Source organism: Euprymna scolopes, chromosome 6 (genome assembly GCF_053919585.1).
Source record: "Euprymna scolopes isolate OS-2025 chromosome 6, ASM5391958v1, whole genome shotgun sequence".
NCBI lineage: Eukaryota > Metazoa > Mollusca > Cephalopoda > Sepiida > Sepiolidae > Euprymna > Euprymna scolopes.
The window spans coordinates 173,417,448-173,489,536 of NC_136487.1; the positions used below are offsets into that span (position 1 = coordinate 173,417,448).

The window sequence follows — 72,089 nt, forward strand, 5'->3', positions numbered from 1 at the left end:
TGTTATCATGCAAAAACAAAGTAAACCAATGCATAGTTAATAAAAATGAAGAATAGTTTTAAACAGAATATTAATAAAAAAGCATGAAAAATAAAACATACTTGCTAGGTAAAGTAAAATTTAAAAAAACACTTAGCCGTGACGATTGTGTTTTAGCTATCTTACCACAATATATTAAAGGAAGCATTAAATTTTATATATAACAATATATATATATATATATATAAACGTAAACGCTTTACTATGCATGTTAATAACCGTTAATGATTATCTATTTGTGTCAGTAAACGATAACATTAATCTATATATATATATATATAAATATATATATATATATTAATAAACGATAACGTTAACCCATTTATGTTAATAAACGTAAACGTTTATCAAATTGTGTCAACAAATAATAACAGTTATCTATTTATGTCGATAAATGGTAGCATTTATTTATTCATGTCAATAAACTGTAACGTTTATTTGTTTATGCCAATAAATGATGCCGTTCTTTATTATTAAATGACAACGTTTATACAATTATGTGAATAAACCAATAGATTTATCGGATAGTCGTTGCCGTATCATACATAAGGCTTGCTCAAAACACTAACTTAATATTTTAGAGATCTTTTCTGTGACAATACGCAGATGTGAGGTCCCCTGTCGTTTGGCCTAGTAATATTGACGACAGTGTTCGATTTCTTCCACGTCGTTTTTTTTTATATATTTTTCTTCACTTCTATTTGACTTTATTCTAACGATAACTGCCGTAGTTTTATTGAAACGTTAGTCGCCGACGATTTATTTCTTGAAAATGAGTGTGTCGAAATGCACCCCACATGTATGATTTTAATCGCATGATTCATCTACAATCAAATATCATAAAATTTGATTAGCACTACTTCTTTTTCCACATTCTTTTCTCTGTATTAATTGTATATATATATATATATATATATATATATGTGTGTGTGTGTGTGTGTGTGTGTGTGCAATTGTATAATGTTATGTAGAAGCCTTCTGAAAAGGTTGCAAATAATTTGCAATTTAAAAATTAACTTCAGAGAGGAATGGATTATAGATATCTGTTTCAACATACAATAATATTAAATTCACATTCATACTTTCAGAATGCCATACAACATTTAAGAAAATCTAACGAGTGCATAAAACAACGATATGAACCTTGCCACCTTGATATTTTGAAAAGTCATGTATAAGTCTTAACTCGGTATTTGGAAGAAATAAACTTTAATGGAACATTCGAATAACTATGTCTCTTATAGAGAGTTCAAGTATTAGTCGTTACCCCCTCGATTTTTGCGAACTACGACTGAAGTAAAACAAAACACAAAGGAATGCAGAAGAGACTAGGACTCATACTAACGTACATAAACATAAGAAGTGAGTGCTAAAACTGTGTGTATATCTGAACAAATTAACACTTGTTTGTCTCTCAACACCCGGGGCAGAAATTAACTAGGAGAATTATGTGATGTGTGGGAAAAAAACGAAATCGATAATTTAATAGAATAAAATATCTGCGTAAAATGTTCAGAAATTATACTTTCTGAAAATGAATAAGTGATAATACAGTTTCATGCTTGCCCTATTTTACGGCCTACATTATTGTCCTTTACCATGCGGGAATTAAGAGAAGAGAGATTGCCGAGGAAAGTAGTTATCACTTTTTCAACTTAGTTTTTATTGGCATGTACTTGATTTCAAAGATTTCACGTCTATGTAAATAATATGTCAGCTCTTGCTTTTTATTATAGGTTTATGAACTTGTAGCTAAAAAGAATGTTCAAAAGATATATCGATGAAATCAATCAACGTAATAAGAGAATTTGAGTTGTTTTGGCAGTTACAGTTTTATTCTGCTAGAGTCAACTTCTTTCACACTAAAAACTGAAAAACCAAAAATAAATCTGGCTTAAACATAATCGTAAGAGCATTTTCTTACTTTAACTTATTTTAAAGAATATAAGAAACAAATGAAAGACTAAATACTATATCTGGACGTTCTTCTTAACTGTTTATTTGAATTTTTAATGAAAAACTTTCGTCACATATACATGTGTTTACGTGTATCTTCAATTACTGTTTGTAAGCCCAATTGGTAACTTTTCCTTTGGTCTACACCTTTTTCACTCATACTGTATTTTGTCATCTAAAGATTGGAATTACATATACATACCTTAATTATAGGCTTGTTACACTAGTGACGGCACACATTTGTCAAACACTTTGTTATCTGTAATAGCGGTAATATTTCTTTAACAACGGTAATTAGGGATTACGCACTTGTTTTCATTTGTGATGTTATTTTATCTTGATTGATAATGATTAAATGCTGAGTCTAATATAAACAAAAACACTTGCTCACGAATTCAGCAAAATAAGTTTAAATGATAACAATATATATAATAATAATACCAAATGCTGTTGAAAATGATTTGAATTTGTCTCTTCCATCAACTCGGAGTTAAACGTACGGCATAATTTTGTTTCTGATTTAGAACATGGTAGTTGCGTACTAGATGAGCAACAGTCGACCCAGTCAACAGTCGAGCATTCTGGTTCAATATATATTCTACCTTATCGTATCTATGAGTATCCGGCTGATCAGAGAGAACCTTTTTTATTGCACATTCACCCCAAACAAAGCACAGTGCCACTTTGATGTGAAGGGATACTATTTAGAACACAATTTGCAGGGAGACTATGTGGGAAGTTGACCAGCAATATGTCTGTTAACATTACACTTGAACTTCTGCGTGTCAGTACAGTTAAGGGAGCAGAACCCCGAAAAGGAATTCAAATGTCTAGCAGTTCTATGGAAGAAACAATTTGAGGAGAAGGTTTTCTTTGATCTGGGATTTTTACTTTTTTTACTGAGATTTTGCTGTTTGTCGGGTTTGTCGGGGATATTTACGTCGAGAGCTACAAAGGCTTGTAGTTCCTTGGAGCACCTACCATTAAAATACTTGTGATTATTTGGTTTCGATTATGATTTCCCACTGAACCAGAACACCACATAATTGTAATTTTTTGAACAAAACACAATAATTTGACATTGGAAAATAGCGATATTATTTGTCGTTCTTGGCTTGTCTACTTGAATTCTGCTGACCGAGTTTTCTGTTTTGTCGGCCGTTTGTTCATTAGTTGAAGAAAAACTTATGGGAGTCTTCGTTCCAGTGGAGCTATCTGTTGAGAATTCTAAAGAGTTGTATTTCGCTTGATTAATATAATCCAATGTTAGGCTGAGAGAAATGTTGCCTTCCGCGTGAAAAATAAAATGGAATTTTCTTGGAGAAGCGGCGCTAATAAAAAAAAACTTGCTTCTCTCTTGTCTTTATTTATAAGACAGACAGGAACCATGAACTATGTCATCATTATCTCAGAAACTGCATTCAGAACCAATTTTTTTACTTTCTAGCTAAGTCGATGAGGAATAAAATCTTTCCAGAGTTCTTTCATAAAATATTATACCATAAAAATATTATACCATAAAATATAATACCATAATACTTGATTGTACACATGATATCTGTCACAGAGATCAACTAAATGTTGTCTTCGGTTGAATTCATAGCAGGATGTGAAGCAGACGTTTTCAACACATCGTTGGGTTCTCGACGAGTGGCAGAACTGTAAAAAGGATTTACTTTCCGGTCAAATATAGCATTGCCTTAAAAGACTTTTGCAGTCAAGGATACGGTAACGGATCGAACATACAAGAAAAAAGTTGTGCAAGCGAGTTTCATGAAAATTCATTGAAAAACTATATAATGCCATTCCTTTCTTTAGCTATCTGCAATATAGATACAATTTATTTGATCTGTCAACGAATTGATGTGCTATTCTGAAGAAGCACGTAATCCAACTTACATTTAAAAGACTTCCGGACACAATATGGGAAGTTAAAGTTTAAGCTATAAAGTCGTTGCGTTTTCAGACAGCATAAATCTTGGAAGCGATTGAATAGTTAGAACGAGTGTGAATAGTTCAAATGGATTTGTCAGCATGAAATCCCGAGCTTTAATAACTGTAACTGCCGATTTTTTTGTTGGATTGAAAGCCGAAATAAACTTAAATGGCTATAAAAATAAGGAAAAAACTTAGATACAATTTGCGAAAACGTATAGTTGCAAAAACAGCAAAATAACACAAATTCTTCTATTTTATGGTAAATACATGCGTTCTGTTGTTTCAAGTACCATTTATTGTAGGTTCTGTATGTTAGGAAGGCGTAAGTTGCATTTTCGAGAAATGCGATGTTGCAAAGCACAGTACTGTTTACTTCTAACCTAATTGTACATAAAAGCTATGTTTGTAGAGCAAATGGCAAAATTGGAAGTTAGATACGGCACATTAGATCAAAAGAAAAAGACAATGAAGATATACGTAAATATGTACTCATGAGAATCTAATATATAAACTTTATTATGTCTGTCTGTTTGTCTCCATATTTTCAAACTTTATCTCTCTTCCGAGACTAAACATCGCAGTGCTAAGGGCCTTAAATGTTTGCACTTTTTATGGAGTAGTCTTTAATGGGTCTTTAACCGGTTAAAATAGTTTTAAGGGCTCAAAAAAGGGTTAACATTGAAAAACTTTTATGCATTTTATATATTCATCTTAGTTTATATTTGACGAGTTCATATGCGTGTCACGTAGGTACAGTGGTAACGTCAGCAGCTTTGAAGGCTGCGGTTTTTCTTTCGGTTTCGATTCTACGATACTTTTTTTTATTTTTGAAATCACGACTCTATAATAACATATACGAAATCTGTACAAATTAAAATATCATATTTAAGCGTATTTTACGAGTGGGAAAAGCTTGCTGCCCTCCGCAAGTATAATGTAAATGTGAACTTTCAGTTAGAGCCGGGATAAGACTTATCAATCATTTATATACATTGAAAAGATTAAATAAACGTATCAATTGTTACTGTACGATACGACAAAGAAATTTGTGTGTTAAAAAATACAAGAAATCTTTTGGATACGGGTAGAAAGCAAAAATTCAATTTGTGGAATTTATCTATAAAAACGTTTTCTCAAACGAATTAAAAACACGTTTCCTCAGTCAATCTTGAAAAATGCACAAAAATGTCAGCTAGATTTTAACTTAAAGATAATACGCAATCATTGTTCGAGAAAAAAAGTACCGTTCGCCTCGTTGGATAAAATTAACGAGAAGCTTGTAAGAATTGTAAAAAAACAAAATTCTATTGAAAGTTGAATTCAATCAATTGGAAAATTTCTATATTTTAAACTGACACAAAAATGTGAAGCTGGATTTTTATGTTTTTTATTATTATTACTATTATTATTATTATTATTATTATTATCATCATCATTATTATTATTATTATTATTATTATTATTATTATTATTATTATTATTATTATAGTAGTAATTGATAGAGTGTCTTACTTAAGAGAACGGTTTGTCAGGAATTTGTTCATGTTGGATTTGAAGACATCCAAGTTGTAGTCAGGTGGGAAACAGGCGAACGGAAGAGAGTTCCACAGTCGTGCACTTCTGAGAAAGAAGTTCTGCTCATGAAATCTACGTTTGGATTTAGATATTGATAAAGAGTGGGGAAAATTATTGACAGTAGTTTCAGCCATACGGGTGTTTCTCGTGAAGGATTGGCGAGACAAGCACTTGCCATGGAAATAGCGATAAAACAAAGACAGGCTCGCAACGTCTCTTCTGTGGGAGAAAGGCTGCAGGGAAGAGAAAAGGACATCCCCCACCAAACCATGAAGTGTATTTTGTACTCTGTCAAGGCAGGATCGGCTGTTTTTAGCAGCTCCTGCCCAGATGTGGCAGCAGTACTCCATCCTTGGACGTACTTGGCTTTTATACAAATAGGGAATTGCATCAGTAGTGAGATATCTTCTGGAGCGGTAGAAGGATCCCACCATTTTCCCAGCGTCCCTAGCATCAGACCTGATGTACGTGTTCCATTTCAGATCAGGAGTAAAGGTCAAACCCAGAAGCTTTTCAAAACATGGAGCCTCCCCAAGACGAGAGCCATCCATTTTAATTGATGCCAGATGAGGATCAGAGCGTTGATGATGTAAAGAGAGAAGCTTGGTTTTGGATGCATTAAAAGTGACCAGCCACCTCTTCCCCTATTGTACCACGCGCTCAAGATCAGAGGAGAGAGAATCAGAGAGAACTTTGTCATTTACGGCATTTGATGTGTTGCCATAGATGGTCCTGTCATCAGCATAGATGTCAATGAATGATTTAAGTATGTGTTTTGGGAGATCATTGATGTAGATCAGGAAGAGAGTTGAGCCCAGGATGGACCCCTGGGGGACTCCAGCATTAATACTGTGAGCCTCTGATTTCTGCCCATCAACCACTACTATCAGAGAGAAATGATTTAATTATTGAGAAAACATTTTCTGTAATACAGTAATTCCAGTAGCTGGAAATCTTGTGAAGTAGGCCCCTATGCCATACCTTATCGAAGGCCTTCCATATGTCAAGATCAATTACTCTGGAAAGGAAACCTTTGTCAAGAGTTTCACTAATCCTATGTGATATAACATTTAGCACATCTGCTGTAGATCTTGCAGAGCGGAAACCATATTGTGTGTCACTAAGACGGTTGTTTCTGTTGAGGTGGTTGACTACTTCTTTATTTAATATGGATTCCAACAACTTACTCATGACACACAGGGGACGTATTGGTCTGTACTGAAAGGGAGATGACTTTTCACCTGAATTCTTAAATACAGGCCATACTGATTAGGTTTTCCAGGGTGTTGGAAAGCACTTCTTAAGGCAACGCTTAAACAGTTTTGTAAGTATGGGGGCAAGTTCTTGTTGGAGCTTTTTTAGCACTATAGCTGGAATGACGTCAGGGCCAGTTTCTTCACTGGAATCAAGGTTCTTGATTAGATTGGCGACCTCACGCACAAATATTTTTATGTTGCATTGCGTGTTGTCTGTTATAGGAGGAAATACAGGGAGTTGATGGCCAATGTCGCATAGGGTACAATTAGCTGCAAAGTTCTTGGCAAATAGTCTGGCCTTGTCTGATCCTGACGAGATGACCTCAGGTCCATTGATCATAGTTGGGATAGAACGTACGCTTCTGTTCAGGATCCTGTTTTCTATTTGCCAGAACTGGTGGGAACCAAGCTACTTGAGATTTAACAGACTGAGCTTATAGCTCTCTTGCATGTTTTATTACTCTTTTACAGTGGTTTCTGACAGTATTGGAAGCAACTTTAGTCTCAGTACATCTATTACGTTGGTAGCTATGGAAAAAGTGATTTCTGTGCGCGATGGCAGCAGCACGTTCTGGGGAGAACCATGGCTGGCTGTTGGGTTTTTGTTGGAATTTTTTGGATGGTATAAATCGGTCTATGCCTACAATTAACCATTCGGTCAGGTCTGATATTATAGAGGACGCATTCTTTTTAAACATGGAATGTAGAGGTAGGTCAGATATGAATGTACGGAAGCTATCCCAGTCAGCCATAGAGTATCGATATACAGTACGGTGGAGAAGTATGTCTGAAGACTTATTACATTTCATTTTTATCTTAACTGCTACAACAGAGTGGTCAGAGGATCCCAGAGGAGATAGAACGGAAGATGAACACAGCTCAGGGGATGTTGTGAGGAAAAGGTCTAGAAGGCTTGCATATTGACCGGGTGTATCGGCACACGGTTAGGTTCGTGAACAATCTGAGTGAGGTAATAGGCAATGACAAAATCATGACAAAACCTCCCCTCGTTATCGGTTTTATTTGAGTGGATCAGCCATTCCACATCATGGACATTGAAGTCACCGCAAATGTGAATGTAAGCCGAAGGATGAGCAGACAGGATGTAGTCAATTTTCGCAGATATGCTCTTAAAGATAGTAACCCCACTGTTGTGGGAGCGATAGAGGGCAAATATAAATGCAGTGGTGTAAGCTAGTGCAACCCGGAAGCACATATAAGGTAAATCAGGGTCTTCTCTGGAGATATCACTACCACATGGAAAGCCATCTTTGATGTAGGTACATATTCCATGTCCATGGAGATCTTGGGGGTCAGATTTAGATGTTAAGTTAGAGTATCCTTTAATTATGAATTCGTCTAGAGAAGTGGTTGACCCTATGTCAGTTTCACTTAGAAAGAATATGTCCGGTTTCGTCTCCTGTAATTGTGTTTCAACCTCTGGAAGGTTTGAACGTAGACCCCTGATGTTGGAGAAGGAGACCTGGTAGTAGGGGTCTACGTTGGAGGATGGGGTTCTAGGTTTATTCGTGTTTCTTTTTTGGAGATTTGTCATGATTGTTAAGGTTTGGGGGTTTGTGGAGCAGGTCAGTAGACTTGGTTGGAGCAGGACAGAGAGGGAAAATAAGAGAGAAAAAGACAAGAATTTTTTTTGTTTTTGATATCAACAATTATTTAATATTAGTTTTGGTATTTAGGTATTTGAAAAAGTCGTTCAAAGAATTCCACAAATAAGCAGATTCCTATATATTTTAAGTCAAAAAGTTGAACAGCTAAGAAGACATTAGTGATACTATTGAAACAATCGATATTTTCTGCTCCGGAATTTACTTTTCGACATAGTTACTTCGATTAAAAATGCACTTTGCCAAACATTCAATGACACATGCCTACATTGGAAGCATGTTGTTAGAATACTTGGATAAATTAATTGTAAAAGTGATATTCTCCTAAAGGTTAAAGGTTAAATCTCATTGTAGGCTACCGAAAGACATAATTGTGAATTACGTAGGAGATCTATCAAGTCATGGGCTACGGAACGAGAGCATACTATTTCTGTAAAGTAAATAAAGGAACCCCTTCGAAATTTTGTCCAAATTCCCGAGTTCGACAGAAACAGTGCCGCTTTCGAGAAGATACACCTAAAGAATGTTGGGGGTTGCATCGACCGAATCGTTGTAAAAATGACACTCAAGATTAAAACAGTAGCCCGAACAATCCAAAATATATGTATTTATTTATAATCTATATATAATAAATTTTTTATTGTTTTGACATTTTCACTTCTGATGAGAAGAATTTAATTTCGAAATGCCACGATACTGACCAGGCTTATCGTTGCTTAACTTCGGTGATCTAGCGAGAACCGGTGTGTCAACGTGATTGTGCCGTACTGAGTACAAGGTTGTGTACAAGTTTATTTTTTTAGACTGACATTTGTGGAAATTTAGACATTGTCCACGTAATGTTGGCTTTCGGTATGCAAATTTGTTGAAAGCTAGATTGATGCCAGTGTTTATAACTCGGACACTTTATGTTCCTGTCCTGAACAAAGAAAATACTTCTCTGATAAAACTAGAAAAAAAGGTTGGATGCAGAGATGTGACCAGAGAAACCTTTTTGAACGCCTGCGATATTGTAGAACGAATTTCATGTTTATTTAAATTTACGTGTAGTTAATTAGCCTTCGAAGTGTGTGATTTCGTTTCGAGGATTTCTCTAAAAAGTTTAGTTTACTTTCATCGTTGCTGCACGTTGTATGGTCTCAGTTTTCCCCGGTTATTCTTATTACTTAAAGTCATTTTTCAGTGTTTCTCAGAATTGTTCCGAGTCTTCTTAATATTATCGGTATTATATTGAATTTTTTTATGTTATACAGTTTGTTGGAAAGTCTCATATATTCTTATTGTCGTTTTTTTTTATATCGATCGTGTGAAAACAGAAAAGATTGAGAAATCTACGATTTATCAGATAAATTTCCTTCTTACAATTTATTACGACATCCACTTCCTTATAAAATATTTCTATTGTTAACAATAAAGTTCTTGTGGTTTTTAATTTTTTGGAACATATCTCGACTCAAATCAAAAAATATGTATCAGAAATAAGCACCATCAGAAGCAATACACGTTTACCAACGCAAAACAAGTGTATTTATGTCTGTAACGTAAAAATCTTGCGTTCTGGTAGCGATAAAATAACTGAAGGCATATTTGATATCATTTAGGTTTTTGAAACATTTCTTACGCAGAAAATTGTCGAGATGCGTAAAAAAGTGGTAGTCGAAGGGCGAGAGATCCGGAGAGTATGGTGGATGAGGCAGAGTTTCGTAGCCCAATTGGTTCAACTTTTGTAACTTCGCTTAAGCAACGTGTGGTCTAACATTGTCGTGGATGAGAATTGGGTATTTTCTGTTGACTAATGCTGGGCGTTGTTGTCGAAGTTTCAGATGCATTTCATCTATTTGTTGACAGTATTTTTCAGCCGTAATGGTTTCGTCTGCATTCACAACACTTTAACGGATGAGATCGATCGCAGACCACGAAACAGTCAGCAGGACTTTCTTTTGGTGAAGCTTCGGGAAGTGTCGTGAAGCTTCGTCGGCATTTAACCACTGAGTTGAGCGCCGTTGATTTTTGTAAAGAGCTCACTTTTCATCGCAAGTCGCAACACGGTCTAGAAACGTATTCGTTGCGTAAAAGAATGGAATATTACATTTCATAACAACGTTTCTTTTGTTTTTCATTCAATTCGTGATTCACCCATTCATCAAGTTTTTTTGGCTTTCCAATATCTCCCAAGTGTTTGGAAATCGTCGTATACTTTACGTCTAATTCAGAAGCAAGTTCTCGAACCGTTTTGCATGTATTAGCTTCGACTATACCTCTTAATTGATCGTTGGCTGACCATTCCGCTCATCATCATCAAGATTCTCGTTGACGTCACGAAATTTCTTAAACCACCATTGTGTTTTTTCGTGCAGTAATGGTACCTGGCCAAACCCCTTCGTTGATATCGCGAGCTGTGTTTTCGGTTTAGCTTGAATTGAAACAACAAAATTGTGCGGATTTGCTTTTTTCCATATTGTATTCAACGTCTGGAAAGAAGATATAATTGTTTTACAATGATTGTTATTTAATATAATTGTTTTACAATGATTGTTATTTAATATAATTGTTTTACAATGATTGTTATTTAATACAATTGTTTTACAATGATTGTTATTTAATATAATTGTTTTACAATGATTGTTATTTAATACAATTGTTTTACAATGATTGATATTTAATATAATTGTTTTACAATGATTGATATTTAATATAATTGTTTTACAATGATTGTTATTTAATATAATTGTTTTACAATGATTGTTATTTAATACAATTGTTTTACAATGATTGTTATTTAATATAATTGTTTTACAATGATTGTTATTTAAACGATTAGATAGAACCTAAAACGCACTTTAAACTGATATCGAACGTTGAGATATAACAAAAATTTATTTGAAAATACATTATTTGAAATCAAAATTAACAATTCCACAAGAACTTTCTCGTTTAATATTTCGTAATCCACTTTCCTGGCAACAGGACTCAGGGTGATGATATGATTACATAAAAAATATTTTGTTCCACGTGGGAACGTTAAGGTAAGACATGATAATACATTTTTTCCATCTGTGTCAATATTTGTCACGCGTAACATACATTAATAAGGTACATCTGTTTCTATTGATTTCGCTCGTTCAGCCATGCGCTTCGACACAACTCACATTTTTTGACACGCTGTGTGATAATAGTTCAGCCTGTAATCTATTGGCGAAATCAGAGCCGTCAGCTGAACTTCCCGCTATTAAACTGGATCTTTAACTTATCTCTGACCGAAAGATGCGGCTCTTCACAACAGGAGTTGTAAGGTGATCGCAATCGCGGTCGATTAATTCCGAGACCCGAAAAACGAATATGCACCGAACTTGGAACTTTTTATTGAAACGATTTAACTTATTCAAACATGCGCGATAATCATGGTATATTACTTGAGCACCTGACACATATGTGAGAAAAGAAATGCTTCATATGTTTCGCAAGTCAAACAGGCGTATGCTGGTAATCCCAGAGCGCGTAGGATTTTATTTTTATGTCTACTCAAAGAGATACAGAAAACATCGTGGGTTTTGGAAGGTTTCCCGCAAGTAAGTCTTTTCTTTTCATACTTTCAAGTTTATTAGATATTATGCTTTGTTTGTGTACACTGAAATAAAACATTATGACACAATGTTTTTTTCACGCAGTCGAGCAATAAGTTCCCTATGTTGACGTCATTACGAGTTTTCCTAATTATACACGACAGATTACGGCACGACAAATCTACAAAAAAAAGATGATAACTGCTATGTTATTCTCTATTCGTTAGATAGTTTGGCATGTAATTCGAGCCAGATGGGATTCGTATACCACAAAGAAAAACCTATTTTCATTTAGACGGAGTGGCATCCTATATTTTAAGTTAAATATCATTGCAAAAAGAAACACGTTTATTTTTAAGACTGACATTGGAGGTAATTAAATAATTTTTTTATAGATTTAATTTTATTATCTTTTTTGGTAAACATTTATTCTTAATAAACACTATAAAACACTATAAAAAACATTTAAATTTAAAAAGAAATAAACTAATATAAGTAAACATTGTCTCTGTTGATTATTTTTAAACTCTATTTTGATTGTCAATTTGTGATGTTTTTAACATTGCTAACTCTGTAAAATCTTGTTTATTAAGATATTTAGCGAAGAAAACATGAGTAATTTGCCGTGCCTAAATTTCTTGTGACTAAATTTGCTATGAGGAAATGTGTCGCACCTTAATTTGTCATGCATAAGTTTGCCGTGCTTGAATATCATACGAATAGAAAATCAATAGTGTTCCCAAAATATTCCAGCATATCTCAACCCTAATGCTTTTAATTTGTTTTTCGTTAAATGTAACATTAGTGATTGGTTCACCCTAAAATTTATTTTCGATCCAGTCACCTGGCTGTTTTGCAAGACTTTAGCATGGTAGGTTTATTTTATCGTTTCCTTGTATGCAAATTAATAGTTGATGAGTCTGATCTGTTTGCGTATTTATTTAATATTATCATCAGCATAAATTTACGTTTGTTCTAATTTATTACCCAACTATTTATTTTGCTTTGTAAAGTGTCCAATTCTATTACAAATCACTCAAATCTTTTTTTGCTGTACAGGCAGTTTAACCCTAATGCACCAAAGCTACACACCAATAAAATGGATTTGATTGTGATTTACTTATTTACAACAAATTTCGTTTTCGGGGAAATAATGTGCATTCTTTTTTTTCTCTGGGGATTACAATTTTCCTCGACAATTTCCTCGACAAACCCGACAGGCTGCTAAATCCCACCCCACACTGTAGAGATCCCTAGATGTAAAAGATATTTTTACTGCAATAGTTTCTTCTCCAGAACCGCTAGACTCTGGAATTCCATTCCAGGTCCCTGCTTCCCCAACAGTACTGACGTGCAGAAGTTCAAGTGTAACGTGAACCGACATCTTGCTGCCCAGATCCCTACATAGTACCCCAGTAGTTGTTGCCCCTGATAGTAGCCCCCTACACCAAAATGGCAATGTGCCTTATTTGGGGTGAAAATGTAAAAAAAAAAAATGTCCCTTCTTTGCACGTATTTACGTGTGTGTCTTTAATGCTCTTTTAATCTGCTAACTTTTCTAGTGTCAGGTTTGGCTCATTTCTTAATTTTATAAAAACTGTGCGTCAAAGTCCATAGTTTTTTGCTGATACCAAACCTTGCACAAATAGTAGGCATTTGAAATCGTTAGAATACACTTCAACCAGTTTGAAATTGTCGCAGTATGTGTTGACTATTCGTGCAAATGATATAAAATCCTTGTCATCTTCTTTGGTTAAATTGTGTGCATTCCCACTTTCTATGACAAAACAACCTTCTAAAATATGAGGCGAAAAACTTATTTTCGTCTATGAAGTATATGAAATTGCCAATGTCGTTCCAGACTGCATTTTGTGGGTATCAAACTTTACTTCCCTGACTTTCTATTTATTTGTTAAAGTTTTTAGTAATAAGTCTGTTTTCTTGTTGGTAGAGTAGCAGATTTTGAAATCTTTCTTCCATTTTTTGTTGTTGTTGTTGTTGTTGTTGTTGTTGTTGTTCTAATTGGTATTTCCACAGCTTTGCCATGTTTTATTCTTTTTTAAGAACGCAGAAACATTGAATATAGGTTAAAACATGTAATAAAATAATCGACTATTTGCAACAATTTTTTTTCATAACAAGCAACACATTATAACTCTGGGAGTATAAACAAAAAACACACTGTTCTCTCTCAATTAAAATTCGCAGTTTTTCTATGGCAATTAAAATTTGTTAATTTTATTAAAACATTCGATTATCTCTTGAAGAGAAAACGCTAAACAAGTAAAACGAAAACGCACGAATTTCCATTTATAACATGTTTACTTGTTGAACCATCTCATCATCTTAGTTTTGTTTGTTTTATCTTTTTAGAAGTTCCTAGAAAAAACAATTCTTCAGAATTCTGTAGAGTTCAGTGCAACTTTCAGAGTTGGTTCTTGATCTTTAAAACGATTAGTCGTGCGGTTCTATATACCGAATATCTGAATGGTTCGTTGTCAGTGTTGATGTAAGACAATCTTGCATTCGATGTTGTTGAGACTTTCAATGCCAGGTTGTTAGTTCGAAGACTTCATCGCCAGTAGTTATGGCGTTATAGCTCTAGATAATCGGCATGAAGAAAAACTAAGCAATGAGTTTAGACATGAGTTTATACATTCTGCAAGAAAGTAAGTAGAGAGAAAAACGTGTCGTCATTTTCTGACTTTTTGTCACGAAAATTCCCCACGAGAATATTAAAATCAGGGTGTTTATAATGATAAGAAGAGTCCATTACGAGTGAATCGGTAAACATTTATATTTATATACCAGGTGAACCAAGGGAAAGATAACTACAAACAATTGCACTTAAAGGGGCGGTTATAATCTCAAAAATATCCCTCGGTTGGAATGTATCAGATAGTAGTAGCGAATTTCTGGCATCCAGTAGGATGCATCATCCACAGCTAAAACAACATGATAAGATTTTTGAAAAACAAATAGAAAAATAAATAAAATTAAATACATGAAAAATAATTTAAATATGAGATTCAAAATAGTGGTAGGAGTATTTTAATTTATTTTATGCTCGAACCATCCAAGAACAGCGATGTTCTTAAAACTGATAATAGATTTATTAGAAAATTTACGGCATCTAAATGCTAGCTAAGATACACGTACACACTTTACCTGGTGTTGGCGTGTAAAGCTAACTTGAGAGAAACAATAGCAATATTTAAATAACATTACAAGTGTAAGAGAACATTCTTATTTGTAGGCGGTCAATAAAAAACGACGTCAATTGCAACATGTGTCTATTTGTGTCTGATTGTTGATATAACAGTTGGAGTGAGGACAAATTTCAAATATATCCAACTTACTTTGTTAGAAGGGTCATCAAATCAATATGAGAGGCACTAATAGGATTGTTGGTCGATTAGTCACGCTTCCTTTTGAAGTAGGATTGTTTTGCGGCTGTCACACTTTAGTTGTAAGCAGAATTATCGTTGTAGAATTATTTTGCTGGCTGAATAAGGTTTCGACATTGTTGTGTAGTGTTCAAGCGTCCCAGTGTTCATGTTAAACTTTCCTATCCAATTTGTTACACACAAAAGAATTCTGAAAGTTGAATGTCCCATTTAACACGTTGACTGCCATGTCAAGAATATATGTTGACATGGACTTTTGCAATGATGCTGCGTCAACAACATTTGTTGATGGCTTCTTTTCGTTACCAAGGCGACCAACAATCATCATAGACAGCGCATTATAGACGAATATTTTTCAGCTAGGAACGTTGACAAAAAGACAGCGGACGTATCACTAGTGCAAAAACGTTAAGTATTTTTTTAACTAATCCTAAATGTTTTTATGTTACCTTGTTTTTAAACTTATTTTTCGTGTTTTATTTATGTATTTTGTCTGTATTCTCCGGTCTCATCCGTCACTTCCCCCCATGCTACAAAGTAAACGATAAAAACAAAGAAAATGCCGGAAACTAACGATAAAATAAAAAAAAATGCCGGAAATTAATCTCTATTAGAGTAGATAAAGTTAGGACTTTATAAACAAAATTTAAAAAGTTAGAACTTTTTTAACAATAAAAAAATGTAAATTAAATATTTTACACATCCGAACGTAACGACTTTTATTCTATAAATAGATAGGCACTTGACCAAGTTATCCGGAAATAGAAATCTTCTTTCGCTCTAGAAAGACATGATGATATGCCAGCTACCAGTTGACAAAAAGACAGCGGACGGATCACTAGTGCAAAAACGTTAAGTATTTTTTAAACTAATCCTAAATGTTTTTATGTTACCTTGTTTTTAAACTTGTTTTTCGTGTTTTATTTAGGTATTTTGTCTGTATTCTCCTGTCTCATCGGTCACTTCCCCCCCCCATGCTACAATGTAAACGATAAAAACAAAGAAAATGCCGGCAACTAACGATAAAAGAAAAAATGCCGGAAATTATTCTCTATTAGAGAAGATAAACTTAGGACTTTATATAGTTTTCAAGTACATTCGAAATATAATACAGTGCAAAGAAACAGTTACTCATGAAAACGAACCTCCGAAAGTAAAACCTTAAATAATTATCTAATGTAAATTAATATTAAGCCGACTTTACAAATTGATAATAGTTAATTATTGAATTTTCATTATTATAAGGTGAAACTCTAATGATTAAAACTCGATAGATAAGGACAAACTTCCACCCACTAATATGGGAGGGGAGATTATCATCAAAAGTGCCATGAATTGTTAACTTAGCACCGAACTTACTACTTAGATATAAATAAGTCACTTGTACCCATTCCCCTCATCCCCCTTTTTTTTAAATGGAGAGTAGATAATACAGTGGATGTATTATCGGCAGCTCCAGTAACTCTCGCTTCTCTTATTTTGTCATTCAGTCCTCATTCAATGAGTGATTTTTCAGACAAAGGGTGAAGAAAAAGCTGCTTAAAGGTCTGTAGTACTTGGAGACCAGTAGTCTGAGATGTCGGAAAGTTTTCTGTCTCTATGTCTATCCTTGTTGCCATGTCACTAGTAAGGGTGCTGGAGGTAAACGTTTTGTCTGGGCTGACGTTATCCGCCTGATAGTCAGGGACCCGAACCTTGGATTAACCACTAAGGAATTTGTCCTATCAGCAGGCGCAAAGTACTAGGACTGCTGTATTGCCATTTGGTGAGTGGATCTTGACATGAACTTTTGCAATGATGCTGCGTCAACAACATTTGTTGATGGCTTCTTTTCGTTACCAAGTCGACCAACAATCATCATAGACAGCGTATTATAGACAAATATTTTTCAGCTAATCTTACCTCTTTTAGCCTAGATTTATTTTTCCTGAACAAAAGGACAAATTGTATGTAAACCATTTGATTGAACAGAGGTTGAAGAGTTTTATACCGTACTAGCAGGGAGACCAGACGTTGCCCGGGAATGAATGAGGATCAACAGATGTTTCAGCCTTGCATATTTTATTATCATCGGAATTGATAAAATCGCCCATTTTTCTAACCTCCACGTACTTATATAGATAACAATGCATTGTAGCCCACATTGCACTGTAGAGAATCTACTGTTGATTTTATAAAGCTATTTTAATAGCTTAGATTAATTTGAAAATAAAAGTATCAATCACCATGGTTCAGTAGTGTGCTAAGCAGAAATATTTATTTCCAACGCGCCCCTGTCATATCAAACAACTTACTGTAGATTTTATGTGCCGGGCCTTCCTGTTTCTGCGGTAATACAACTTCTTAAATGCACTTTTATGTCAGGTTGTATGAGACGTTAAATTTAGTACAAAATCGTCTGTTCCTTCTTTCGCCGGATTTTTCCGATTATGAATTATCGATACTTATCGAACACATTCAAAAACCTATCTAAAGTCTCTTTCGGGCACGTAAAAAAAATTTGTGTTAGATTTAAAAGAAATCGACTCACGCGTTTAGAAGTCTATAGAGAGCGAACTCTCACACACACAAAATTCTTTCTAAATAATCTATCTATCTATACTCCTATAAATTCGATTTTCTTTTGTGCGTATTGATATTCATATTAAAAACCCTATTTTCTATTCATTTAAAAAGAAAATACAATTTTCGTATATATGGGTTGTGCAATTGCATTCGCTAGCAATATATGTAGCTAATTTGCATATTCTTTTAAACATGCATTTTAGTTCATTCCCTATTAGTTTTTACGGTTTTCTTATGGGATGATCATCTTTAGTTAATTATTAGCATTTCAGCCCGGCGTTGCCCGGATGTTTGGAGGTGTATTTTGAGCAAATAAAAAACGTTCAATTTTTTTAACTTTGACCCCCACGATGACCTCTTAATATTTATCGTTTAGAGCTCAAATCAAATTATTAAGTTAGATCCATGTCCAAGGAACCTATATCTTAAATTTCAAGTGTTTAGACCACAAATTGGCAGAGGAGTTTGGTAGAGTTCTCAAAGGTAAAATAGTTATACTTTGACTCTTAACAGCCAAGTTTCTGGTCTAAAACTGATTACAAAATCTTTCCCAAATCTCAGTACACTGTATATCAAATTTCGAGTCTGTAGACTGAAAAGTGACAGTTATTGCGTGAGAAAAATGTAAACAGACACACACAGACACTTTCACTTTTATAAATATACAATAGACTAGCATTTCAGCCCGGCCTTGCTCGGATGTTTAGATATGTCTGTTGAGCAAAAAAAAACAACAAAAAACGCAATAGTAGGAAGGCAGGCTAGAACCCGTACCGCGAAGGAGGAAAAGAACGGGGGAAAAAAACTGACGTCTATGCTGCTATGACCACCGTCAAACCAGAAGTGACATATTTTGAAAGAAGAGGATGACTTTCAAAAATATCGGCGAGAAAAGCGACCCCTCCCTCTGTAGAAAAGTTCCCAGTTGAAGGTGAAGATATTAATGTTTTTAGCAAAGTTTTCGATATTTGTCGTTTGAAAGGTCGGCATTCAAAACAATACTGATTCTGGTAAAATCCGTCGCCTCTGTTGAAAGTTTTAGACAGGCATGCAAACATACATACATACATACATTTATACATTGGTAACTAAAAATGTTCGACCCAAACCGATTAAAAACCTTGCCCTATCGCTGAATACCCTTTATATTTCAAATGTTTAGACCAGAAATTTTCTGAGTCATTTGGTAGAGACCGCAGAGGTCATTTTTTTTTACTTTGACACCTATTATGACCTTTGTTTTGGGCTTTAATCAAGTTATTAAGTTAGATCCAAGGAACCTATATCTAAAATTTCCAGTGTTTCGACTCCAAATTGTCGGAGGAGTTTGGTATAGTTCTCAAAAGACAAATCGTTGAACTTTGGCCCCTTAACAGTCACATTTCTGACTAAAAACTGATCACAAAGATTTTCCCAAATTTCAGTACCTGTATATTAAATTTCGACTCTGTAGACTAAAAATTGACAGAGTTATTGCGTAGGGAAATGTACACACACACACACAGATATGTTCACTTTTATAGATATATAGATAGACTAGAATTTCATCCCGGCGTTGCCCGGCTTATTGGATGTATGTTGAGCAAAAAAAAATAGTAGTAGGAAGGAAGACTCGAACCCGTACTACGAAAAGTGTCCAGTCTATATTCGAAACACCCTCCCCCTAACTAGAGAAATAAAACTAGAATCAGACGACCACGCCTTTATGTGCTTCAGACTAAATATGCAACACAATATTAGCTACTTATATTTTCTCTACCGCTCTCCCTCAAACCAAGACTGTACACTAATAAACAAAGTCTCAGACAGCATAGATATAGCACTCTCCCTCGATACTAGCGCACAAATACTTGTATTTGGTGACTTCAATGTCCACCACAGTAACTGGCTAGGATTCTCAAATCACACAGACGTAGCTGGTAGCGCCACATATAGCTTCTCTATATCTCATTCCCTATCTCAGATGGTTACATTTCCGACACGTTTCCCAGACCAGCACGATCAACATGCCTCACTTCTAGATCTCTTTCTGACAACAGTTCCCAATGACTGTACAACAAATGCCCATAGCCCACTCGGGAATGCTGATCACGCTGTGATAATGGTAGAAATCAGCCTAAATTCTCGCCCTAAAACTGAAGACCCACTACTCAAAACAACGAGGTATTACAAAAAGGCTGATTGGGAAGCCACCAGGGAGCTCATCAGAGATGCCCCATGGCAAAATATCTTTACTCTTCCAGCGGAACAGTGTGCAAATGAGACAACTGAATGGTTCAAAACTGCTATTGAAGCACATGTTCCCGCACGGAAATACTATAGCAAGCCCCACTCCCCCCAATGGTTTACTTCTACTTGTGCAGCTGCCATTTGTCAAAGGCAGCATGCGTTCCGCAGATTCAACCGACATAAGTCCAGCTCAAATAAACAGAAGTTTATAGAAGCTAGAAATAATTGTAAGAGAGTGATAGACACAGCTAAGTCAGATTACTCTGAAACCACCAGAAAGCGCATCGAAGCACAGAAATTAGGAATCCGGGATTTTTGGAAAATCTACAACAGCGTAGTTAATAATGGACAGTCAATTATTCCCCCACTAACAAACAATCATGAGGTTGCTTGCACGGCAACTGACAAGGCTAATCTGCTTGCCAGACGGTTTGCCTCAAACTCCACACTGAACTCGGTACACCACTCACTCCCTGATTTTCCTCTGCGAACAGACGCCACACTTGACGACTTGAAAATCACCCCTTCTCAGGTACATGCTATTATAAAAAACCTAGACACCTCTAAAGCATGTGGACCAGATCTCATCCCGGCTGTGCTATTAAAAAAATGCTCTGCCGAGGTTGCTCCAGTTCTGTCCAAACTTTACAATAAATGCCTTAACGAATCTTGTTTTCCCGACTGCTGGAAAACCGCCTCTGTGGTACCAGTCTTCAAGAATGCTGGTGAAAGAACTGACCCACTAAATTATCGCCCCATTAGCCTCCTCCCGCTTTTCGCCAAAATATTTGAGTCCTTAGTTAATCAAGCCCTAGTCCAGCACCTAACAGCTGCTAAACTCTTGACTGACAAACAATATGGATTCAGGCAAGCCCGTTCAACAGCAGATATCTTAACTGTAGTTTCTGAACGTATATACCGTTCATTGGATAAAACAGGGGAGGGTAGAGCGGTGGCCCTTGATATATCTAAGGCTTTTGACAGGGTATGGCACGATGGTCTTCTAAGGAAAATTAGATCATATGGAATCACTGGAAGAATTCATAACGTAATTAAATCCTTCTTAAGTAATAGAAAAATCAAAGTTGTCCTCGACGGACGTACATCCAAACAATATGACATAAATGCGGGAGTGCCTCAGGGGTCTATCCTTGGACCTCTATTGTTCCTGATATTCATAAACGACCTCCCTGATAATATTGTTTCGGGGATGGGTATATTTGCCGATGACACCACTCTCTATAACAGATATGAGGGGAAAACAAATGAACACATATCCAAGAGAATGGCAGAAACACTAGAGGATGACCTCCAATCCGTAGTGGAATGGGGACAAAAATGGTTGGTCTCATTCAATGCTGCTAAGACTAAGCTTGTTTCCTTCAATAAATACAAGAAACCTTCTCTACCACCAATAGCAATGGCCAAGAACACATTGCCTGAAAGTACTTCTTTTAAACTCCTCGGCCTAACGTTTACAGGGAATATGAACTGGAATAGATACATTGAGAGCATTGCCAAGGCTGCTGCAAGGAAGGTTGGCTCCCTCTACCGTGCTAGAAAACTACTTACGCCTGACAGTATCCTATACCTCTATAAGGCAACCATTCGCCCATGTATGGAGTACTGTTGTCACATCTGGGCTGGTGCATCTGCTGCTTGTCTCTCGCTCCTGGACAGGGTTCAAAAAAGAGTCGCAAACCTGATAGATGACCTGTCATCTGGGCTTCAACCTCTGTCCCATCGACGAGATGTTGCATCCCTCTGCCTGTTCTACAAATACTTTAATGGTGAATGCTCTGACGAACTGCAAACACTTGTACCTCCCCGACGTAACTACCCCCGACAAACCCGACAAGCTACTAAGTCTCATCCCTTTACAGTGGAGATCCCTAGGTGCAAGAAAGCCTTTTACTCCAATAGTTTCTTCCCCAGAACTGCGGGTCTTTGGAACCCCCTTCCGGGATTCTGCTTTCCCAACTGCAATGATATGCAGAGGTTCAAGTGTAATGTTAACAAACATCTTTCTACTCTTCTCCCTTCATAATGACCCCGCTAATTAATTCCCTAATAGTAGCCCCCTGCTTCAAAGTGGCACTGTGCCTTGTTTGGGGTGAAAATTGAATAAAAAAAAAAAAAAAAAAAAGTTAGAGTTGGAGATATTAATGTTTTTAGCCAATTTTTTCGTATTTGTCGTATGAAAGATTAAACTTCAAAACGATAGGGAGCCTGTAAAAATCCGTCGCAGCTCTCGAAAGTTTTAGGCAAACATGCAAACATACATACATACATACATTTATATATTGGAAACTAAAAATTTTCGACCCAAATCGATTAAAAAGTTTGCCCAATCTCTGAATACCCTTTATGTAAAATTTTAAATGTTTAGACCAGAAATTGTCTGAATAATTTACTAGAGACCGCAGAGGTCAAATTTTAAAAAAACTTTGATTCCTATTATGATCCCTTAACATTTATTGTTTGGGGATCAAATCAAGTTATTAAGTTAGATCCATGTCCGAGGAACCTATATCTAAAATTGCTAGTGTTTATACGCAAAATTGTCGGAGGAGTTTTGTAGAGCTCTCAAAGGTCAAATCGTTGAACTTTGACTCCTTAACAGCCAAATTTCTGGCCGAAAACCGATCATATCGATTTTCCCAAATCTCAGTACCCTGTATATAAATTTAGAGTCTTTAGATGTAAAATTGACAAAGTTATTGCGAAGGAAAATGTACACAGACAGACAGACACGTTCACTTTTATAGATATACTAGCATGGGTGCCCGGTGAAACCCGATCACATAGATGTTCCCAAATCTCAGTAACCTGTATATCAAATTTCGAGTCTGTAGACTGAAAATTAACAGATTTATTGCGAAGGAAAATGTACACAGACAGACAGACAGACAGACAGGCAGACAGACATGTTCACTTTTACAGATATACTATCATTTCGGGCCGGCGTTGCCCGGGTATTTGGATATGTTTGCTGAGCAAAATAAACAAAAACAAAAACGGTAATTTTTTTAAAATTTGACCCCTATTATAACCCCTTAACATTTATTGTTTTGGGCTCAAATCAAGTTATTAAGTTAGATCCATGTCCAAGGAACCTATATCTAAAATGTCAAGTGTTTAGACCCCAAATTTTCGGAGGTGTTTGGTAGAGTTCTCAAAGGTCAAATTTGACCCCTTTAACAGAATGTCTGGCCGAAACCCGATCACATATATGGTAGATATAGAATGCATCATTTATTGAATATTGGAATACAAGGAAATTTGGGGCATAGAAGGGATATATATATATATATATATATATATATATATATATATATATATATACTTGTTTATTGTTATATAAGAATACTCACATCCCGCTGCTACAAATAGCCACTTGTTTCAATCAAACAACAGATATCATCAGGCAGCGACTTTACTATTCAAAAGTTCAATGAATAATCCTTATTATTATTATGATTATTCATTGAACTTTTGAATAGTCAAGTCGCTGCCTGATGATATCTGTTGTTTGATTGAAACAAGTGGCTATTTGTAGCAGCGGGATGTGAGCATGTTTATATAACAATAAACAAGTATTATCAGCTCTTTTTATTGAGCACTATCTAACAACCTCGTTGAATTCATTAGTCCATTACTTTTGAATATAAAAAACCCCGAGTATATATATATATATATATATATATATATATATATATATATATATATATATATATATAAAGCTGAATATGTGTGTGTGTCTGGTCATGAATAGGCTCCTATATGGTTGACTATTTAAAAAACCTGATTACATGTAATGATAGAGGATGTATCGAGACACAGGGATAGGTATGTTTGATCTGGGAGAACGCTGGTTCATTAAAATTGTGGGGTCTGCGTTCGCGCCTGGTCCACAAAGTATGGAAATAAAAAATTGAAAAAATAAAAAAACGTTTACAAGTTTTTTTTTATATATAGATGTACATAAGAATACTTTTATAAGTATGTTTTAACTTAAATAGGGAAGGTATAATAAAATTGTGGAGTCTGCATTCGCGTCTGGCGTCCATAGAAATGAAATAGGTACAAACGTTGATAAAGATTTTTCATATCTATCTCCGTAAGTATACTTGGATAATTAAATTTCAGTTTGAAGAAATATGGTATAATAAAATTATGAGGTGTTCGGTCGCGTCTGACCTCCATAGAATGGAAATATGTCACAAAGTTTAACAAGGTTTTTTAATATAGCTCCACAGAATATTGTGATAAGTGTTTCAGTGTGAACAGGTATGGTATAATAAATTATGGGTTTATCTATTTTATTTTTACTTTCATCATATTTTGCTTTGCTTTTGATACCCCTAAAGTTGAAGCTTTCTCTTTACAACCCTTTCTTTTCATAACCTATCATACTTTCTTAAATCAGAGTCCATTTTCTGTAGGCTGTTTTTAAACCCAGTCAAGTACGGATACTTTTGCGAGTATATATATCTATAAAAGTGAACGTGTCTGTGTGTTTATGTGCCTGTGTACATTTCCATACGCAATAATTCTGTCAATTTTCAGTCTACAGATTCAAAATTTAATATACAGGTACTGAGCCTTGGGAAAATCGATGTGACCAGGTTTCGGCCAGACATTTGGCTGTTAAAGCGGTGATATTTCAACGATTTGACATTCGAGTAATCTACCAAACTCCTCCGAAAATTTGGGGTCTAAACACTTGACATTTTGGATGTAGGTTTCTTGGATATGGATCTAACTTAATAATTTGATTTGAGCCTAAAACAATAAATGTTAAGGAATCATAATAGGGGTCAAAGTTTTAAAAAATTACCGTTTTTGTTTTTGTTTTTTGTTTTTTTTTTTTTGCTCAGCATACACATCCAAACACCTGGGCAACACCGGCCCGAAATGCTAGTATATCTATAAAAGTGAAAGTGTCTGTGTGTGTGTGTCTGTGTACATTTCCCTACGCAATAATTCTGTCAATTTTTAGTCTACAGACTTGAAATCTGATATACAGGTTACTGAGATTTTGGAAAATCGATGTGACCGGATTTTGGCCAGAAATTTGATGATTAAGGGGACAAAGTTCAACGATTCGACTTTTGACAACTCTACCGAACTCCTCCGACAAGTTTTGGTCTAAACACTTGAAATTTTAGATATAGGTTGCTTGGACATGGATCTAACCTAATAACTTGATTTGAGTCCAGAACAATAAATTTTAAGAGGTCATAATAGGAGTCGAAGTTAAAAAAGTGACCTTTTTCTTTTTTGCTCAGCATACACCTCCAAATACCCGGGCAACGCCGGACTGAAATGCTAGTATATCTATAAAAGTGAAACGTGTCTGTCTGTTTGTCTTAAGGGGTCATAATAGGGGTCAAGGTTTAAAAATTCTTACCTCTGCGGTATCTACCAAATTACTAAAGAAAATTTCTCGTCTAAACATTTGAAATTTTACATAGAGCGTATTCAGAGATAGGGCAAGCTTTTAAATCGGTTTGGGTCGAAAATTTGAACTACCTATATATAAATGTATGTATGTATGTTTGCATGTCTGCCTAAAACTTTCGACAGAGGCGACGGATTTTCACAATATCAGTATCGTTTTGAAGCTCGACCTTTCAGACGACAAATACCAAAAAATTGGCTAAAAACATTAATGTGTTCATCCTCAACTGGGCACTCTTCTACAGGGAGGGGTCGCTTTTTCACCGATATTTTCGAAAGTCATCCTTTCGTTTCGATTGTCTGGCCTTAATTTAAACCTACGTAACTTCCGGTGTGGCGGTGATCGTAACAGCAAAGACGTCAGGTTTTTTTTCTCCGTTCTTTTCCTCCTTCGCGGTACGGGTTCGAGCCTGCCTTCCTATTACCACTTTTTTTTTTTTTGCTCAACACTCACTTCCAAACACCCGGGCAACGCCGGGCACCATGCTTCATTCTTATTATTTGTATTGGTGTTAATTTTATATTATACTATTACTATGGATATTATTGTAGTAGTAGTAGTAGTAGTAGTAGTAGTAATAATAATAATAATAATAATAATAATAATAATAATAATAATAATAATAATAAAAATTTCGCAAGGACTGAAAATGAACTAGAGATAATAATACTTTTCAGCCAGGATATCTAAATGGAATTTGGCATTGTAAATTATAAAAATAAAAACCGGAAAAAAGAGAAGGCATGGAACTACCCAAGCAAATGGAGATGGGAGAACAAGGGGAAGAAGACGCATATAAATACCTAGGAATTCTCGAAGCAAACACCATCAAAGCAACAAAACCCCTTCTATATAATAATAGATATTTATGTTTGGAATGAATTAGTAAAATGTTAATCCCCCTCTCTAGTGAGTTATAGGCGTCACTTCCTAGAGAATATATGAATTTGAAATTTCTAATGAAAAGATCTAATAAGGGTTGTGTTTTTCCTCCTACGATGTTTTTGTTGTTGGGGAAATGGAAATTTATGAAAGCATTTTTGATGGATTCCACCGACATATTTCTAGAAAAAGGCGTCGCACTCAAAAGCTCTTTTAGTCCGACCAAAAACATATGTTTCACAGACATATTTCACATGTTTTCTATTTGGCAGTTTCCACTAATCAAGGCCTGATAGCCATTCGAAAATAAGGGTTAATTAGAGTAAGGGGTCGCTGAGACAATAGTAAAGTAATGGATAGTGTTTGGCCAGATTTAATTATTTATGGATGGGCTCAACAGGAACTTGTTTATATTAGACTTGAAGATAACTATATTGTAGTTAGCTTGAAAGCAATCACATAGCAGAGTGTTCAACGGCCGAATACTTCTAGGAAAGAAGTTTTGTTCATGGGATGTGTGTTTAGTTTTCACACAGATAGAGAATGGGAGAAATTGTTGATAGCTAGACGGGATAACTGCGAAGGTTTTACATGGGTATCATAGATTAAAGCTCAGTCGAGAACTAACCATGAAAATTAAACTAATTTGAGAAGCTGTGCTTTATTATATTTGAAAAATATGAAAAAAAGGATGCCTTACTATAAGACGTGTATTAGTGGGTATTACACTATTTTTCACTATTTTTTAAATGAAAAGTTTAGTAACATTGCTTTCTATAAAAAAAAGATGCATGTTTGGTATAATTGTATATCAATATTCTCCATTATATTCCGCCATCATCCCACCAAAAATAGTTTCTACTTTTTAGTAGAGTATGTGTAAACGCCATGAAAAACTTGGTGGAACGAAATAAAAAAAACATTATTTAACATTTAAAGTATACCAGTTTCGTTTATAAAATTCCATGTAACATGATCAGCAACATCCGGACCAGTCGAGCGTATTTGTTCTTATAGGAACCAAATCCGTTTGTTTTATTAGGAAAGAGGCGGTTACCTTTTTCGGCGAATACCTGTGATTTTGTCTTCTTGCTTCTCAGATGCATGATTTGTAAAACATTTCCTTTGGTTAACTGCCCTAAATAGCTAGAATGTCCTGGAAGTAGGGAATATTTATGTGGCATATATATGAAACTGAGTTTTTGCTTAAAAATCTGAAAATAAATGTTTATCTTCTTTAAGTATTCCACGGTGTTTTTTTTTGTTTTTTTTGTTTTTTTTAACTGGTGCCTTTTCCATGAAAAATAAATAACTTGTTTAAAATTGGAGGCAGATGAAACTTTTCTCTGGTACACTGCTGGAAGGGTCCCGAACTAGAGCAGGCAATGGGTCGATTTAATTAAAACATGAGCGATTTCACCGATGTTGATAACAGTAAAAGTATGGGGTTGTGAAGTATTTGTTGATGTTTATTAACTCCCGGATAACGTAGTTACTCTTATAGCTTTACATGGAGCCAATTGAAACAATATCAGTGTCTAACTCATGCATACCCTGTTAAGAAATTAACTCGGTGTTTTGAATAATGTGGGAGTAGATAACTAGTCATGAGCAAAAATGTTTGCTACTTTCTTTGTGTGGGACGTATTTGTGAGAAACAGATGAATACAAATAATTGTAAAGATTTTTTAAGTGACAAAATATAATTTTGTCCTGGAATAATTGTTTTGTTGTGTGTGATTTACTGAAATATATATCATATGATGTGATCAGTTATTCTCCTATATTGTTTGAAGATGTATGTGAAAGTGAAATTATCTTATAATAAAAGGTGTCTTCAAAATGTACTCAAAGTTAAAATGACGACAAAGCATTTTATTCATGAACACAAAGTAAATGGATTAGCGTTGAACACAGAAGACAAATGTAATTGTAAAAGAATGTACGCAAATCTTCAAATTGATGCCAATTAATGTACACTAAAGGATTCGCGAACATTACAAAAACGGGTATTTAACGAACATTTTAAAGACATTTTAAATGCACCTTGCGTTAATAAGGTGCTTACGTGTGGAATGACATTTTTATGTTCCTTTATGTTCGAAGTAGTGTTTGTTTTGCTGGTCGTGCAGATTTATTTTGTTTGAATCTGCTATTTCAGCTCCTGGTGTAAAATAATCAATAATTGTTTACAAAAACGCTTCTGTCTAATATTCACGCGCACCATAAATTAGGACAAATTCATTAATGGTTATTGTCGAGCCTGCTGCAAAGAAGATGGGATCTTTCGACCGTGCAAAAAAGCAATCACATCAAAGAGCATCCTACATATTACAAAGCAAGAATATGCCAAGGTATGGAGTATTGTTCCGACATCTGAGTAGGTGCATGTACTCTCTCTCTCTCTCTCTCTCTCTCTCTCACACACACACACACACACACACACACACACACACTCTCTCTCGTTCCCCCTCTTTCTCTCTCTCTCTTTCTCGTTCCCCCTCTTTCTCTCTCTCTTTCTCGTTCTCCCTCTTTCTCTCTCTCTCTTTCTCGTTCCCCCTCTTTCTCTCTCTCTCTCTCTCTCTTTCTCGTTCCCCCTCTTTCTCTCTCTCTTTTAGACTAGATTCGATAAAGTGTTTCAAATTTAATAGGCCCTCTATTACTGACCAAGCTTCAACCTCTGTCCCATCGTCGCAATGTTGCATCCCTGTGTCTGTTTTACAAGTAATGAAATGCGTTCTGATGAATTTATATTATTTGCGTCTCTTCGGTGTACTTGTCTCAACTAATCCGACAAGCAGCAAAATCCCATACCTTCATTTTAGATGACGAAAACCCATCTATTCTAATAGATTCCTTCCTCAGACTCACAGAATTTCGAACTAGTGTCTACCTTCCTTGATTGTACTTAAATGAAGAACTTCAAATGTAATGCAAACAGACATCTCGCTCCTCAACTCCCTCAATGAGACATGATCCCAAATAGTTACTCTTTACTTTTTAGTGGTAACATGCCTTGTTTAGGTTGAAAAAAAATGGTGATAAATTTGCTTTTTTAACATCCATGTAGTTGCAATGTGTCTAATTAAATTATCACTATCTGCTTTACAGTTATTTATGAGCGATTTTAAAAAAATGTTGTTTATCTTGGCTCTTTGAGAACAAAAACTTAAAAAGCGCGAGCGAAACACATGACGCCGTAAACATAGACGTCCCTCGTTTTTTTTTATTGCAATGAGCAAAACAAGAACAATTGATCGTTTGCTTTGTCGCTCTCTGAGAAAGTGTTCGTAAACTAATTTTATCGATTGTTTATTTCGATGCTAAATAAACAAAAGAAAGTACAACTAACTTTGAAGTTTGTTTAAGGATTTTTAAATTTAATTCTTTTTCTAAACGATGAAATAAAAATATGACGAAGAAGAACCTATATTCTTGAAAATATTTGCAATCTAGTCATTAAAAAAGTTTAATGATTTCAAACTTAAGCATGGCCGCTCAACAAAAGTTATATTTCAGATTAAGCGTAACAGACTACAAGAACTCTTATTTAAACTTAAAACTGACGGATAAAAAGAATTTAATTTAAACAAATACAATTTTAAACGTAAGCTTGACAGCCCAACTAAAATGTTAGTTTATTTTAGATTGAAAGACGAGATTAAAATATTATGTCCAACTTAAGCGTGAAAGACTTAATAAAATACTATGTTACAACTTAAGTGTGAAAGACTAAATAAAATATTATTTTTAACTAAGAACTTAAAAGACTAAATAAAATACGATTATCAAGCTAATCTTGACAGACCAAATAAAATATAATTTAGATCTTATGCGTGACAAACGAAATAAAATATTTTTGATATAAGTATGGCGGACTAAAGAAAATATTATTTTCAACTTAAGCATAACAAACCAAACAAAATGATATCCTCCAACCAGAACTTGCCCCCATACTTACAAAACTGTACAATGGGGAAAGAGGTGGCTGGTTACTTTTAATGCAGCCAAAACCAAGCTTCTATCTTTGCATCATCAACGCTCTTATCCCCATCTGGCATCAATTGAAATGGATGGCTCTCGTCTTGGGAAGGCTCCATGTTTTGACAAGCTTTTGGGTTTGACCTTTACTCCTGATCTGAAATGGAACACGTACATTAGGTCTGTTGCACAGGGCGCTGGGAAAACGGTAGGATCCTTCTACCGCTCCAGAAGATATCTCACTACTGATACAATTCTCTATCTATATAAAAGCCAAGTACGTCCAAGGATGGAGTATTGCCTCCACATCTGGGCAGGATCTGCTAAAAACAGACTATCCTGCCTTGACAGAGTGCAAAATAGATTTCGTGGTTTAGTGGGGGTGCCCTTTTCTCTTCCCTGCAAACTATCTCCCACAGAAGAGACGTTGCGAGCCTGTCTTTATTTTATCGATATTTCCATGGCAAGTGCTCGTCTGATCTCCAATCTCTCGCCCCCCCCTTCGCCAATCTTTCACGAGAAACACCCGTCTGACTGAAACTAATGTCAATAATTTTCCCCACTCTTTATCTGTGTCTAAATCCAAATGTAGATTCCATGAGCAGAGCTTCTTTCTCAGAAGTGCACGACTGTGGAACTCTCTTCCGTTTGCCTGTTTCCCACCTGACTACAAATTGGATGTCTTCAAGTCCAACATAAACAAACTCCTGACAAACCGCCCTCTTAAGTAAGACACTCTATCAAATCTCCGATTCTAATGATTACTACAATACTATCATTGATTACTGTACACGCAATAACCCTAATCCCTGAGTGGCCTCCGAGCCATGATAAATGGTGACCTCCATGTAAAAAAAAAAAACAATTTAAGCGTCACTAGTGAAATAAATATTATTTTTAGCCTAAACTGGACTGACGAAATGGAATATTTTTTTTTTTACTTAAGTGTGATGGATCAAGTAAGATATTTTCAACTTAAGCGCGAGGAATTACATATAATATAATTTGCAACTTAGTTTGATAAACTGAATTAAATGTTACGTTTTACTTCAGCATGAGGAATTTAATAATATATTATTGTCAACCTAAGTGAGAGAGACCCAATAAACTATTTTTCAAACTTAAGCATTACACACTAACGGACGGACTGTGGAAATATGTGGACCCATCTGAAATATTATAGGACTACAATCACATTGACGCACTCGTTCCTGCAACCTAACAAAATTAAGCTACTCAATACTTAAATGGTCATCTATGAGGGGATACATCTGTCTTATTTTGTCTTACAAGCTATGGCCGTCTACCCATCTTGAAAATATAACGAATAATCTTGATCCTTCGATTGTGATCTGCGTCTATCAGACACTGAGCGGCGGTAACACTCATTTCTCATTTCAGATGTAAAACTAGTAATAATATATATTTAAAAACTAAAACGTGGCACACCAACGGACTGGCCTACTGACTTTCAGGGATTTATAGCCGGATGATAAATTTTGGAAAGAAAACCTGGCCAGTGAGGGTTGGTGACATGTGTTGCATGAAGAGAAATTATATGAGAATGATAGAATGAATGTGTTAAGTGAGGCTTATAGAAATGCATATTTAATGCTGATAACGTCAGAGTAGGATTAAATCAAGACCTCATAGGTTCATGTGTATAGAACAGGAAACTCCGATAGTATGGTCATGTTGAGAGCATGTATGAAAGTGCTGGGGTTCGTAGAAGTAGCAGCAGAGTTTAGGTAAAAGGTCAGTTCACTGGATAATACTAATTAAAGGATAGGATAAAATAGAATTGGAAGAAAGAGGTATATGATCTGTCCAGAGATAAGTTAATTTAGAATTTAGCACTGACCATCCAACAAAAGAACACACTTAACTTACATCTTTCCTGGATATAAGATATTTCCATTTATTATATTTTCTGAAATCCATCCGTTCTAAACACCACAAACAAATATATTATACGTTTTTATTTACTATTGACTTGAACTCTCAACATTTTAAATCGTGTAATTCAATAATTGACCACATCCTTGTATTTTGATAATGCATTATTGTTGTAATGAAAAAAAAAGTTTAATTCAACACAAAACAAAAACACATATTAATGATAAATGATTTATTATTCTATTCATTGAAATTTACTAATTTTTAAATGAAAAAAGGGAAAAAAAGGTTAATAAAAAATAGTTGCTTATGTGCGCATGTGAAAATGTTTGTAAAAGTCAAAATAATTTATGACTTTTACAAACATTTTCACATGCGTGTTTTGTTTTTTGTTTTTTTGTTCTTTAATCAGTTTTCTAATCATTTCTTCTAAATCAAATTAATTTTTACCAAAAAATTAGTTTTGCTCCCTAAGCTGATGCATAATTACAATATTGTATTTATTGTAAGGGGAATTTTTATTTATTTTTAACTTTAGGTAGTTGAAGAACTTTATTTTAGTATGATACTTAATATATGAATTCTATAGCTTCCTTTGCTTGAATGCAACTTATATTCGCTTGAATTGTTTAGGCCTTTATTGTAAAGTTGTTGAATAATGGACTTATGTTAAACTTTCCTGATTACACACACATATATATATATATGTGTGTGTGTGTATATATGTATATATATACTTTTTTATAAAAGCTTTGAAAAAAAGGAAATTTGAAAATGTGTAAAATTGTGTACAACTAGAACAAGTAGATGCTAAAGACTCAAGCAATAAAATATTACAGCTGAATAATATGCATCAATATTAATAGACAGTGGTATATATATATATATATATATATATATATATATATATATATATATATATATATATATACTCACATAAAATTAATATACGAAAGTATAGATTTATGCGTAAACTTTAAGTATTTACTTTAAAAGTGCTCAATACTTAGATAGATCTAGTTAGTAATTTATAAAATATATATGGCGATAAAGCTACACTGAATATTCGGCGTTTCATCCACTCTAGGACTCCTCAGGCTTATTCGCATAAGCCTGAGGAGTCCTAGAGTGGATGAAACGCCGAATATTCAGTGTAGCTTAATCGCCATATATATTTTATAAATTACTATATATATATATATATATATATATATATATATATATATATATATATATATATATATATATATATCGAGACAGATGGAGAGAAGGAGAAAGATTTCTTGTTGATTTTTTTTAACGAAAAATACGGGTAAGTGGCGTCTTTACCTCAAAAATCGTTTTACTTAAGAAAATCGCCCATATTTTTATTGGACGTAAATAGATAATATTTTTATTTATTTTTATTATTTCTAAAACAGTTTCAAAATTATAAAATAAATAACAAAATATAAATATATTTATTATCTATTGCATGAATTTTCGTAGATTACTGTTTTAAAAATAATAAAAAATAAATAAATCTATTATTTGTGTATTAAAGAAAATCAACAAGTAAGTTTATAAATGATAAAAATGTAAAGTTATTCAGAACTTCGTAGGGTATCGGATAATACACTGGACTGTAATACATATCGTCTGCGGTTCAGTTCTCTAGAGAGAGAGAGAGAGTCAAGCTACGCTGAGTAGAAGTAGGGCCTCGAAATATGCATGTGCGAATATTACTGTTTTTAAAAATAAATAAATTTTTTGGTTTATGTCCGTATAAAATATGGGTGATTTCTCAAGAAAAAAGATCTTTAAAATAAAGACGCTACTAAACGAAATTATCTCTCTTTCTCTCTCTCTCTCTCTCTCTCTCTCTTTATATATATATATATACATATATATATGTATATATATATATGTATAAGTAAAAAAAAAAAGGGGGTACTCATGCAGAGAGTGACCCGTGCTGAAATAATAACGTTATTATTTAAAAAAAAAAAACATTCTTAACATGGGGAAAGGGAGGGTGTTTTGTACCTATTCTGTACTTTAACCTTACAATTGAATAAAAAAACATCATAAAACTTTAATTAAACGTGGAAATATGATTTAAAAAATAGCACCAAAAAATCCCCTATTACCAATTTTTTCCTTTGTTTATCATAAGGCTTTTCATTACGTTTTTATTGTTTAGTTTCTTTAACGGCATTGTTTACATTAAAAAGTTTGTTTTAACTTTTTCTAACTGTTTCATTTTACGACATGCCTCAACGTATTATAAACACCCTAATCTCCCCATGTTAAAAACGGCTTTCGAATTAAACACGCCCTTCCACAAACCTGGAAAGCCGTTCCTAACATGGGGAGGTTGGGGTGTTCATTCCGAAAGCCGTTTTAACACGTGGAGGTTAGGGTGTTTATAATATGCTGGGGCGAGTCGTAAAATTATTATTGCAAAAATTGCTTGAAATTTATTTATTTGACAAAAAAAAATTACATTTTCTACAAACATTTAATAAGAAATACAAATAAACGGTAGTTTTTTTTTTTTGCTTTGTTTTGTTTGTTTTTTTCTGTTGATGTTTCTACATTTAAAACGTTACTTTACTTTTCCTAGCATTGCCGGCTGAACGCTGCGAAAAGAATTACACAACACTTACAATTTTATTCATTGTTGATTTATTCAAACAGTCCTTTGGAAAATAAATATTTAAAATAAAGTGAGGTACTCATTATTTATTTACGTTGGCTTAACTCTTTTCATGAATAAAAAAGTAACTAAACCTGAATTTGTCACTTTTACAAACATTTATTTATTTACGTTGGCTTAACTCTTTTCATGAATATTGGAAGAAAGTTTTACTCTTTATGAATATTAAAAGAAAAAAGTTACTAGACATTTATTAATAATTTCTCACTTTTGCAAACATTGGTAATTCATGTATTTACTTACGTTGGCTTAACTCTGTTCATTAATATAAAAAAAAATAACTAAACCATGTATTGAAATCTCTCACTTTTACAGACATTTTTAATTTACATGAGTGGATAATTTTTTTGGTAAATATTTACATTATGGTCCACCTTTTTTAAATGAAGACTTTTATTGATAATTAAATCTACTTCTCTGCAACGGGCACTGCACCCGTCTTTTTCCTCTAATAGTATTTTCGGGTGGGTATGCTGACAACAAATATCAGTTAAATTTTGCAAATATTTTTTCATTTAAATGATTAAAATAATTTCTGACTTTTACAAACATTTTCACGTGCGCACATAAGCAACTATTTTTTACTTTTTTATTTAAAAATGAGTAAATTTCAATGAATAGAATAGTAAATCATTCATCATTAATATGTGTTTTTGGTTTTGCGTTGAATGAAACTTTTTTTTCATTACAACAATAATGAACCAATTTAAATCTTCCGACATGCGTTTAAGGGTTACGAAATTATCAATAAATTGTTTAGTCACTAAGCCAACGTCAATAAATAAAAAAAATGTTACGTGCGCATGCATTAGCCTTGACTGGGGGGGGCTAAGGGAGCGACCATTAAATAATTATGCTAGTCGCCATGGAACTCAACGCCCAAGGAGTACCTAAAGTGGCACGTATGCATTATGTCATCATGCTATTTTTTAAAATAGTATTTTCACGTTAAATTCAAATTTTACAATATCTTTTAGTTTTATTAATTTGTTAGGTGAAAGTACAGATAACACGGTCGGTTTCTAATGTGTGGAAAATCTAGCTCCCGAAAAAAAAGGGTACCCTGGATAGTAACAAAAATTTAAATTGCCTCAGTCTCGAAAGATTTCTTCTCTACTGAACGAAGAAAAAACGGTGAAGCGTAGTTCACCTTCTGTTTCTTTCTCCCCTCTCTCTTCCTCTCTTAATATCTACCCATCTCTCCCTTTCCCTCTCTCAATCGTTCTCTCTATATCACCCTCTCCATCTCTCTTTGAGCCCTTTTCTCTCTCTAACTCCCTCTATCTCTCTCTCTCCTTTCTTCTGTCTCGCCCCTCTCTGTTTCTAACTCTCCCCCTCTCTCTCTGTCTATCTATCAATCTCTCTATCTCCTTCTCTTTCTCTGTTTTCCTCTCACTTTCTCTTTTCTATCTATATATCTTCCTCCCTATCTGTCCATCTCTAATCCCTCATCATATTTTAGTCTCCTAAATTAATTACAGTGAATATGGCATTGTCAAAACATGGATAAATCCTATTTTAGTCACTTAATTTACTGACTGTGAGAATAGAAGTTATTTGAAAATTACTGCTACCTTGAACAGCACCAGAAGTAACTGGTAAAACCTATCTAATTAAATTGATTTTGGCAGCCATTCGGTAACAAAATAGCCCTTGCTGCATGAGGAATACCTGCGACCTTGCTGCCAAGTAGAAGAATTATTTATTCTACTTTGAAACATTTATTTTTTCAAAAAATCGCATGTTCGACATCTCCAAAACATCTAATATGGGGGAAAATATTGCAGAAATGCAAACTTATTGTTTAGGATGAATGCACAATGGTACGCAAAAAATCAATTGAGGCTCTTTGGCGATTCTTGCAAGATGTGCGTGGCAATGTCAGACCATTTGGGAATGCAGTAATATTGCTTGCAGGAGATTTCAGACAAATGTTACCTGTTATTCTTCAATCAACACCAGCAGATAAAATAAATGCTTCACTCAAATACTCTACTTTTTTGTGCCATGTGAAGACATTAAACTTAACTCAAAATATGCATGTCCAGTTGCAGACTGTTCGATCCGCACAGAAATTATTGCACTTGTGGGAAATTGGGTACGGAAAAGTGCCAGCTGATCAGAGATAAGGACAAAATTCTTTGACTTTTAACTTAACAAAAGAAGAGTTAGTTTAAAAGGTTTTTGCATATATTAAAATTATAAGAATTCAACTTGACTGAGTGAACGAGCTATTCTTGCAGGTCGATACAAAGACGTCAATTATTATTCAATGTAAAATTAAAAGTGAGGTAGTCAAATACGAATCCATCGACACTGTTGTGAAAGCAGATCAAGTGGTTAATTATCCAACAGATATATTTGCTAGGGCTGCCACCGCATGTATTGCAACTGAAATTTGGCGCATTAATTATCATGTTGTGAAATATAAACCAATCGAAGCTTTGCAAAGGCACATGGCTTGCTGTAAAAAAAAATTAACAAACAATATCATAGAAACAACACTCAGAACAGGACTTTTTACAGATGAATATATTTTCATTCCATGCATTCCTATGACTCCACCGGATACATCATTACACTTTAGAAAATTGCACTTTCCAATTTTATTGTCGTTTGCAATAACCATCAACAAAGCACAGGGAACAATCTTTATAATTGTGGATCTTCACTTACACACTGACTGTTTTTTCACATGGACAATTTATGTTATGTATTCAAGAGTCACCAAACCAGAAAACCTCTAGATCAGCTAAGAAAATGGAACAACAAAACTGTGTACCCATACGAAATGGAAAATTAAACCTATAAGAAATATGCATTTTTTTTATTTTGGAACTTTTTCCATTGCGCCAATTTGAGCCACAGCAACGCGTGGCAGGGTACATCTAGTATATATATATATATATATATATATATATATATATATATATATATATATATATATATATGAAATAAAATGGAGGTAGAAGGACCTGGATACTCAACGTTTCGCCCGATTTATGCGGGCTTCTTCAAGAGGGATGGTCATTGACGAGAGAGTCGGAGGATTGGGGCTATATATAATGATGGGGGAGAGCAACGTGTTTTCCTTATGTAAATTAGATATCATATACACATATATTTTTATTTAGTTTACTCTAATTTATATATATTTTTATTAGTTTACTCTAATTTATATATATTTTTATTAGTGTACTGTAATGTATTTTTCTCTCATAAGATGTATATATATATATGTATATATGATATCTAATTTACATAAGGAAAACACGTTGCTCTCCCCCATCATTATATATAGCCTCAATCCTCCGACTCTCTCGTCAATGACCATCCCTCTTGAAGAAGCCCTCATAAATCGGACGAAACGTTGAGTATCCAGGTCCTTCCACCTCCATTTTATTTCATATCGTCGGATTTAATCCAGCTCAACAATCATATATATGTATATATATGTATATATATATATATATATATATATATATATATATATATATATGTGTGTGTGTGCATATATATATATGTATATATATGTATATATATGTATATATATGTATATATATATATATATAGTCAAATAATTATGATATGATTCAGTCTTACAGTGGTTTCGTTAGTGTCAAGTTTGAGTCTCCTTCTGTTCAGTCTTAGGAGGCACTCTCTCGGGTTTTTCATTCTCTCCGAGAAGGTAAATTTATGACTAATTGCCTGTCGCGTTTCTACGGAAGAATTCCGACGGCAATGTCAACTGTAGCTATGATTCAGTTCACTCCTAAGCGGCTTATACTTCCTGGATTTATTATCTTCAAGGAGTTATTTTATTACTTATCGCCTGAGGCACACATACAGACGAATGTCGACAGTGCTTTTTTAGGCATTTTTTGTTGGTCAGGGTGCGCTGGTCTTTCAAAACCATACCTTACTTCATGCCTAACTTTCTGGCCAGAAAATAATATACTTTTGTTTTAAAAGACAACATGTGCGTGAAAATTATTTTTAGTCATTTATTTGAATTGTCATCGATTGTTAATGTCTAGTGATCACAAATCACCGTCAACGCTGCAGATGACCTATGCACAATCCTCTGATGTCTCAAATCATCACAACGTTATAAACAGCCCCTGGTAGAAGAGACAGGATACTCTTCCCAACGCTGCAGATTAAACTCAGTTCACCAAGACTCTGGACAAGGATGATGACTGCTTCGCTTACTTGTGCCAGGCTTTCCAAAGCTTGATCATGGAGATAAGTGCCAAAATGTACTTTTTATTTTCACATATGGATCGGTTCCTGAGAATCTGAGTTAAATGAGTGAGGAGCAAGGGGGTGGATTTCAACATGACATGACAGAGATTGACACATTCCTGATGGCTGACAACTGATGGAATATGAAGAGACCCCCTCCCCTGCCGCTGAGCATTACAGGAATATGAAGTTTGACCAATGATGAAATAACATAAAATTTATATATACTTACCTTTATCAATGCCACCATTCACTTTACGGTAATCGATGGTTGTATCAGCTAATCAATATATGTTATTGGCGAGCATTTTCTCTAAAAAACATATTTGGGATATGTGTATTAGCTGATAAGGCCACAAAAAATGTAATCGGTTTTATTACAAGATCTTTTTTTTAAGTCAACTTAGCACAAAAACCTGATCTGATGGAAAAAAACGGATGCCATTTCGTGATCCAGCAAGGTAATAATACTTCGAATCAGCTATAAAAACCAAGCTAATATTCAAAAAGTAAAAATTTTGTTGCTCAATGTTATGCATTGTGAAAGTGTTTCTGTGGATAAAATTGGATTCGAACATGACTTATCCAGGTTGTCAGTCGGTGACATTTACAACTTTACTATCGTTAAACTCAACCCGCATTGAAAAACATATTCGAAGGACTTAGCATTGATAAATACTTATCTAAACACGGTGAGGCAACTATATTTCAACTAACTCTTTATGTTGTGTTCTGCTGATCCAATAAGTGGTAGGTCTGATCCGGAATAGCTTTCACACTTAACGGACCACAACCATTCTGTGGAATATCTTCAAGATAATGCCTATCATAAAAATCTTCAGATAATTCCTGAATCGAAGCAATAACAGTCAACATGCAATGACAGGGATATGTTAGAGTTAGTGACAATTTGCCATATCAAATTATAAATTGTATTAACAATTATATGGAGACGTTTTGGGGGCGGATCTATCTATATTTCATAAATAATTCACTAATCACAATTCTTTGGAAATAATTTACGAGAGTAGTTCCAAAATTATTTTTTTTTTTACTTAGCTTTTTTGGGGGTTTTTTTCTTGGACATTCGATGCTAAAACCACGGTGGCCGTTTCCCTTGGCCCGGTCGGTCGAATAGCATTTATGATACCGAGATGCTATCTATTCAGGAAGGAGAGGGTGGGCTGATTTAGTGAAAAGTTTTCGATTTGGCGGACCGTCAATTTTTCTTTGCATGCATATCGTTTTCAGAGATATTAATGTTAGCAAAGAACACGCGTTTCAAACAAATATGATGGAAATAAAATAATAGCAAATATAACATACAAATTGAAAAACGGAAAAACTGAAAAAGAAATGCGCAATTGTGAGTACAGCTTTGAAAATAACTGACCCAGTAAATTATCGGCCCATATATTTGAGTCCTTAGTTAATCAAGCCTTAGTCCACCACCTAACACCTGCTGAACTCCAGACTGACAAACAATATGGATTCAGACAAGCCCGTTCAATAGAAGATATCTTAACTGTAGTTTCTGAACGTATATACCGTTCATTGGATAAAACAGGGGAAGGTAGAGCGGTGGCCCTTGATATATCTAAGGCTTTTGACAGGGTATGGCACGATGGTCTTCTAAGGAAAATTAGATCATATGGAATCACTGGAAGAATACATAATGTAATTAAATCCTTCTTTATTAATAGAAAAATCCAAGTTGTCCTCGACGGTCGTACATCTAAACAATATGACATAAATGCGGGGGTACCTCAGGAGCCTATGCTTGGACCTCTATTATTTCTGATATTCATAAATGACCTCCCTGATAAAATTGTTTCGGAGATGGGTATATTTGCCGATGATACCACTCTCTATAACAGATATGAGGGGAAAACAAATGAACACATATCTAGAAACACTAGAGGATGACATCCAATCTGTAGTGGAATTGGGACAAAAATGGATGGTCACATTCAATGCTGCCAAGACTAAGCTTGTTTTTTTCAATAACTACAAGAAACATTATCTACCACCAATGCGAATGGCCAAGAACACATTGCTAGAAAGTACTTCTTTTAAAATCCTCGGCCTAACGTTTGCATAGAATATGAACCGGAATAGATACATTGAGAGCATTGCCAAGGCTGCTGCAAAGAAGGTTGGCTCCCTCTACCGTGCTAGAAAACTACTTACGCCTGAAAGTATCCTGTACCTCTATAAGGCCACCATTCGCCCGTGTATAGAGTACGGTTGTCACATCTGGGCTGGTGCATCTGCTGCTTGTCTCTCGCTCCTGGACAGGGTTCAAAAGAGAGTCGCCAACCTGATAGGTCCTGAACTGTCATCTAGGCTACAGCCTCTGTCCCATCGACTAGATATTGCATCCCTCTGCCTGTTCTACAAATACTTTAATGGTGAATGCTCTGACGAACTGCAAACATTTGTACCTCCTCGACGTAACTACCCTCAACAAACCCGACAAGCAACTAAGTCTCACCCCTTTACAGTAGAGATCCCTAGGTGCAAGAAAGCCTTTTACTCCAATAGTTTCTTCCCCAGAACTACAGGTCTTTCGAACTCCCTTCCGGGTTCTGTTTTCCCAACTGTACTGATATGCAGAAGTTCAAGTGTAATGTGAACAAACATCTTTCTACTCATCTCCCTTCATAATGCCCCCGCAAATTATTTCCCTGATACTAGCCCCCTGTTTTAAAGTGGCACTGTGCTTTGTTTGGGATGAAAATTGCATGAAAAAGCTTATTTTTTAACTAAAAAAGTTAACCTGAAAAGTGGTTTCATTAAAATGAGCCACCTTTTTGTGCTCAAGAATTAATTTTCTACAGATTTTTATTGCTCTTTTTTAAAAGTTCGCTCGTATTAATCGTCTCGATTGTCCTTCAAGTTGTGTTTTAGTTAAAGAATAGGCGGAATTACTTGTGAAACGACTTCCGTAGTATGTATTCCTGATGAGAATTATGTGCATCCTTGTCAAACTTTTTTGTTGTTATTTTTCATCCAAATAAAATGACTTCATTTTTTTATCTTTCAGAATTCTTTTGGGTTTCCTCCTCTGTTTTGGTGTCCTAGTACTGTACAGGATACAACTGTCAACTGTTCAAGTTGATTTATCGACAAAGCAAGCAACGCACTCGGAGTTTTCCTCGCAGCTTTATAAACCATTGGATTGGGACAAAATCAATGTGACATCCAGTGCATTCGAGGAAAGACAATGTACACCTATCCATCACGTTGTGTTCCTCAAAATTCACAAAGCCGGAAGTTCAACCTTACTCAATTTAATTGCACGTTTTGCAATCAAAAACGATCTTGTTGTAGCCCTGCCAAAAGACCGCAATTACGTCAATCGGCTCGCATTCCTAAACACATCTATTTTCATTCCACCTCCTCCCGGCAGAGAGCATAATATTATGTGTAACCATGCTGTCTACAACAGAACAGTGTTCCGCTCGTTCTTTCCGAAAAAGATGAAGTATTTAGCCATTCTTCGTGAACCGTTCTACCAGTTCCTCTCTGCCTTTCGATACTACAGCGTTTACAAGGTGGTCGGCGGTCCGGAACCCATTCGAAACTTTTTAATGCATCCGAACAAATATAATTTTCCTACTGGTGGGAACTTTGTTCATAATCGCATGATCTTCGATCTCGGATTAAGCAGCAAGTATTTTTCTGACGAGAAGATGGTTATTGACCACATCAATATGATCGAACGCGATTTTGATCTTATTTTAATTCTTGAATATTTCGAGGAATCTCTTGTGCTGCTTCGGCGCCGTTTCTGTTGGGAAATGAAAGATGTTCTTTACAGGCCCCTCAACACGCACGGCCGTGCATTTAGTTACTCTTATACATTCGAAGATCACGATCTCCACAGGAATTACTCGAAAGCTGATTATATGCTATATCGACATTTTCTAAAACTCTTCTGGCTTCGCATCTTCGAATATGGACCAGATTTCTTTGAGGAAGTGAATTTCTTCCGAAATGTGATTAAAAGGGTTCAATTATTTTGCTCAGCTAAGCACACCGCAGAGCCACTTAATGTCCCCGGTTCAAGGTGGAACTCGCCGTTCGAACTAAGTGTTTCTGATTGTAAATTAATAAGTTTATCAGAAATGAGAATTGTGCATATTTTACGTAAAATTAATGCCAGACAACATCAAACGAATTCTAGCCACTTATAACCTATATAAGTAGAAAAAATGGTGTATTATCTATATATCTATAAAAGTGAAAATATATGTGTGAAGACACTTCTCAACCTATATACTCAATGAATTTTTTATCTGCAGATTTGAAATTTGGTACATAGGATATTTCATCGTATGGAAAACTTTTTAATCCCTTTTAATCCGGAAAAAGGCTACTAAATGGATAAAAGTAGAAATATTGATACGTGTGGATGATCGGATTTTTATCTGGTTACTGTTTATCGAATGATCATGCGTGAATAGTTCACGTTGCAGATTACTTATGGTAAGGATAAGTAGTTTTAAGACACTCTTAAAAGACGTGTCACACTGGTCTAACGGTTATCGTACTTTAATCACTGTGTTTAAGTTTCGATCTCAGCACGAGTATTCTTTTCTTTTTTTTTACTAACAAGAAGGAAACGGTTTAGAAAAAAAAGCCATAATACTCGCATGTACGTGTATCAGTTTCTGTATTAATTAAAATATAATATTTATGCATATTTTATGACCGGGTAACGCCGGCTGGTCTGCTAATTATGTTATAAAAATGATGATATATTTATAAACTAGTCATGTCAGCACGTGTGAAAGAAAATGGGTTCCAGTTTTCCTTTATAAAATGTCTTTTTTTACTCGATGAAGTCAGGAATGAAACAGGAATTTAGCTTTGTTCAGTTTATATTTTCTTTCTAGTATATTTCTTAATAAGAATCAGGAAACCAAACGTGTTAGATTTTCGTCAATGTAAGAGGTTGCATATGCTACACTCCCATCCACAATTTATCATATATATATATATATATATGCGCGGGGTGTTTACATACTGGTCTTTTATTCTCTGCGTCGTCTTTTCTTTCAACATCGCTACGTTTGAGGAGTGACTGTGGTCGTCTAACGTTGTCGACTAATTTGTCTTTTTATTTAGGCGAAATAAACTTTCCATTCATAAATGACACAAGGAAGCCGTTCCGAGTCTCTTGAATGTTTTAGTTGGGAAAATGAATAAAAGAGAGTGCGAGAGACTATGTAGCTAAGTAATTATTTACTTTTCTTGCTTGTGAAATGTGTTCACGCGCAGATGTACAAAGGAATGTGCAATATCCAACTTCGATTTTCTCTACATGCATTTCCGCGTCTCTTTTCCCGGACTTTCACGAAGAGACTGATTTGAAAAACATTTGTTTATCTCGTTCTTAAACGTAATTTATGTAATTTCTCATACTATCATTTACAGATCTGAGTAATCCCGATATGTGACCCTTGCCAGAATTCAGACTAACGTACTCAATTGTTATTTACATAGGGCCTCAACTGTGCAACATGGTAACTCTTATGCTTTTAATGCAGAAACTCTTAATACATATCCGTGCAATCATTAATACAGGTAACAACGATTTATGAAGAAAAATATAATATACAAGTAAAATTAAAATCATAAGGTTTAAACCATAATTATCCAACAGTTTTGATTGATATTCAATAAATTCATTCGTTTCGAATAAATCTGATAATTGTATTGTCAGCGTGTCTTCCCCTGATATAGTTTAAGTGAATAATTTTTCTAGCAAAACGTAAAATACTTACAATGACTACATAAAAGTCAAAGTGAAAGTGTTTCTGTGAGAAGAACTGGATCAAACGTGTTAGTGCCACCTCTAGTTGCAGAGATTTGAATTGAATCGTCTAAATAAATAAAACAATAGATATATGTGTATATGTCTACCTGTCTGTCCGTAAATATTTTGTCGATAAACTGTTAAACTACTGGTTACAAAACACTGAAATTAACAGTAGATAACAATTATACATCATAAACGCTTTGTAATTAGTAAAATATTTGTTTTGGGTGGATGAATAACGGGTACAAACATCTATCGGCAACTTAAAATGCTTATTAAGCTGTTTATTTCAAATTGCCAACATATTTTTCGTCCTTTCAATTCATTTATTTAAGCTGTTTAATATTAAACATTTCTTAGCTATCTCTCGATAACTACATCGGTTGGCCCTGTCGGTGGGGCATTAGAATACGCCGACTGCCCCCCCCCTGTAGAGGGTAAAAGTCCCTCAATGGGGGTCCTGGATATGACCTTAACCTATATCCAGTGGTGAGGCCCCAGCTTGTGGGCTTTGGGGAGTGTGGATCCACCCTTTAATTACCATTGCTCCCAGGTCCACTCTGACCCGGAGTGGTAGTACCTGTTAGGGTCCCAACTATGGGTTAAATAGAAACTGACTTAAAAACAACAAATATATTCTATTAAAAAAAAAATTCTTCAAAATCTTTGGATTCGGCATTAAATAACCCGAAAAGGGTTGATATGCCGTAAAACAAAAACAACCAACCAACCAACCAACTACATCGTTATGAGACACAATTCATGTTTTCTCTTTTGGAATCACTACTGTATATTAGATATAATATAACGTTCAATAGACAATTGGCTCGGTAATAATAAATACGAAATTTGTATGAATTAAAATATATTTAAGTGTAATTCCAAGCTCCCCTCTCCCCACTAGTACATACTAGTTGTGCACTTCTGCCTTGACTATAATTTAAATAACGAAGACCTGTTCTGATGGATAAACAGTGACGTAAGCAATGACAGCTTACATCTGGCCAATGGCAAAAAAGGTGTGTTGTAGAGTTATTTAATTGTATTAACGATTCTGTGTGTGGCGTTTTAAGAGTGGGTCACCCCTATATATGGTAAATAATTAACTGGTCACATGCTTTCGAAATGATTTACAATTTTAGGGGATGTTAAGAGTTTAAGAGTCTTAAAGGCTTTAATAAAATACTTTGAATTAAACGATAAAACAACTTCTTTCATGCTCATGATTGATTGCTAAAATATTTGAAACTCATAATAATGGCTTAAAAAGATGAAATCACATAAGTAAATTATATTTTTTTTATTATTCTAAGTAAAGAAGTCAATACGATGCACGTTATTTTCTTATAAAGATTTATTCATTTCAAAATGTGAAACCAACTTGGTTTCATCGATGTGAGTCTTAGTTGGACATCCTGGCATGATGCTATTAGAAAATCAAAGTCCGTTACGTCTTAAACATTAATTATTTTCAAATGGGTGGATGAATAACGTGCATATACAATAAAAAAAAAATAAGTGGAAATCGCGTGAAATGAATTAGAGATTTGCTTTCCTCAAGCGTTGTGTAAATTTGAATTCTCTTCATTCTAGTTCATTCAACACAGTTTTGTTAAACAATTATGACTAAAAATGGATTAAACATTGAATGCGTTGTTTTATAAGTGTAAAAATAATAATCATTATTAAAGCAACAAAAAATAAACTTACAAATATATAAATAAACATACCTAACTATATAGATTTCAATATTGTGATTTACAATTTTACCGTGAGCCTTTGAAACCTATATGCTCACATAAATATTCACAACAACCAGAGAATATTCCCTTTGTGTTTACAAATCTTTCTCTCACTCTCTCTCTCTCTCTCTCTCTCTCTCTCTCTATATATATATATATATATATATATATGTATATATATATATATATATATATATATATATATAAAGACAGACAGACAGACAGAGAAAGAAAAAAGATTATGTTAATAATATAAAATAATATAAAGCGTTAAGTTACATAGGAATTGAAATACATTTACAAGGCAATAAGGGTCACACAAAAGGAAGAACAAGGGAGAAACCTCTTTAAGTCATGACATTTCGTCAGAAGAAGAGAGAAGGCCGGCATTATACAAAAAGAAAAGGTAAAAAAACAACACCGACTTTTAAACTATTCAGATTAGAAATGGAAACAAATTCTGAATTAGAATTAGGAAAAAATTATTTTATATCACAGAAAAGAACAATAAATTCTAAAAATGTATACAAAACAATCTATCTATATATCTATAAAAGTTGAAATTGTGCCCGTGTCTGTGTGTGTTCATTTCCCTACGAAACTACTCAGTCAATTTTAAGTCAACAGACGCGAAATTTGACATAAAAGTTATTGAGGTTTTGGATAATCTTTTTAATCGGTTTGAGGCCAGAAATGACAGCCGTCATCGGGTCAGAGGTCAACGATTTGACCTTTGAAAACTTCACAAAACTCCTCCGCCAATTTTGGGTCTAAACACTCGAAATTTTAAATGTAGGTTACTTGGACATGGATCGAACATTTTCATTTAATTTGTAGATGAAAGCAATGAATCTTAAGAGGTCAAAATCGGGGTCAAAGTAAAAAAATATGATCTCTGCGATCTCTACCTAATTACTCAGTCAATTTCTGGTCTAAACATTTGAAATATTACATAAAGTGTAATCAGAAGTAGAGCAAACTTTTTAATCGGTTTGGGTCAAAAATTTGAGCTGTCAAAGGGGTCAAAATTCCAAGGATTTGACCTTTGCGGTCTCTAGCAAATAAGTCAGCCGATTTCTTGTCTAAACATTTAAAATTTTACATGACGGGTATTTAGACATGCAGCAAGCTTTTTATCAGTTTTTTGGGCAATAATTTGGCTGCCAAAAGGTTGAAGTTAAAAGAGTTGATCTTTGCAGACTCTACCAAACTCCTCCGCCAATATTGGGTCTAAACACTTGTAATTTTAGATGCAGGTTACCTGGAGATGAGTCAAAATTTTAATATATTTATATACATATGCACATAAAGTTGTGAACAGAACATAATGCCCGAGAAAAGCCTGGCTGAACTGCTAGTATATCTATAAAAGTGAAATTGTTTTTGTATCCCTGTCTGTGTGTGTACATTTCCCTACGAAACTTCTCAGTCAATTTTCAGTCAACAGACTCGAGATTTGACATAAAAGGTATTAAGGTTTGGGAAAATCTTTTTAATCGGTTTGCGGCCAGAAATTTGGCTGTACAGGAGTTCAAAGTTCAAGATTTGACCTTTAAAAACTCTACCAAACTCCTCCGCCAATGTTTGGTGTAAACACTTGAACTTTTAAATGTAGGTTACTTAGATATGGATCAAACTTTTTAATTTATTTGATCCCAAAATGATAAATGTTAAGGGGTAAAAATTGGGTTAATTTTTTAATTGACTTTTGAGGTCTCTACCAAATTACTAAGCCAATTTTTGTCTAAACATTTGAAATTTTACATAAATATATTTAGACATAAGGCAAGTTTAGGTTGTGACCGAAAATTTGACTGCAAAAGGCGTCAAAGTTAAAAAGATTTTACATTTGCCGTCTCTAGCAAACTATTCAGCTAATTTTGGAATTAAACATCTGAAATTTTATATAGTCAGACGTGCCAAAAGGTTAAAGTTGAAACAGTCGATCTTTGCGAACTCTAACAAACTCCTCCGCCAATTTTGAGTCTAAACACTTTAAATTTTAGATGTAGGTTATCTGGACGAAGTCAAACTTTTTAATATATATACATACATATGCACATAAAGTTATGAACAGTACATAGGGCCCAAGTAAAGCCGGGCAGAACTGCTAGTATATAAGAAAATGAAATAGTGAGGATATTTTTTTATTCATAAAATATTATAAAAGTGTAAAAACAAATAAACATATGCCAAACTCTTAAAGATTAAAAGAATTTCAGGAATTTCCAAATGATTTCCAAAATTAAAAAAAAAACTTACCAGATAAAATATTAAAAATTCTTAAATATAAATAAATAAGGACACATTAAGTACAAACTATTGTGCTTAGGAGGTGATAATTACGGGTACTCCAAGATACAATGATGTCAATATATTATATGATATATATATACACACACATATATATATATATGTATGTATGTATATATATGTATGCATATATATATATGTATGTATATATATATATATGTATGTATATATACACTTGTGCCCGATATTATTCATACCCCTCGGATCTTTGAGATTTCTATAAGAATATTGCTCAAACCAGAAGGTAGACAATATTAAAGGGATTTCAAACAATAAATCAAGCATAAGCATTTAATTTAAACTCAACAAATAAATAAATTATGCAAGTTTGAAACATTATACAAAGAAAAACAATAATGGCACTAGTTCAAAATTATTCATACCTCTCTTACTAATAGTCAATAGCATGGCCTTTATTCTTAATAACTGCCTGTAACCGTTTGGGATATTTATCAACAAGGTTTTTACAAGCATCAACACTGATTTTTGACCATTCTTCAATGCAGTAGTTCTCTAAATCCCTCAAATTTCTAGGTTTCCGCTTTTTAACCTCAGTTTTCAATATGTGCCAGAGGTTTTCGATAGGGTTCAGGTCGGGACTCTGGCTAGGCCATTTCAAAACATTAATTTGATTATCCTCAAACCATTTCTTGACTATTTTGGCAGTATGTTTTGGATGATTATCCTGTTGAAGGACCCTGTTTGGTCCTAAATGGAGCTTCTCCGCATCCTGTCTAATGTTTTTCTTGAGTATCTCCAAATATTGCTCCTTCTTCATGGTTCCATCTATCTTGACCAAACTACCTGGACCACTAGCCGAAAAGGAGCCCCAAAACATTAGGCTACCACCACCATGTTTCACCGTGGGTATGGTGTTCTTTGGGTTGTAAGCTTCTCCTTTCTTCCTTCAAACGTAAGAAGCATCCATATGGCCAAACAATTCAATTTTTGTTTCGTCAGTCCACAAAATACTTGAGAAAACGGACTCTGGAGAATTCACATGGGTCCTAGCAAACTTTAGACGTGCTGCAAGGTGTTTTCCGGTGTGCAATGGAGTCCTTCTTGGTCTTCTTCCTTTCAGACCATTTTCATGCAGAGTCCTTTGCAATGTTTGCCTTGATATTTTTATGCCAGAAGACTCCAGATTTTCTAAAATGTCCTTATTAGTGGTGGTTGGATTTGCATTAACACTTCTTACAATATTCCTGGTGGCTCTAGCAGACAGTTTCCTTTTTCTTCCTCTACCAATCAAGTTGTTTGTTGTGTGGTGGCTCTGGAATTTTTTGATGATGCTCTGTACTGTTGCTGTAGGGACCTCAAATTTCTTGGAAATTGACTTGTAACCTAAACCATCATTATGTGAATTCACAATTTTAGTCCTAAGATCATTACTAAGCTCTTTTTTCTTCCCCATTCTAATAATTTTTATTCTTTTATTGGTTTTCAGTTGATATCATTTTAATTTCTGAAAAATGCAAAAAACGAAATGAAATTAATCAAAGGTTGTATAAAAGCATTCAAAATAAGAATCAAACAGAAAACAAACAGTCAGAAACTCGATTAATACTGAAAAAATAAGGGGGTATGATTATTTTTGAACATTGCAGATTTTATAAATAGCTGTATATTTCTTTTATTACAAGTATCCCGAGATTTTAAAATGACGAAAATGATCAGAAGAGGTTTATTAAGAATATGTATCAATATGGACGTAAACAATAAATTCTTACAAAAGTTACACCTAATAAACTCAATTTTCAAGGGGGGTATGAATAATATCGGGCACAACTGTATATGTATGTATATATATGTATGTATATATAAATGTATGTATATATGTATGTATATATATGTATGTATATATATGTATGCATATATATGTGTGTATATATATATGTATATATATTGTGTTATTACTCTTATTAAAGTGATTTAAATACACAAAATTATTGCAAAATATTGACTATTAAACATGTAGTCAAGACAATACTTAAGTATCGACTTGCAACAACGTAAAAATAATGTATCATATTTACGGGAACACAAATGATTACTTGCTGGGCGATGAATACAGAAGGGAGAGATAAAATGGTTGCCCTAGAAAAGAGGACATGATTCTATATCTATTTGATGATAACTTATTTTCTTTTTTCTTTTTTCTTGTTGCAGACCATCTACGAGTTGACCAGTTTTGTACAAATCCCAAGAGCGATACAATTTTGAACGAGTAAGATCGATATGCGCCGTTGTGCAACTCATGCTCTTTATCGATATTAGTTATGTAACAGGACCATTGCCAGCACCTTCAAAATGTATATCTGGATTGCCACGAATAATAAAGGTGGTTTCGTTTGAAGTGAAGGTCACATCATGCCGCCTCACATCTTCGAAGTCTGCTTGAAAGTAAAAACCAAAGTATATCTGGATGTGCTGAAAAATGGTATGGTCCCCTTGTGAAATCAGGTAACATCTGGGAGACCCTTGATGTGAAAGCAGGATTCAGCACTGGTTCATGTCCAAAGAGACTTCGGCTTCGCTTCAGAAAGATTGCTACGACTTTGTACTTTCTTTCACTTGCCCCCTGCCCCCTGGACCTGAACCCGCTGGATTACTTCGTTTGATCACCCGTCGAGAACATCACCAACATTACCTCCTGTAACACCGAAGCAAGCCTGATCGCCGCATTCCGCCGAGTATTCGCCGAGCCCCCCCCCCCCCTTCGACTCTTGTGGAAGAGGTACGCTTCCAGTTCCATATAGAAGCAGTGATTGATGCTGACTACGGCTATATTGAATAGATGTCAAATCTCCTTCATAATCAAGTTACCTGAATTCACTTTTAATAAAAGTTTAAAACCTGTAGCGTTGTCTCTTTAGAGCTTTTATCTTTCTGCCCTATAGGATGAACCTTCATTTCGTGTTGTTACATATTCCCGTATGAGACGAATGGGCTTAGAAATATCGTTAATAATTTTGCGAAAATGTCAAATTAATTTTATTTTTCTATTAAATTATATTTAAAAAATCTAAGCGAGAATAGTTTTAATACGTCAGCGTGTTTTTGTCGTGTAGGTACAATCAGAAAGACAATTTTTTTAGACCATATTTATAAACATTGTTTAATTTTTAAAGAGTTTGCAAAAGGCAATGTTGTAAGGAAAATGTTTTCTCTCCGTTGGGGGAGGGTAGTAGTCGAGTACAAAAATATTCGAGATGAGAACTCTGATATTTCTCAGTTTGGGGCCTCGGGCAACAGTCAGTAAACTGACTCTCTTCGACTAGGGTTGACAAAGATTAACGACCGCTGGGTCAGATTGCTTATGCACTCGAGGTTGACAGTTAAAAAGGTCAGCTCTATTTGCCCGAGACGAGGATTAAAAAACAATCACATTTCAGTCTCTTTGTTTTTAACATGCATCCATCTATCTGCATGTCTCTCTCTTTCTCTCTCTCTCTCTTACTTTCTATCTCATTCTATGTTTCCATCTTATTTCGTCACGAGGGATGATTCATAATTCTGTTTGGAAGTTTGACTCGTCAGTGACAGTCGCATGCTTGCTCAAGTCTCGGGTGTTTAAACTAGTCCTCCAAATATAAAATAAAAGTATATTTTTATAAAAGTTGCGTTATTTGCTTATTTTATACAAACGTTCAATTCCAGCAAAGCGGTTCCTACAAATAATGAGGCAAAGAACTCGTTTCAAGACCCGTCAAGCAATCGTAGCCAACGACAAATTTAACCTATCGTTTTCTATATTGTTTAGTCACAAAGAAGCTGGTTGCTCCGCCGAAGACGTAAGTGCCCTTTCTGAAACGTCACCAAGACAAGCCAAGATACTCTCCCTGGTAAACGATATTTTCATAGGGGGATTTAATCTCGAAGAACAAGAAGAAGATTTGAAAAAGAAGAAAATTATAGCTTATGTGATGTGTAACGTTGTGCGTGTATATGAATCTGTTCCTGTAAGAGTATCTTGTGTAGTTTCCGACGTGTAGGAGACGGGGAGTCTCGTCGTGGGCGACGAAGCGTTTCCACTGAAGAACCACGGCAACACTCAGCGAACCAACAAACAATGACAGCCACGGCGCGAAGGTAATTAACGAAGCTCAGCTGACTGCACGAATAGAAACGGAACCCAACGGTCACTAACGGAACCCAACGGTCACTGTACTGATCGCCACGAACGTCAGAACCCGACTGCCTCGAACCTCCAATGGACCGATTTTTATTCCTCAAGATGGCCTAGCTAATTTGCATCCCCGCGAGATCCTGCGAGATTCCGTCTCTAATAAAAGCAGGCAGGCGCCATCTTGGAACTCTTTCTTCCGCTTCCCCGACCACAGGATCAGCAACCACCTCGCACCCCAGGCACACACGGACCCTCTTGCGCCGAGGGCTACGGTTAGTCTCACACTCCCCCCTGGTCTCCAGATCACATACGTGACACGGCGGACGTGGCCGTTTGATTCGAGCACTCCTGTGGAGGGGTATTGCCGGGACTTCCTCATCGGCGCTCTCAGAAGTGGCATAGGAAGCATCAGCATCAGCATTAGAGCTCGCAGTTGAGTCATCAGGTTCGTGGGGCACAGGTTGGATCCATCGCTCATCGTCGGATGACTCGCTCCTTCCACTGCTCGCAGTTGAGTCACCAGGTTCGTGGGGCACGGGTTGGATCCATCGCTCATCGTCGGATGACTCGCTACTTCCACTGCTCGCCGATTGGTCAGCGCTTAGAGCGGGCCGGACATCCCTTACGTGGCGCGGAGTATCATCGACCAGTATGGCCTGTTCACTGATGACGCCGGTGACCCGCCCCCTCCAAAAGCTGCTGGTGCACCGGCCGCCGGGTGGCTTCACCCAGACGGTGTCTCCCACTTGGTACGTCCCCTGGGGTTCTCGTTGGTCGGGTAGACACACTTCAACGTCCTTGACGCGCACGTGGTAGTGATGAATCGCATCAGCGGGCGCACTGCCGCCAGTCACGGCGTCCTTAGGCGTTGTGTTGTATCTGTAAACCGCCTCCGCGATCGTACACTTCTTCCTAGCTGCGATCCTCTTCACGGTTCGGTGGCACCGCTCCGCTATGCCGTTGCCGCTTGGCACATACGCGCATCGGTGTCGAAGGCGGATCCCCCAGTTGTCCATAAAATGCCTGAATTCTCTGCTGCAGAACGCCGTGTCGTTATCCGTGAGGATCTCCTCAGGCGGCCCCCTTTCGTAGAATATGGATTCCAATTCGTGGGTGACACTGGTGGAATCCTGCCTCGCTAATTGGCGCCAAATCGCGAACATCGTTGGCCCGCAGTCTATCAGCGTGAGGAAGTGTTGGCTGCCGTAGTGGGTTATATCCATACCCAACCGATTCCAGATCGCGTCCACTCCCAGCTGTCCTTTCCGCCATCTGGCTGGGGCGGGGTCGATGGACTGGCACGTTTGACACTCCCTGACCACTGCTCTTACTGCGCTTTTTGGTATTGATGGTCTAGCCAACTTCACAAAGTAGTAGGTCCGTTGTACTCCGGGGTGCCCACTGTCGTGATGTATCTTCCTAATTTCGTCCTCCTCGACGGAGGCAGCACACAGAGGCAATGGCTTAGCTTCTTTCTTCATAGCCTCATACCATCTCCGTGGTACCCGAGTGAGCTTGTCGGCGAGGTTGTAGTCCGAGGTGACGAGCACTACGTCTACGGACAGGTTGTACTCCGTCACCAGTTTTTTCACAGTCTCCGGCCTCCGTCTTATCAGCATTTCGCTGGCTGCCTTGGTGCGTGCCCTGGCCTTGCTCGTGAGTGTGTCCGACACCCAGTGGTGCACGCAAAGTGAGTCAGTGTGCACACGCAGTTTCTTCACTTCCCATTGAAGTGCCAGGTTAATGCCCTTTATTACAGCGTCGAGTTCTGCCAGGTTGATATGGGCAGCATCATTCGCCGGTCGCAGCCAGCAGGCATCCTCAACTACGGCCCATCTTTCTCCAAAACTACACCGATCGCTAGAGAACTTGCGTCCACCCACACGCTCAGTTCGTCTCCCTTCACGCACCAGTCCCCTGTGGCGGGGTCATTCTTTTCCACACTAGCGACGGTCTCCTTTAACATTCGAACCAATAGTTCGTCGGTTATCTCATCGTCCCAGCCTTTGGTGACCGCATTTGCCCTCCTTTTTATGACGCCTGTCGCCGCACGAACCCATCCGCATACTGGAAGGTGCCCCACAAGTTTCCCGCACAGGGAGAACACGGCACGTCTTGTGTAAACGTCGGGTACGTCGGGAACTGCGGTTCCACGCCTCCACTTCAGGATCCCTCACTCCTCTTGAACGCTCAAGCCCAATACGCGGGCGCCATCCTCAAGCCGCTCAGAGTCCTTGCAGTTTAGACCAAACTCAGCAAGTTTGGATCTTACGCGCGAAGATGACACGATATCTTCGTTCACGTATATATCGTCAATGTACGCCGATGTTCCCTTTCTGATCCATTCTTCTTGTGACAACACGGCATTGACGATAGCCTTCATTATCTGGGGTGCTACGTTTAGCCCAAATCCGAGTCGCGTAAGACAGTATCTCTTCCCGGAAAACATCACTGTCTGGAAAGGCCACATAGCCTCGCCCATTCGGACCTGCAAGTATGCTTTTCTCAATTCCAGTAGGGACACATTGGACCCCTGCCGGCGCCACTCTCGCAGCTTGCTGGCACAGACGTCGGCGTCCGCTGTGAACGCATCAACGTGCGCATTCAACTCGCGGTAGTCCATTACCGGCCTCACCTTTGACTTGTTAGGTTGGGCAACTGCCATCAGCGGTATCAGTCCCTTGGGGGGGTCCAAGCCTGTCGTAGGGGTATGGAATCAGCCAACCGTTCTTAATCCATTCACGGAGTTCGCTTTCGTATGCAGGCCTTATCTGGGGCCTGTGCGACGGCGACTACCGGTTCCTGCACCGTCGAGTTATCCTTCATTATTGTCCTAGCTCTGTCCACTAGGTCACTCAGCGGTAGTGAGGACATGGTAGAGGTTGCTCGTAGGAGCTGCTTTGCTCCAGCGGGGAGTCCTGACAGAAATTTGTAGGCTAGGGCCCTCTCGGGAAGACCGCCGAACAACACCGTCAGCTTCTTAAGCTCGGCGAGATACACGTCCACAGTTTCGCCCAAGCGTATAGACCTCGTCTCAAACTGCTCCCATGCAGTGGCGGGGTCAGTGGCGAACGCCCTGTACAACGCCGCCTTGATACTCGAGTAGTCACACTTCTCCTCAGCGCCGAGTTGCTGATATACAGTGAAGGCCACGCCGGTCAGCCGCAGAGGAATCACGCGCTCGATTTTTTCACGCCGGACAACTGACAATGTAACTCGACCTTCTCAACCCAGCTGAGTACCGGGTCGGATCCGTCGAATTCCGGTATCAACTTTAGATCGAACCTATCCGCCATTAAAGAAAAGAAAACCAAGTTCGGAGTGGGGGGGCGAAATAGCTTGTAAGAGTATCTTGTGTAGTTTCCGACGTGTAGGAGACGGGGAGTCTCGTCGTGGGCGACGAAGCGTTTCCACTGAAGAACCACGGCAACACTCAGCGAACCAACAAACAATGACAGCCACGGCGCGAAGGTAATTAACAAAGCTCAGCTGACTGCACGAATAGAAACGGAACCCAACGGTCACTAACGGAACCCAACGGTCACTGTACTGATCGCCACGAACGTCAGAACCCGACTGCCTCGAACCTCCAATGGACCGATTTTTATTCCTCAAGATGGCCTAGCTAATTTGCATCCCCGCGAGATCCTGCGAGATTCCGTCTCTAATAAAAGCAGGCAGGCGCCATCTTGGAACTCTTTCTTCCGCTTCCCCGACCACAGGATCAGCCACCACCCCGCACGCCAGGCACACACGGACCCTCTTGCGCCGAGGGCTACGGTTAGTCTCACAGTTCCATAACGATTTACACGTTGAATAGTGGGTTTTATATTTAATCTGTATATTTATGTACGTGTAAATGCGTGTATATATCGTCGTATCATTTAGTTGATCGTCTAGTGTGTATATTTTAACATTTATGCAACAGTTCTAAAAACGATTGACGTGGGCGTATCGAAACAGTTGTAGACAAACAGATCTTTTTAATAGCTGTAAATAACACAAAACTTACCTGGATTATATACGACCATTTATTTTCATGATTCCAGCCGACATCTTCAGAGATTACAACGTCTTCACATCTTGGCTTCCTGAGAAAACGCCGCTCCCTGCGTCATGGAGACACCAACTCCTCTCTGAGTCGTCTGTTCTCTCTGATGCCCAGCTAACGATGCCCAGCTAACTACATATCATCACCCAACCGCTGACGCAACATAAATCTGATTATTTGCTTTTCCAAACCAAAAATTATGTTTTCAGTATTTTCTATTTTCACATTCTTTTTGGAGTTGTGTATTATTTCAGCTGTCAATCATTTTTTCCCAATCGATTTGTTTATTTTTCTAATCATAATAATCGATCCAGCAACCTGCCATCGCTCAAATCAATTTATAATAATAATAATAATAATAATAATAATAATAATAATAATAATAATAATAATGTTTTGACGTTTGGCCCTGCCTGACACAGTTAACACATACACTAAGCTATGATCACAGCCAAAGAGTCATAACATTACGTGATGTAAGTTGCCAAAATAAGGTATATTTAGATTTTTGCTTGTTTGCCATTTGAGAAAGATTAAACGTAGAACGAGTAGGTGGACAAAGGAAGCACTGGACGAAACAGACGCGTCGATATTTCTGTATAGAAGCTGATAATTGGAAATAGCCACCTTCAAATCGAGAAAATAATGGATTCTTGTATAGATGCGTTCCACAGGATAGAGCTAAAAAAACTGGTTAACCAAAATGATTGATGAGGAGTACAAACACGGCTTACAATTTTGTATCTTTTTGCGGACAATTATTTCTTTGTTAAAAATTTGAATGAGGTATTTTTAGACGTGCCTTTTGCTCTGAATCAGAGTTGGGCATTTTTATGTTGAATTTGAATAAAAAGTTAGCATCTCTTCTTAAGGGCTGATAAATAATTTACAAATAAGCTTAATTGTAATATTTCTTGCTTAATTAATTCAAGTTATTTATAGCAAATATACGTTCTGTTCTTAAAATTTATTCCAGGCGATGGCATCGATAACATATTTAATCCTCAATCCTTAATTTTCATTTACCTCGGTTACCTTTAAGATAAGAGAAAGGAGCTTTACGCTCACACACAGAAGTTTTTTCCATTAAAAACAGGAACTTATTTTATAAAGATGCATGTTTGTATACATCGTTTCAATGGCTAATCGACATGATGTGTTATACTTTTGACCAATAACGGCATAAGCTCCAAGTAATAAAAGACGGGAAATCAATTTAAATTATCGTACACGATTAATCTTTATTGCGTAAAAGTTAATAAATTTCATACATTTTAACATTTGATTTTGCTTTCATTCCAAAGTAACGAACAATCCGATGATTTTGAAAGACACTAAATAGATTTAATTAATTACCAATTTAAATTAAAGCTAAGTCATGTCTTATAAATGCATGTGTTTCAAATATCGCTATATGTTAGTGTTACATACAGGATATGCACATACTCCAATGCATGACTTTAAATGTATGTATACCGTACACATTTCTTTGTCATGTAACATACTGTATATCAATGTACCAATGCACGGGTGCGTTTGTGGGTGCTTAATACATGCAATAAACATATAAGTACAGACATATTTTTCAAACGGGCTGCTAACCCCAGTGTTGGAAAAATAAACTTGAGATCGTGCGCACACACAAATTCCATGTTAGCAGAAAATAAAGAAAATACCATGTCGGATTTGACATACATATTGACCTCTCATCGAACAAAGAATATACCATGTCAGACTTGTTCACATATATTGACCTCTCGTTGAACAAAGAAGAATTTGGGAATAAAAGCAAAAGGTTCTACGAAGAAAAAACACAGATGGAGAGAGGCGCATCGACTGTAGTGGTCGTCGAACGTATCGATCAAGGGTGAAAAGTGAGATTGGGGTTGACGAACTAAAGATAAAGAACTAATTTTATTACAAAACTAGTTTTGTAATAAAACTATTTCTGTGTTCTATAAACAACAATCAACAGTAATCTCTTTTTAAAAAATTTCTAATGCATTAACATCGTGGCTGTAGGAATCGAAATGTCAAGTTTTCGTATCATATCTTTAGCTCCCTAGACGTAACAAGCCGATCAATTGTGTAATAGAATTTTTTTACTACATGATTGACTCTCTGACTAATACGATTCGGTTACATATATAACCAGCTGAGACATTTGTCCTCTAATATTGTACCACACATTCCTTACCTTTTGCTGTGTTTGTATATATTTAGTTAATTAGTCTACTCGCTAGCTATCGTATAGTCTAAATATGTTACAGCAGTTTTTGTCCGCCATGTGTGACTCTATTCAAAACTGGAGTTCAAGATAGCATACATCTGAAACTATTGGTTGATTAGTCAATTCTTGCGGAATTGTTCATTTTGATATCAAATGACGTATTTCAAATAAGTTTTCGTTATAATACCTAAACTTCATATATCCTTTTAAAGAGAGTTTATCACGCTATCTTATCGTTTAAATTACAATAATTTTAAAACAGTTATATCTTCTTTTCAGAACGTTGAATACAAGATGGAAAACAAGAAAATTCACATATTTTTCTTACTTCAATTCAAATTAGGTCGAAAACCTGATGAAACAGCTCGCGGTATCAACAAAACATTTGGCCAAGGGACCACTACGGAACGCACAGCGCAATTCTCGTTTAAGACATTTCGTGGTAGCAACGAAAGTCTTGAAGATGATAACCGTAGTCGTTGGTCATCGGATATTGGCAATGATCAATTAAGAGCCTTAGTCGAAGCCAATCTACGCACAAATGTTTGAGAACTTGCTTCTGAATTAGATGCAACGTTTCTGATGATTTCCAACCACTTGAGCGGGTTTGGGTGCCTCGCGAATAAAGCAACAACAAAAAAACGCCTTTATGAAGTGTCACTCTCAACTTCTCTACGCAATAAGAACGACTCGTTTCTCGGATAGGTTGTTACTTGTGATGAAAAGTGGGTTCTTTACAACAACCAGCGACACTCAGTTCAATGGTTAGACACCGACGAAGCTCCATGATCCGTTTTCGAAGCCAAAGTTCCATCAAAAAAAGGTTCTGCTGACTGTTTGATGGACTCACCTATTACAAGTTTGTGCATTCAGGGGAGACCATTACGGCGGAGAAGTACTGTCAACAAATAGATGAACTGCATCAAGAAACTACGACAAAAACAGTTAAGTATTGTCAACAAAAAAGGCCCAATTCTCTTCCACGGCAATGACCGACCGCCCGTTGCTAAATCGACTCTGTAGAATTGAACAACTTGGGCTACCAAACTCTGCCCATCGGCGATACTCTTCAGTCCTGTCACCGTATGACGACTACTCTTTCAAGCATTTCAACAACTTTCTGCATGAGAAATGCTTAAAAACCCTAAGCGATATTCAAAACGCCTTCAGCGACTTCATCGCCATAAAAAAGCAAAATTGTTTACGTTATTTGGGAAAAATATATTTATTTTGCGTTGGCAAAAAAGTGTATTGATTCTGATAATTCATTCAGTAAAGATTTTTTTTTAAGCCGAGGTGTGTTCATTTTTATACAGTAGAAATTAGTAACAAGATACAGTACAGTATATAATGCATATATTTATAATTAAATAACATTATAAATAACACCGTACAGCGGGGAAAATGCCGTAACCAGGAGTCGGAAAACATCGTATTTCACATCCTAACCTGAAAGAAACGTATCCAACAGCCACCATATCCAGGGATTCTACTGCATATATATATTTATATATTAAATTACAATCATTTTAAAACAATTGTATCTTCTTTTCAGAACATTGAATACAATATTGAATATATATATATATATATATATATATATATATATATATATATATATATATATATATATATATAGGTATTAATACGAGAAGCTTTCCAAAAGTAATTTCTCCTAGTTTTACCTGAATGAATCAGGTGGGATTGTAAATTGCACTATTATTATGAAAAAGATGCGCATTCATGACTTGAAAGTTTCATTTCTCTGTTGCAGATATTGGTGGTGTGAGACGCTAAAAAGCAACCCTTGTCATGGATGTGCGTCAGAAGCAGAAACAAATTTCTGACAAGTGTGCAGAATGGTAGTTACTATGTAGAAAAAATAAATTCTGAAGTTAAATAGATCGCTCGTTATAATGGTACTATCCTCGTAGCCCTTTAACTTTTTTTAGTTAAAAATAGGAGGCTTTACATTTGGAACGGTCCTCGTCAGACAAAGTGCGCTCCTGATACCCAAGCGCAGCCATTGTTCATCTATGGCAAAAGCAGAGATGGGTCAAGTAATTATTGGCAAAACACGCGATATGGTTTACAATCTACCAATCTGTGAGTATTTTACAAATTCTGATATGATGTCTTTTTCGCTCCAGTTTTGATTGCAATAATTTAATTGTGGAACTATGTGTCGATCATGTATAGATTACATTCACATTAAACTTTATTGCAGTCAGGCGGTTCATATAAATAAGCAAGGATAAACAAGAGTGCATCAAATCTCACTGCTAATTTAATAAATGTACGAATATGTGTAAGAAAACAACGTTTCTTTATTACCCATGCCTGTAATCTAATATTTAAACGGCTATATGTGTGTGTCTGTCTGTCAGTCCGTCTGTCTCCGTAATTTCTAACTCTACCCACTCGGAAACTAAAAGTCGCAGAGCGGCGCTAGGGCCCCTTAAATGATTGGACTTTTTACGGGTTGTTCTTTTATGGGTCTTTAGCTGTTTAAAATTGTTTTTAAGGATTAAAAATGGGACAAAATTGAAAAAAAAATCGTTAAATATTTTGTACATTCATCTTGGTTTATTTTTAATTTTTAATTGATTTATTTGCGTGTTACGTTGATACAGTGGGAACTTGACCTGCTTCGAATACTCCACTTTCGGTTTCGATTCTAGTTGATGCATACAATAGACAATATCATCCCAATTGTTAATACTATTTAATCTACAGCAGATGAACGAAATAAAGGGATTCTGTTTTGTTATTCTGTTGAAATTTCATTGTCTTTGCAGAATCACTTTTGATTCTAATTCAAACAAAATTATCCACAAAACAAGTGACTCAACGGGTCATATTCCTTAGTTAAATAGAAATGGGCGCTAAAATTTTCACTTCAAAAAATATATTCTGTAAATAAGCAAAAATGCTATTTCAAGGAACTCCTTTCCCCCCCCCCTCACGCAAAATTGTTTTCTTTCGTGCGTTGCTGTTTTAGTTACACAATATTTTTTTAAATTTTTATAAACTTTTCCTGGCGAAAAATCCAAACATTTTAAACTTTAAAATATGCCTTCCTATTTATCTAGAATATTTTACATTAGTGTGTACTTCTTTCAATAATTAAACACAATTCTCAGTCAGAAATTATATGTTAGCAGCGTTTTATGATATTTATTTTCTTAGGAAAACAGTAAAATGATAGAACATATATTTTCGTTAATTATGGTGCTTACGCTACAGGGAAAAAATGTGAATTCTTGACATCAAATTATTTCATTGCAGAAGAGAAGATTAAAACGAGTCATCCGTGAAAAATGTTCAATAAAATAATTTTACAATAAAAATAAATTCTGCTTTGAAATGACATCGTCTATTGAGTCGTAAAACGCATTAACGCAACAAAATATTTAATGATAAAGTCTAATGCGATTGTCAGTTAGATTGCAAATAATATTATCAAAGGCTTGAAAACGATGAATGAAAATCTGATAGGTTAAGAAGACAGCTCAACAGGTATTTGTTAACATTCGACTTGAATACGGTTCTAACGTAGCAAGGAAAGACCGTGTTCTAAAGATGAGAAGTTGTTAGAAAGAAACATGGTGCAGGAAAATTCTGTTTGCTTTCAGATATAAAGAGAAAGAAAATAAAATTATTTTTAATAGTCGTAGATGGACGAGTTCTTGCTGTGAATATCTTAAAAGAGAACCGCTGAAGTTCAGTCAATCTCCCTTCTTTAGAATAAATAGTCTATTCTGTGACAAATGTGCTGTAGAGAATGGAAGAAGGCACATAGATTACGAAATATATTTTGAAGGCAAAGAAAACCTATCGGCGCGGGAATATTTAAGTTTGGCAGAAGTAGTTCATCTTATTTTAAAGGATTTTTCAACTGAAAAGCAAATATACATTTTTACGCAAAATATTATTCATTATGTTTTGAATATTCCTATTTGAAATGACTTCGATGATGGTAGTGTATCTGTTATTGATAGGAAACGTAATTCCATTAAATGTAGCATAACAGATATTCCATCTGTACGAGCGGAGTAATAATATTAACGGTAGCTATTGAAAAAAATAAGGATGTCACCAAGTTAAGCACTATACCAGTTAGGAATTTAAAAAATAGGATGTCACCAAGTTAAGCACTATACCAGGTAACTATTGAAAAACAATAAGGATGTCACCAAGTTAAGCACTATACTAGGTAGCTATTGAAAACAATAAGGATGTCACCAAGTTAAGCACTATACTAGGTAGCTATTGAAAACAATAGGATACCTTCATAAAACCGAAGGAAATACATTGGTTTTCTAATTATTTTTTTACATAGGAATCACCATTTATCAAGGCCCACAGACCACTCGAGGATAAGGGTTAAGAGTGTACAGTAGTGAATTGGACAATATAGTTATCGTTAGTAATGAAAATTCAGTAAATTTGTTAAGTGAAACGGCTCATCGAGACTTGTTTACGTCGGACTTAAAGACAATCAGATTGTAGTCAGCTGGAAAGCAGTAAATCGGAAGACAGTTCCACAGGCGTGCGCTCCTAAGAAAGAAGCTTTGTTCATGGAATCTACGTTTAGGTTTAGGCACAGAAAAATATTGGGGGGGGGGATTATTGATAGCGTTGTTTCTTGTGAAAGTTTGGCGAGGGGGAGACTATATATTGAAGCTCAGCCGAACACTCGCCATGAAAATAACAATAAAGCAGAGACACAGCATCTCTTCAGTGATAAAGAGGTTGCAGGGAAGAGAAAAGGACATCTACGAGACTACGAAGTCTATTTTGAACTCTATCAAGGTAAGACAATTCCTTTCTAGCAGCTCCTGTCCAGATGTGGCAACAGTACTTTATCCTTGGGCGTACCTGGTTCTTAGAAATATGCATCAGTAGTGAGATATCTACTCCATCGATAGAAGAATCCCACTATTTTTCCAGCGGTCTTAACAACAGATTTGATATACGCGTTCTATTTAAGATCAGTAGTAAACGTCAAGTCAGCAGCTTGTCAAAACATGAGGCCTACCCAAGATGAGAGCCATTCATTTCAATTGATGCCAGATGGGGAACATATCGTTTATGATAGAAAGATAGAAGCTTGGTTTTAGATGCATTAAAAGTAACCAGTCACTCTTTTCCTCATTGTAACACGTGCTCGAGATCAGAGGAGATAGAATCAGAGAGAACTTGGTCGTTTACTGTCTTAGATGTGCTACTATATATAGTAGTGTCATCAGCATAAATGTCTACGAATGATGTAAGGATGTGATTTGGAAGATCATTAATGTAGATCAAGAAGAGAATTGGGTTCAGGATGGACTCCTGAGGGACACCAGCATTAATACTGTCAGCTTCTGATTTTTGCTCAACTACTACTCTTATGAACCTATCAGAAAGAATTGATTTAATAATTGAGAAGACATTTCCAGCTATGGTATAGCTGAAGATCTTGTGAAGTAAATCTTTATGCCATACCTCATCAAAGGCCTTCAGTATTTCAAGAGCAATTACCATAGAAAGGTTGCCTCCGTCGAGAGATTTGCTAATCCTGTGAGATATAACTGTAAGCACATCTGCTGTACATATAGAAGAACGGAAAGCATATTGTGTGTCACTAAGAAGGTTACTTTTGCTTATATTGTTGATTACTTCTCTATTTAACACAGATTCCAGCAACTTACTCATGACGCACAGGAGACTTATTGGCCTGTACTGAGAGGGTGATTAGCGATCACCTGAATTCTTAAATACAGGACATACTGATGAGATTTTCCAGGGTGATGGGAAGCAATCTTCCTTAAGACAACGTTTAAACAGTTTTGTAAGGATGGGCGCTAGTTCTGGTTGAAGTTTTTGAGCACTATAATTGGAATACCGTCAGGGCCGGTTGCTTTACTGGAATGAAGGTATTTGATTAGCTTGGCGATATCACATACAGATATTTGCATATCACATATTGTGTTTTCTTATACAGGAGAAAATATTGGGGTTTGGCGGTCTTGGTCGCAAAGGGGAGAATTAGCTGTAAAGTTCTTGGTAAAGTGTTTGGCTTTGTCTGATGCTGACGAGATTACCTGTGTTTTTATAAAAAGATAGAATATGCGTAATTCCATCGGAATGTGTAGGAGAAATTCCCGATGTGTAATAATTTGAGGATGTTTTGAAATTAAAATATGATCAAGAATCAAGTCTTGTTTGCTCACTACAAATTTATTTAAGACTTTGTCTTGTTTTACCCAGGCGAACCTTAAATTGGCACATCTATTTTCGTAAATTTCAGATTTAACAACCATAGGTTATTTTGAGTTCAGCTTGATTTGGCAATTCATCATTAAAATACTGACACCCAAACAGCGTTTGAACATTGCAAATGATATCAATTTACTGAGAAACATGTGACGGACGAATAATCTTACTAAATCGAGAGAAGAAACTAAATCTAAAGCTTCCCAGCATCTATGGACATCTAAAGGCATGAAACGATAATTATTTAATCAATCACTTTACGAGAAATATGAAAAGCTTTTTATGAAGAAATATTGAGGATTTCTCTCTCTTTACCGATCGGAAAATAAAATATAAGACGAATTTCTCTCACATTTAATGCAAACGTGACAGAATGGTTAAGAGTTTTAGATTGGAGTCACTTATGTTCAAGTTTCGATTCGCCCAATCAGTTGTCCACACTAATGATTGGTATTGAGTATAAAACATATATGTCTGTGAATAATAACAATTTATTTTTATAAAATATTAAAATTCAATCACCATTGCTTATCTTTTTTGTTCTCGCGCACATTTAATGCTGTCATCATTTAGATGATGCCACTAAAATATGATGTCATCAAGTAAAAATTTAATTATAGGTAATAATTAGGTACTGACGTAATTACGTTCTAATCCAAAGTAAAAAAGGTGATAAAAACTCTATTGTCTGATTCATCAATTAAAATATGAATGTGAATTATTTGATCCGTGTCGTGTATTTCTCGTGTTGATGTAACTTTTCAAATTACACATATAATTATGTTAATAGATATTTGTAAAATAACGACTGATTATTCGTATTATTTGAATTATTCAGACTACTGTTTTAAACCTAAATGTTATTTACAAAAGATTTTGACCAATATAAGCACCGCTCTTCCTAGCCTGTGGCACGTAATGATATATGTCTCGAATAAAAACGTATAGACTGGAGCTTTTTACTGCAGGAAGATGACGATTTTGTGGATCTCACCCTGCCTTTTGACTTTAATATCTTCTTTTACTTTCCTCAGCTTTGAAACATAGACTTTCGTAATTGTGGAATCATTTGCTAGGTAATCTATTATAAATACTATTAGCTTCCTGACTCAAATGCACCGTACGCTACGAAGAAGGTAGGCTCTCTCTACCGTTCTAGAAAACTACTTACGCCTTAAAGTATGCTATACCTCTATAAGGCCACTATTTTCCCATGTATGGAGTATTGTTATCACGTTTGGGCTGGTGCATCTGCTGCTTGTCTCCCACTCCTGGACAGGGTTCAAAAGAGTCGCCAACCTGATAGGTCAGGAACTGTCATCTAAGCTTCAGCTTCTGTCCCATCGACGTTATTTTGCATTTCTCTGCCTGTTCTACAAGTACTTTAATAGTGAATTCTCTGATGAACTACAAGCACTTGTACTCCCTCGACGCAAATACCCCCGAAAACCCTGACAAGCAGCAGTATCTCATCCTTCACAGTAGAGATCCCTAGGTGTAAGAGAGACTTCTACTCCAATAGTTTCTTTCCCAGTGCTGCTAAACTTTAGAACTCGCTTCCGGGATTCTGTACTGACATGCAGAAGTTCAAATGTAATGTGATCAGACATCTTACCACTCATCTCCCTTCATAATACCCTGCAAATTATGTCCCCGATATTAACCCCCTACTTCAAAGTGGCATACAGCCTTGATTGGAGTGTAAAGTGAATTTAAAAAATTTAAAAATACAGTGTTTTTTTTTTGTTTTTGACACTCTGCAAAACTCAATCATGTTCTGCAAAGACAAAACCAAAAACAACAATCACCTCCATACCTCTCCATACATCTTTTCTTTTTTTGTCCACCCACTTCCCTGTTGGCTTCGTGACTTAAAACGCAGCAAACATTAATGTTAATACCATTTTCTTTAAAAAAAAAAAAAAGAAGCTCAATCATGTCTTGCAAAGCCGGAAACAAAAACCAGAGAATACTCCACAAAACAAAACAACTGAAGCAATTAATATTGAATTAATATTTGAATATATAAAGAACTTGAATCATAAAGTTTTCTCCAAAATTACTCCATCGGAAGAGGGTTAATGTGTTGTGTAGTTGTGTTGTGTACGAGAGAAGGATAAATATACACTTAATTAAATCGGGAATCAGATACTGAAGCATATTTCTGCGTAGCTGACGTTGACAGTATGCATGGATGATAATAGACAACCATTCTAAGTGCTCTGTCGGAAAGAGGTTTTCACATTAGTGTGATACTTGAAAGGTTCAATCTCATGAAAAGATAATATATTGTGAGACGATAAAATTGTCGCCCTAAAGAAAACAACACTACAGCTTTGTTTTAAAACATTCATTGAAAAAATCAATTCAGGAAACTTGATTATGTAGGAGAGTTGACATCTTTTCAATTTAGCTACCTTAGCCTCAATCAAAGTCTTGATACGTGTCCGGAATTAGAAGCCTTTTTCACAAGCGCTGGCAGGAGCACGGCGAATACTCTGCGGATGGCGGCAATCAGGCTCAGTTGGATGCTGTAGGAGGTCATGTGTATGATGCTCTCGATGTATGACAAAACAGAGTAATCCAGCTGGCTCAGATCAAGGAGGAGAGAGGGGGGTTAGGGTTAGGGAGAAACGTACAAAGTTGTAGCACTTCTTGATGGCTTGTGGTTGCCGGCACCGAAATCTGCTGCTACACGCAGGGTCTTCTAACACTCATCTGATTGCACCAGGATATCACCACACTCTTTAACACATTCAGGTACACTTTGGTGTTTATTTTCAAGCCGACTTCGAAGATGTAAGGTGACACAAAAGGTGAAAACCATACCAAAAATCATAACCGTGGCTGGAAACTTTGTTTTCTTTACCTGAGCATATCTCTGTTTTTCGTGTCAATCCAGCGATGCATTCTGATTGTGCTGGCAATAGTGATGTTGTCATAACTTCGATCGATAGAGAGCATGAGTTGTACAGCGCCGCACATTGATCTCGCTCGTTGAAAATTATGTCACTTTCAGACACGATGGAAGACTCTTATCGCTCTTGAGATTTGTACACAACTAGTCAACTAATAGATGGTATACAACAAAAAAAAGAAACCTGGTTTTTATTAAACAGAAATGGAATCATGTCGTCGTTTCATGGACGACATATTGTTCCACCTTATATATTAAATAAAAGTGAGTGTTCTGTATGCTCCCTGTGCTGATTTTAAATAGTCTATGTTTTCCACCTATATGCATGTATAATCATTGTGACGGGCAACGGTGTATGTAACTATCTGTCCGGATTAAAAGGTTAAATTAGTCGAAACGTGAAAAACGAAATAAAAGATCTGAGAAACGGATAAGGATTGTGGTCATCGAAAAAAAAAAGGGAAGAGCATTACTAAGTAACGAGACAATTACTAGAAATTACTAGAGATTACTAGAGATTACTAGAGACGTATTTACAAGGCTTCTTAAGCAAAGATAAATAAAACACTGTATTCTGTCTCGTTTCTGTGCCGACTGATATGAACTCCAATAAAGGACAAACTGACCAATACCAAATAGTCTTCAAGTTGGCTTTATTTATTTTGAAATATTTTTGTGATTTATTCAGCTAGAATAAGCATTCAAGTTTGTATTATTTCAGCTATCATGTCAAATTACGTTGCCAGAACTCATTAGCCGATCAAGAGACGGCTAATTCATCGCGATGAAAGATATCTTTCGCCAATCATGCGTGAAATATAACATATGGTTAGCAAATCTGAGGTTATGCAATATAACATACGGTTAGCAAATGGAGGAGACAAAAATAGAGGAAGATTGAAACTGGGACAATGTTGGACGAGAAAAAAAATGACACAAAAAAATGAGAAAATAAAAAGAAAATATAAGTACATAAATTATTGTTTTTGTTTATCGTTCTTTGTTAAAAGAAGTTATCTTTGCTTAAAATGTGGCACATAATCGGTAGGGACACAACACGTGGTAGACTCTATCGCAAGAAACATAAGAAACAAAGAGGAAAGATAATCAGCTAGCTGTTTTGAGTTTTAACTAAATACCTTTATTCCTTATTCTCCGACCATGTGTGATTCTCGTCTAAGCTGTGACGTCACTCACGTGTCTCTAACATGATCCTCGGTCTACGCACTGTTCTTCTTTTATTATATTTTTCTTTTTTCCTTGCCGTGACGTAATCTCGCACAGGGCTCAGCCATTTGCATACAGTTGCCATACGCACGTCCATGCTCTGTTATAAATATATTCATAACTCAAATTCAAAACTGTTGTTGCTCGGATCGGTCACTTAGGAAGACAGGGACACGGATATAGGTTAGAAAAAATATTTGTATTAAGAAAAAAACAGAATATGCAGAGAACAGCAGTCGTATTACTTAACACCAAGATGGTGTACTACGAAATACACTAACAAACCTCAGCGAACTCCGATTCTTGTAGGATTTATATATTTACGAGAGAAAAAAATTAACTGTTGTAGTTTAAATATTGAAAGAAGATCGAGAAGGCTTGGAAACAGTGAAATGAAATATATATTAACAGAAAATACAGAAACATATATTGGTTGAGTAGGGCTCTGCTCAACCGTAGGGGTGCCACGCATACACACACACATAGGCATATATATATATATATATATATATATATATATATATATATATATATATATATATATATATATACATATATATATATATATAATTAAACACTATTGTATATATACTGGATATATATTGCATATATATATAAGTACATATATATTGTATATATATAATGTATATATATATATGACTACTTCATTTAATCACATAAATTAATATACGAAAGTATAATTTTATGCGTAAACTTTAAATATTTACTTCAACAGTGCTCAATACATAGGGAGAGCTCGGTAGTAAGTTATAAAAGATATATGGCAATTAAGCTACACAGCAATTAAGCTATATATATATATATATATATATATATATATATATATATATATATATATATATATATATATACTAGCATTTATTTCAGTCCAGCGTTGCCCGGGGGTTTGAGGTGTATGTTGAGAAAAAGAAAAAAAAAGTGGTAGTAGGAAGGCAGGCTCGAACCCGTACTGCAAAGGAGGAACAAAACGGGAAAAAAACCTGACGTCTTTGCTGTTAGGACCACCGCCAAACCGGAAGTTACTGGTAGGTATTAATTAATGGTAGGTATTAATCAAGGCTAGAACATCGAAAGGAGAGGATGACTTTCGAAAATATCGGCGTAAAAAGCGCACCCCCTGTAGAAAAGTGCTCAGTTGAAGGTGAAGATATTAATGACTTTATCCAATTTTTCGATATTTGTCGTCTGAAGGGTTGAGCTTAAAATGATATTGATTTTGTAAAAATCCGTCCCCTCTTTCGAAAGTTTTTGGCAGACATGCTAACATACATACATACATACATTTATATATTGGTAACTAAAAATGTTCAATCCAAACTGATTAAAAAGCTTGCCGTATCTCTGAATACCCTTTATGTAAAATTTCAAATGTTTAGACCAGAATTGTCTGAGTAATTTCGTAGAGACCGCAGAGGTCACTGTTTTTAAAACTTTTACCCCTATTATGACCCCTTAAAATTTATTGTTTTGGGCTCAAATCAAGTTATTAAGTCAGATCCATGTCTATTGGAACCTATATCTAAAATTTCAAGTGTTTAGACCCAAAATTGGCGGAAGAGTTTGGAAGAGTTCTCAAATGTCAAATAATTGAACTTTGACCCCTTAGTAGCCACATTTCTGGCCGAAGACGGATTACAAAGATTTCCCCAAATATGACTACCCTGTATATCAAATTTCGAGTCTGTTGACTTAAATTGACAGAGTTATGGCGTAGGGAAACGTACACACACAGACATACAGACACACACACAGATGCACACACACGTTCACTTATATATATATATATATATATATATATATATATATATATATATATATATATATATATATATTGTTACGGACCGGTATGAAGCTGAGTCGGGGTGGATGTCCCCTGGTAAGAATCTTATGACTCTAGGTCAGCGCTTCACCCTACATTGTCCGTAACGCAATATAAAAATAAAAGTAATGACAAATAAAGTGTCGTCCACGATTTGTGACCTATTTGACACGTTGTCTTAGGTTTTCATTAGCACATTTAGTTCCGAACGATTCAAACTCAAAGCAAGAATG

General features: G+C 35.8%; 1 protein-coding gene across 1 annotated transcript; it reads left to right on the forward strand.

Moving 5' to 3' along the window:
* Positions 1–11,644: 11,644 nt before the first annotated feature.
* On the forward strand, positions 11,645–44,025 carry LOC145278350 (galactosylceramide sulfotransferase-like). Its single transcript, XM_080130642.1, has 2 exons — positions 11,645–11,958; positions 42,366–44,025. Exons 1-2 carry the CDS (start codon positions 11,834–11,836, stop codon positions 43,516–43,518), a joined length of 1,278 nt encoding a protein of 425 aa, XP_079986768.1. The 5' UTR covers positions 11,645–11,833; the 3' UTR covers positions 43,519–44,025.
* Positions 44,026–72,089: the final 28,064 nt, after the last annotated feature.

Coding starts and splice junctions, on each gene's coding strand:
- LOC145278350 (XM_080130642.1), top strand. CDS start 11,834: ATGCTTCATATGTTTCGCAAGTCAAACAGGCGTATGCTGGTAATCCCA. Junction 11,959..42,365: donor TTTTGGAAGGTTTCCCGCAA/GTAAGTCTTTTC, acceptor TTTATCTTTCAG/AATTCTTTTGGGTTTCCTCC.